Raw genomic sequence first — 72089 nt, forward strand, 5'->3', positions numbered from 1 at the left:
TCCCTCCCTCTCCTCTTTCACCTGGGCGGCGCAGGACGGATCTCCGTCCTGCGCCGCCTCTCACAGGCTTCAGCCTATCAGACTGCGGCGATCCCGGCCAATCAGAGGCAGCAGCGCCGTATGATGTAAACAGTGGGGATTTCTTCCCCGCGTGTTTACATTTCGCCTGCGAGCCGCGATCGGAGGCTCGCAGGCAGTTCACGGAGACACCCTCCGTGAACTGACATTCGAGCGGCCGTTTTCATGTAAAACCACTTAACACCTAGGTCCGCCGATCGGCTGACCGTGGTCGTTAAGTGGTTATCGCTTGGTGGGTAGGAACCTAGGGCTCAGACGCACTATAAGCGCTTTTCTGAGCGCTTGCGATTGATTAGCTTTTTAAAAATCGATCTTTTTTACTTTCGTAAAAATCGCTGTGATCGCGTACATTTTTATGCATACGCGATCGCGGCAATTTTTACTGCAGTTTTAATGAAAGTGAATGGAAGCGATTTCTAAAAAGCGCTCATAAAGCGCTAATCAATCGCAAGCGCCCAGAAAAGCGCTTATAGGGCTTGATTCACAAAAGAGTGCTAACTGTTAGCACGGGCGTTTTCGCGCGAATTTTCGCATTGCGCGTGATCGATAACGTTTTCGCGCGCAAACGCAATTTTCGTACGGTATCGTTTTCGCGCGAAAATTCTCGTTTGCACGTGAAACGTTATCGTTTCGCGCGAAAATTCGCGATCGCGCGCAATGTGAAAATTTGCGCGAAAACGGCCGTGCTAACAGTTAGCACTCTTTTGTGAATCAAGCCCATAGTGTGTCTGAGCCCTTAGAGGCAGAGAATCAGCAGGACAGCCAGGCAACTTGCATTGTTCAAAAGGAAATAAATATGTCAGCTTCCATATCACTCTCAGCAATCAATCAGAAAGCAGATCTGACCTGTCGGAAATAATCGATTTGACCCGTCTGACAGAAAAATTGCATGGTGTGTACCTGTTGATTCGCGATGTGTGTGTGTGTGAGATTTTCTGTGTCGCCATTAGTGCGATACGCCACTTTTGCGCGATCTGCACAGAACATATTGTTTGCGGTGTTTTTGTTTTAAGGAGGATGGAAGTACCCTTCTTTGTGATCTATATACATATGTGCGCAAGACCTTATTATCTGCAGCACGTGACGCATCCTCAGCGATGTGGCCTTCAGGGAAATCAGCGTTTAAACATCTGTGTGCATAAATAAATCCTGTAATTGAGGTCCCTCCAGCCATCCATTCATCCTGAAGCTCCCCTCTCACCCTCCCTGCATTCCTGCATGTATGAATTGCTGTATATCGCAGCCGGCTCGTTATACGCAGAACAGCGACTTAATCTGGCGTAAGCGTTTCCTCTTTCGCCGTGTCACCGTCTGATGACTCCGCGTTTCCTCCCTCCACCATTGTCACTGTCCCCCCTCCCCCTCAGCATGGGGGTCCCCCCTTCAGTCTCATGTTTCATTCATGTCGTTTTCCAGGTTTGAATCTCATCGGTTGCCGCCAAGCAGCGCAGACAGTTCTTATTTCAGAGACTTCGATAAATGAGGCCCTGCGTCTATATGGGTCACCCCCATAATCCCACATCACACCCCATTTTTCCTCCTCTGGCCCCCTCCTTCCATTTCATCCTCCATCACCTCCCCCCTCTCGTTCTGCGCTCTCCCCTCCTCTCTTCCTCCAAGTTAACCCCTCACCCTCCTCCCCTCTGATGCAATGTGGCCACAGCCTGCTGAGTGGGGGAGAGGAGCTTGCAATCTAATCCTAAAGCCAGCATGGAAGCTTTCATTGCATCATCAACCTTTTATTCCCCTCTTTGTTTGCCTTTCTCCCCCCTCCTCTGCAGTGTTCCTCCCTTGTCTTTCCCCCTCCCTCTCTCACCACTGTTATTGTGTATTCTCCCCCCTTCCTCCTCCCCCTCCCCCCTTTACTCCTCCCCTCCCCCTCCCTCTTGCAGCTCAGAGACAGGCGCACCACCCAGGGGCGAGAGGGACACCCAGGAAGAGGATAGGGGTCACTCAGAGATAGCCAGGCCTGGGGGGAATAGGAGACACTGGGGACAATAAGAGAGACTGCCAGGAGAGACAGTTACAGGCCACAGAGACTGAGGACAATAGGAGAGACAGGCACACATTAGAGGGACAATAAGAGAGACAGCTACTGAGCAGGGAGATTGGGGGGAAGATAAGAGAGACTTCCATGTGACAGCCTAAGATCAGAGACAAAAGAGACGGTCACAGATCAGGGAGGCTTTGCAGAGTGGCAGAGGTTAAGGGACATCTGAGAGCACAGATAAGAGACAGCCACTGAACACAAGAGCTTTGGGGACACTTAAGAGACAGCCACTGATCAAAGACATTTGGGGACAGCTAGGAACACAGCTCAGAGACAGCCACTGAGCAGAGAGGAATTTGGGCTAATAATTGTCAGCTAAGAGAAAGCAACCAAAAAGAGAGACTTGGGACAATAGTCAGCTAAGAGACATCCACTGAACAGAGGGACTTGGGACAATAAGGGACAGCTAGCAGCACAGCTACAAGGCACTGAGCTTGGACACGTGGGACAATAATAGGCAGCTTGCATCACAGCACGAGACAGTTACTGATGAAATAGCTTTGGGACGCTAAGGGACTGCAGAGCTAAGTGACCAGAGTGACTGGACTCTGGTAGCCTAAAGAGTAACTAATAGTTTTGGCGTGCAGGGAGATGGTGGAATAGAGTGCAGAGAGACAGCTGGGATCAGAGAGACAGTTGCAGTAGAAAAGTTTCAGAATTTGAAAGAGAAAGTTCTAGTTCAGAGTGTAGAGAAAGCTTACAAGACAGGATAGCCTGCAGAAAGACAGTCCAAGGGACAGAGAGACAGTCTGAGCGACAGAGAGACAGTCTGAGCGACAGAGAGACAGTCAGAGCTGAGCGACATAGAGACAGTCCGAGCGACAGAGAGACAGTCCAAGCAACAGAGAAACAGTCCGAGTGACAGAGAGACCTCAGGGGTAAGAGCAACCACCAATCTGAGTGACAGAGGGCCAGCCTGAGGTAGGCGAGACTTCAGATTTGCTAAGAGACAGTCAGAGCTTAGAGACAGTTCAGTCTTGGTTGGCAGTGCCAGGCAGGTAACTGGCACAGTCAGGACTGTCAGGCTGCAGCAATGGCCACCAGTCCCACGCCAATGCCCCTCCTGCCCTCGCTGAGCTGCATCATGTGCCATGACGTGCCCCGGGAGCCCGTCACCATGTCCTGCGGGCACTGCCTGTGCCGGGGATGCCTGGAGCGCTCCTGGAGGGGACAAGAGGCGTACCCGTCCTGCCCCAAATGTCGCCCGCCGCCAGGGCAGTCCCCAGATGGGGGCCAACGGGGCCTGTGCGCCGAACATGGAGAAAAGGCACAGTTCTTTTCCACCCAGGATGGTAGGCTGCTATGCCCTCGCTGCCGGGGGGCGACGGATCCACTGCCTGGCCACAGCCTGATCCCTATACCGGAGGCCGTGGGCGGATACAAGGTGAGATCCTTATGTTCTGTACACTCACATGCACACACTGTACAATTTGGAAGCAAGGTGTTAAAGAGAACCTAAGGCGGAATTGAATAAAAAAATTATACTTACCTAAGAAGAGGGAGGTCCTCCTCCAGACCACCGCTGCTGCCCAGGATGCTCTGAAAGTCCACACCTGTGCTCCTCTTTGTGCACAAGCACCTCCGTGCTGCACCCTAGTGAGTATGGCTGCGTCTGCGGGGTAGCACAGAGTCACTCATGGATGAGCAGCTCCAACTTACTGCGCAGGAGCGGCCGTACTCACGCTGGCACAGTATGGCTGCACTCGTGCATAAAGAGAAGTGCTTGCTGGATATGTTCCAAGGGTCCACCCGTGGCAATTGTGGGGGCCAGGAGGACTTGGGAAGCCTCTGCAGGATCCAGAGGCTTACTTCTTAGGTAAGTATCTTTTTTTTTTTTCGCCTCCGGTGCACTTTAAAGGAAACCTGAGATGGATAAAAAGGTATGCATATCTGGGGCTTCCTCCAGCCCCCTTCAGGCCGATCGCTCCCTATGTAAGTCCACCCATTGGAGTGTGCTGCACATTCGCCGACTCACCACAACTGGCGGATTTACCAGGCCACCTAGTGGAGGATCGAGGTGGCACAAGAAGATGGTGAACGATTGATCAGCCTGAAGGGGGCTGGAGGAAGCCCCAGATATATACAACTTTTTTTAATTTATTTATTTCTGGTACACTTTGAGGCTCCTTTTAAACTAGGGCACTTGAGGGTAATGCAACCCAAAGAAAGTGTATGGGGCCCAGTACACTTACCACATTGCACCTGAAGTTTTCTAATCCGCCAACGACCCACAACAAAGTCAACAGTGTGTTACCGCAGCGACGGAATGCATGTAAATCTATGGCTGACAACGAAACTTGGCAATGTGGCGCGCATGCGCTGAACGACGCAATTATGACGGGGAAGCCGGGAATCCCAGTGATGTACTTCCTGTGCAGCAGGAAGTACGGCAGTGGGCGTACAGTTTTACTCCTAAGCAATCTTTGAACTTTTCTAGCTTTTTCTTTGTCTAACCATGCGGTATTATTTATATTCCTCGTTCTATAGGAGGAGCTGATGTCAGCGATTGCCCCTCTGGAGTCGCGGCTGAAAGAACTGCAGCAGATGCAGTGTGCACAGGAGCAGATGATCGCACAGCACAGGGTATGTAACTGCCTGTCCTCACTAACTGCCTGTCCTCACTACACAGCAACCCTCTGCAGCAACTGCCTGTCCTCACTACACAGAAACCCTCTGCAGCAACTGCCTGTCCTCACTACACAGCAACCCTCTGCAGCAGCTGCCTGTCCTCACTACACAGCATCCCTCTGCAGCAACTGCCTGGCCTCACTACACAGCAACCCTCTGCAGCAACTGCCTGTTCTCACTACACAGCATCCCTCTGCAGCAACTGCCTGTCCTCACTACACAGCATCCCTCTGCAGCAACTGCCTGTCCTCACTACACAGCATCCCTCTGCAGCCACTGCCTGTCCTCACTACACAGCATCCCTCTGCAGCAACTTCCTGTCCCCACTACACAGCATCCCTCTGCAGCAACTTCCTGTCCCCAGTACACAGCATCCCTCTGCAGCCACTGCCTGTCCTCACTACACAGCATCCCTCTGCAGCTACTGCCTGTCCTCACTACACAGCATCCCTCTGCATCTACTGCCTGTCCTCACTACACAGCATCCCTCTGCAGCAACTGCCTGTCCTCACTACACAGCATCCCTCTGCAGCAACTGCTTGTCCTCACTACACAGCAACCCTCTGCAGCCACTGCCTGTCCTCACTACACAGCATCCCTCTGCAGCCACTGCCTGTCCTCACTACACAGCATCCCTCTGCAGCCACTGCCTGTCCTCACTACACAGCATCCCTGTGCAGCTACTGCCTGTCCTCACTACACAGCAACCCTCTGCAGCAACTGCCTGTCCTCACTACACAGAAACCCTCTGCAGCTACTCCCTGTCCTCACTACACAGCATCCCTCTGCAGCAACTGCCTGTCCTCACTACACAGCATCTCTCTGCAGCAACTGCCTGTCCTCACTACACAGCATCCCTCTGCAGCAACTGCCTGTCCTCACTACACAGCAACCGTCTGCAGCAGCTGCCTGTCCTCACTACACAGCATCCCTCTGCAGCTACTGCCTGTCCTCACTACACTGCATCCCTCTGCCTGTCCCCACTACACAGCATCCCTCTGCAGCAACTTCCTGTCCCCACCACACAGCATCCCTCTGCAGCCACTGCCTGTCCTCACTACACAGCATCCCTCTGGAGCAACTTCCTGTCCCCACTACCCAGCATCCCTCTGCAGCCACTACCTGTTCTCACTACGCAGCATCCCTCTGCAGCAACTTCCTGTCCCCACTACACAGCATCCCTCTGCAGCCACTGCCTGTCCTCACTACACAGCATCCCTCTGGAGCAACTTCCTGTCCCCAATACACAGCATCCCTCTGCAGCCACTGCCTGTCCTCACTACACAGCATCCCTCTGCAGCTACTGCCTGTCCTCACTACACAGCATCCCTCTGCAGCAACTGCCTGTCCTCACTACACAGCATCCCTCTGCAGCAACTGCCTGTCCTCACTACACAGCAACCGTCTGCAGCAACTGCCTGTCCTCACTACACAGCAACCCTCTGCAGCCACTGCCTGTCCTCACTACACAGCATCCCTCTGCCTGTCCTCACTACACAGCATCCCTGTGCAGCTACTGCCTGTCCTCACTACACAGCAACCCTCTGCAGCCACTGCCTGTCCTCACTACACAGCATCTCTCTGCAGCCACTGCCTGTCCTCACTACACAGCATCCCTGTGCAGCTACTGCCTGTCCTCACTACACAGCAACCCTCTGCAGCAACTGCCTGTCCTCACTACACAGAACCCATCTGCAGCTACTCCCTGTCCTCACTACACAGCATCTCTCTGCAGCAACTGCCTGTCCTCACTACACAGCATCCCTCTGCAGCAACTGCCTGTCCTCACTACACAACATCCCTCTGCAGCAACTGCCTGTCCTCACTACACAGCAACCCTCTGCAGCCACTGCCTGTCCTCACTACACAGCACCCCTCTGTAGAAACTGCCTGTCCTTACTACACAGCATGCTTCTGCAGCCACTGCCTGTCCTCACTACACTGCATCCCTCTGCAGCCACTGCCTGTCCTCACTACACAGCAACCCTCTGCAGCCACTGCCTGTCCTCACTACACAGCATCCCTCTGCAGCCACTGCCTATCCTCACTACACAGCATCCCTGTGCAGCTACTGCCTGTCCTCACTACACAGCAACCCTCTGCAGCAACTGCCTGTCCTCACTACACAGCATCCCTCTGCAGCAACTGCCTGTCCTCACTACACAGCAACCCTCTGCAGCTACTGCCTGTCCTCACTACACAACATCCCTCTGCAGCAACTGCCTGTCCTCACTACACAGCAACCCTCTGCAGCCACTGCCTGTCCTCACTACACAGCACCCCTCTGTAGAAACTGCCTGTCCTTACTACACAGCATGCTTCTGCAGCCACTGCCTGTCCTCACTACACTGCATCCCTCTGCAGCCACTGCCTGTCCTCACTACACAGCAACCCTCTGCAGCCACTGCCTGTCCTCACTACACAGCAACCCTCTGCAGCTACTGCCTGTCCTCACTACACAGCAACCCTCTGCAGCTACTGCCTGTCCTCACTACACAGCAACCCTCTGCAGCTACTGCCTGTCCTCACTACACAGCACCCCTCTGCAGCCACTGCCTCTCCTTACTACACAGCATGCTTCTGCAGCCACTGCCTGTCCTCACTACACTGCATCCCTCTGCAGCAACTTCCTGTCCTCACTACACAGCATCCCTCTGCAGCTACTGCCTGTCCTCACTACACAGCAACCCTCTGCAGCCACCGCCTGTCCTCAATGCACAGCAACCCTCTGCAGCCACCGCCTGTCCTCACTACACAGCATCCCTCTGCAGCCACCGCCTGTCCTCACTGCACAGCATTCCTCTGCAGCCACTGCTTGTCCTCTCTGCACAGCATCCCTCTGCAGCCACTGCTTGTCCTCGCTGCACAGCATCCCTCTGCAGCAGCTGCCTGTCCTCACTACACAGCAACCGTCTGCAGCAACTGCCTGTCCTCACTACACAGCAACCCTCTGCAGCCACTGCCTGTCCTCACTACACAGCATCCCTCTGCAGCAACTTCCTGTCCCCACTACATAGCATCCCTCTGCAGCAACTTCCTGTCCCCACTACACAGCATCCCTCTGCAGCCACTGCCTGTCCTCACTACACAGCATCCCTCTGCAGCAACTGCCTGTCCTCACTACACAGCAACCCTCTGCAGCAACTGCCTGTCCTGACTACACAGCAACCCTCTGCAGCCACTGCCTGTCCTCACTACACAGCATCCCTCTGCAGCCACTGCCTGTCCTCACTACACAGCATCCCTCTGAAGCTACTGCCTGTCCTCACTACACAGCAACCCTCTGCAGCAACTGCCTGTCCTCACTACACATAAACCCTCTGCAGCTACTGCCTGTCCTCACTACACAGAATCCCTCTGCAGCAACTGCCTGTCCTCACTACACAGAAACCCTCTGCAGCTACTGCCTGTCCTCACTACACAGCAACCCTCTGCAGCTACTGCCTGTCCTCACTACACAGCACCCCTCTGCAGCCACTGCCTCTCCTTACTACACAGCATGCTTCTGCAGCCACTGCCTGTCCTCACTACACTGCATCCCTCTGCAGCAACTTCCTGTCCTCACTACACAGCATCCCTCTGCAGCTACTGCCTGTCCTCACTACACAGCAACCCTCTGCAGCCACCGCCTGTCCTCAATGCACAGCAACCCTCTGCAGCCACCGCCTGTCCTCACTACACAGCATCCCTCTGCAGCCACCGCCTGTCCTCACTGCACAGCATTCCTCTGCAGCCACTGCTTGTCCTCTCTGCACAGCATCCCTCTGCAGCCACTGCTTGTCCTCGCTGCACAGCATCCCTCTGCAGCAGCTGCCTGTCCTCACTACACAGCAACCGTCTGCAGCAACTGCCTGTCCTCACTACACAGCAACCCTCTGCAGCCACTGCCTGTCCTCACTACACAGCATCCCTCTGCAGCAACTTCCTGTCCCCACTACATAGCATCCCTCTGCAGCAACTTCCTGTCCCCACTACACAGCATCCCTCTGCAGCCACTGCCTGTCCTCACTACACAGCATCCCTCTGCAGCAACTGCCTGTCCTCACTACACAGCAACCCACTGCAGCAACTGCCTGTCCTGACTACACAGCAACCCTCTGCAGCCACTGCCTGTCCTCACTACACAGCATCCCTCTGCAGCCACTGCCTGTCCTCACTACACAGCATCCCTCTGAAGCTACTGCCTGTCCTCACTACACAGCAACCCTCTGCAGCAACTGCCTGTCCTCACTACACATAAACCCTCTGCAGCTACTGCCTGTCCTCACTACACAGAATCCCTCTGCAGCAACTGCCTGTCCTCACTACACAGAAACCCTCTGCAGCTACTGCCTGTCCTCACTACACAGCATCCCTCTGCAGCCACTGCCTGTCCTCACTACACAGCATCCCTCTGCAGCCACTGCCTGTCCTCACTACACAGCATCCCTGTGCAGCTACTGCCTGTCCTCACTACACAGCAACCCTCTGCAGCAACTGCCTGTCCTCACTACACAGAAACCATCTGCAGCTACTCCCTGTCCTCACTACACAGCATCTCTCTGCAGCTACTGCCTGTCCTCACTACCCAGCAACCCTCTGCAGCCACCGCCTGTCCTCAATGCACAGCAACCCTCTGCAGCCACCGCCTGTCCTCACTACACAGCATCCCTCTGCAGCCACTGCCTGTCCTCACTACACAGCATCCCTCTGCAGCAACTGCCTGTCCTCACTACGCAGCAACCCTCTGCAGCCACTGCCTGTCCTCACTACACAGCAACCCTCTGCAGCCACTGCCTGTCCTCACTACACAGCATCCCTCTGCAGCCACTGCCTGTCCTCACTACACAGCATCCCTCTGAAGCTACTGCCTGTCCTCACTACACAGCAACCCTCTGCAGCAACTGCCTGTCCTCACTACACAGAAACCCTCTGCAGCTACTGCCTGTCCTCACTACACAGAATCCCTCTGCAGCAACTGCCTGTCCTCACTACACAGCATCCCTCTGCAGCCACTGCCTGTCCTCACTACACAGCATCCCTCTGCAGCCACTGCCTGTCCTCACTACACAGCATCCCTCTGCAGCCACTGCCTGTCCTCACTACACAGCATCCCTGTGCAGCTACTGCCTGTCCTCACTACACAGCAACTCTCTGCAGCCACTGCCTGTCCTCACTACACAGCATCCCTGTGCAGCTACTGCCTGTCCTCACTACACAGCAACCCTCTGCAGCAACTGCCTGTCCTCACTACACAGAAACCATCTGCAGCTACTCCCTGTCCTCACTACACAGCATCTCTCTGCAGCAACTGCCTGTCCTCACTACACAGCATCCCTCTGCAGCAACTGCCTGTCCTCACTACACAGCAACCCTCTGCAGCAGCTGCCTGTCCTCACTACACAGCATCCCTCTGCAGCTACTGCCTGTCCTCACTACACAGCAACCCTCTGCAGCTACTGCCTGTCCTCACTACACAACATCCCTCTGCAGCAACTGCCTGTCCTCACTACACAGCAACCCTCTGCAGCCACTGCCTGTCCTCACTACACAGCTCCCCTCTGTAGAAACTGCCTGTCCTTACTACACAGCATGCTTCTGCAGCCACTGCCTGTCCTCACTACACTGCATCCCTCTGCAGCCACTGCCTGTCCTCACTACACAGCAACCCTCTGCAGCCACTGCCTGTCCTCACTACACAGCAACCCTCTGCAGCTACTGCCTGTCCTCACTACACAGCAACCCTCTGCAGCTACTGCCTGTCCTCACTACACAGCAACCCTCTGCAGCTACTGCCTGTCCTCACTACACAGCACCCCTCTGCAGCCACTGCCTCTCCTTACTACACAGCATGCTTCTGCAGCCACTGCCTGTCCTCACTACACTGCATCCCTCTGCAGCAACTTCCTGTCCTCACTACACAGCATCCCTCTGCAGCTACTGCCTGTCCTCACTACACAGCATCCCTCTGCAGCCACCGCCTGTCCTCACTGCACAGCATTCCTCTGCAGCCACTGCTTGTCCTCACTGCACAGCATCCCTCTGCAGCCACTGCTTGACCTCGCTGCACAGCATCCCTCTGCAGCAGCTGCCTGTCCTCACTACACAGCAACCGTCTGCAGCAACTGCCTGTCCTCACTACACAGCAACCCTCTGCAGCCACTGCCTGTCCTCACTACACAGCATTCCTCTGCAGCAACTTCCTGTCCCCACTACACAGCATCCCTCTGCAGCAACTTCCTGTCCCCACTACACAGCATCCCTCTGCAGCAACTGCCTGTCCTCACTACACAGCAACCCTCTGCAGCAACTGCCTGTCCTCACTACACAGCAACCCTCTGCAGCAACTGCCTGTCCTCACTACACAGCAACGCTCTGCAGCCACTGCCTGTCCTCACTACACAGCATCCCTCTGCAGCCACTGCCTGTCCTCACTACACAGCATCCCTCTGAAGCTACTGCCTGTCCTCACTACACAGCAACCCTCTGCAGCAACTGCCTGTCCTCACTACACAGAAACCCTCTGCAGCTACTGCCTGTCCTCACTACACAGCATCCCTCTGCAGCAACTGCCTGTCCTCACTACACAGAAACCCTCTGCAGCTACTGCCTGTCCTCACTACACAGCATCTCTCTGCAGCAACTGCCTGTCCTCACTACACAGCATCCCTCTGCAGCAACTGCCTATCCTCAATACACAGCATCCCTCTGCAGCTGCCTGTCCTCACTACACAGCAACCCTCTGCAGCCACCCCTTTTCCTCAATGCACCGCAACCCTCTGCAGCCACCGCCTGTCCTCACTACACATCATCCCTCTGCAGCCACTGCTTGTCCTCACTGCACAGCATCCCTCTGCAGCCACTGCTTGTCCTCACTGCACATCATCCCTCTGCAGCCACTGCCAGTCCTCACTGCACAGCATCCCTCTGCAGCCACTGCTAGTCCTCACTGCACAGCCTCCCTCTGCAACCACTGCCTGTCCTCACTGCACAGCATCCCTCTGCAGCCACTGCCTGTTCTCACTACACAACATCCCTCTGCAGCCACTGCCTGTCCTCACTACATAGCATCCCTCTGCAGCCACTGCCTGTCCTCACTACCCAGCATCCCTCTGCAGCTACTGCCTGTCCTCGCTATACAGCATCCCTCTGCAGCCACTGCCTGTTCTCGCTACACAGCGACCCTCTGCAGCCACTGCCTGTTCTCACTTCACAGCATCCCTTTACAGCCACTGCCTGTCCTCACTACCCAGCATCCCTCTGCAGCTACTGCCTGTCCTCACTACACAGCATCCCTCTGCAGCAACTGCCTGTCCTCACTACACAGCGACCCTCTGCAGCCACCGCCTGTCCTCAATGCACAGCAACCCTCTGCAGCCACCGCCTGTCCTCACTACACAGCATCCCTCTGCAGCCGCTGCCTGTCCTCACTACACAGCATCCCTCTGCAGCCGCTGCCTGTCCTCACTACACAGCATCCCTCTGCAGCCACTGCCTGTCCTCACTACACAGCATCCCTCTGCAGCCATTGCCTGTCCTCACTACACAGCATCCTTTTGCAGCCGCTGCCTGTCCTCACTACACAGCATCCCTCTGCAGCCACTGCCTGTCCTCACTACACAGCATCCCTCTGCAGCAACTGCCTGTCCTCACTACACAGCATCCCTCAGCCACTGCCTGTCCTTACTACACAGCATTCCTCAGCAACTGCCTATCCTCACTACACATCAACCCTCTGCAGCCACTGCCTGTCCTCACTACACAGCAACCCTCTGCAGCAGCTGCCTGTCCTCACTGCACAGCATCCCTCTGCAGAAACTTCCTGTCCCCACTACACAACATCCCTCTGCAGCCACTGCCTGTCCTCACTGCACAGCATCCCTCTGCAGCCACTGCTTGTCCTCACTGCACAGCATTCCTCTGCAGCCACTGCTTGTCCTCACTGCACAGCATCCCTCTGCAGCCACTGCCTATCCTCACTGCACAGCATCCCTCTGCAGCCACTGCCTGTCCTCACTGCACAGCATCCCTCTGCAGCCACTGCCTGTTCTCACTACACAGCATCCCTCTGCAGCCACTGCCTGTCCTCACTACACAGCATCCCTCTGCAGCCACTGCCTGTCCTTACTACCCAGCATCCTTCTGCAGCCGCTGCCTGTCCTCAGCAACTTCCTGTCCTCACTACACAGCATCCCTCTGCAGCCACTGCCTGTCCTCACTACACATCAACCCTCTGCAGCCACTGCCTGTCCTCACTGCACAGCATCCCTCTGCAGCCACTGCCTGTCCTTACTACCCAGCATCCTTCTGCAGCCACTGCCTGTCCTCACTACACAGCATCCCTCTGCAGCAACTTCCTGTCCTCACTACACAGCATCCCTCTGCAGCCACTGCCTGTCCTCACTACACAGCAACCCTCTGCAGCCACTGCCTGTCCTCACTACACATCAACCCTCTGCAGCCACTGCCTGTCCTCACTGCACAGCATCCCTCTGCAGCCACTGCCTGTCCTCACTACACAGCATCCCTCTGCAGCCGCTGCCTGTCCTCACTACACAGCAACCCTCTGCAGCCACTGCCTGTCCTCACTACACAGCATCCCTCTGCAGCAACTGCCTGTCCTCAATACACATCATCCCTCTGCAGCTACTGCCTGTCCTCACTACACAGCATCCCTCTGCAGCAACTTCCTGTCCTCACTGCACAGCATCCCTCTGCAGCCGCTGCCAGTCCTCACTGCACAGCATCTCTCTGCAGCCACTGCCTGTCCTCACTACACCTCAGCCCTCTGCAGCCACTGCTTGTCCTCACTGCACAGCATCCCTCTGCAGCCACTGACTGTTCTCACTACACAGCATCCCTCTGCAGCCACTGCCTGTCCTCACTACCCAGCATCCCTCTGCAGCCACTGCCTTTCCTCACTACCCAGCATCCTTCTGCAGCCACAGCCTGTCCTCACTACACACCATCCCTCTGCAGCTACTGCCTGTCCTCACTACACAGCATCCCTCTGCAGCAACTTCCTGTCCTCACTACACAGCATCCCTCTGCAGCTACTGCCTGTCCTCACTACACAACATCCCTCTGCAGCTACTGCCTGTCCTCACTGCACAGCATCCCTCTGCAGCCACTGCCAGTCCTCACTGCACAGCATCCCTCTGCAGCCGCTGCCTGTCCTCACTGCACAGCATCCCTCTGCAGCCGCTGCCTGTCCTCACTACACAGCATCCCTCTGCAGCCGCTGCCTGTCCTCACTACACAGCAAAGCTCTGCAGCCACTGCCTGTCCTCACTACACATCAACCCTCTGCAGCCACTGCTTGTCCTCACTGCACAGCATCCCTCTGCAGCCACTGCCTGTCCTCACTGCACAGCATCTCTCTGCAGCCACTGCCTGTTCTCACTACACAGCATCCCTCTGCAGCCACTGCCTGTCCTCACTACACAGCATCCCTCTGCAGCCACTGCCTTTCCTCACTACCCAGCATCCTTCTGCAGCCACAGCCTGTCCTAACTACACAGCATCCCTCTGCAGCCGCTGCCTGTCCTCATTACACAGCATCCCTCTGCAGCCGCTGCCTGTCCTCACTACACAGCATCCCTCTGCAGCCAACACCTGTCCTCACTACACAGCATCCCTCTGCAGCAGCTGCCTGTCCTCACTGCACAGCATCCCTCTGCAGCCGCTGCTTGTCCTCACTGCACATCATCCCTCTGCAGCCACTGCCGGTCCTCACTGCACAGCATCCCTCTGCAGCCACTGCCTGTCCTCACTGCACAGCATCTCTCTGCAGCCACTGCCTGTTCTCACTACACAGCATCCCTCTGCAGCCACTGCCTGTCCTCACTACACAGCATCCCTCTGCAGCCGCTGCCTGTCCTCACTACACAGCATCCCTCTGCAGCCAACACCTGTCCTCACTACACAGCATCCCTCTGCAGCAGCTGCCTGTCCTCACTGCACAGCATCCCTCTGCAGCCGCTGCTTGTCCTCACTACACATCATCCCTCTGCAGCCACTGCCTGTCCTCACTGCACATCATCCCTCTGCAGCCGCTGCCTGTCCTCACTACACAGCAACCCTCTGCAGCCACTGCCTGTCCTCACTACACATCAACCTTCTGCAGCCACTGCCTGTCCTCACTGCACAGCATCCCTCTGCAGCCACTGCCTGTCCTCACTGCACAGCATCCCTCTGCAGCCACTGCCTGTTTTCACTACACAGCATCCCTCTGCAGCCACTGCCTGTCCTCACTACACAGCATCCCTCTGCAGCCACTGCCTGTCCTCACTACCCTGCATACTTCTGCAGCCACTGCCTGTCCTCACTACACAGCATCCCTCTGCAGCAACTGCCTGTCCTCACTACACAGCATCCCTCTGCAGCCACTGCCTGTCCTCACTACACAGCATCCCTCTGCAGCAACTGCCTGTCCTCAATACACAGCATCCCTCTGCAGCTACTGCCTGTCCTCACTAAACAGCATCCCTCTGCAGCAACTTCCTGTCCTCACTACACTGCATCCCTCTGCAGCCACTGCCTTTCCTCACTACACAACATCCCTCTGCAGCTACTGCCTGTCCTCACTGCACAGCATCCCTCTGCAGCCACTGCCAGTCCTCACTGCACAGCATCCCTCTGCAGCCGCTGCCTGTCCTCACTACACAGCATCCCTCTGCAGCCGCTGTCTGTCCTCACTACACAGCATCCCTCTGCAGCCACTGCCTGTCCTCACTACACAGCATTTCTCTGCAGCAGTGGCCTGTCCTCACTACACAGCATCTCTCAGCAACTGCCTGTCCTCACTACACATCAACCCTCTGCAGCCACTGCCTGTCCTCACTACACAGCATCCGCTCTGCAGCCACTGCCTGTCCTCACTACACATCAACCCTCTGCAGCCACTGCCTGTCCTCACTACACTGCAACCCTCTGCAGCCACTGCCTGTCCTCACTACACAGCATCTCTCTGCAGATACTGCCTGTCCTCACTACACAGCATCCCTCTGCAGCCACTGCCTGTCCTCTCTACACAGCATCCCTCTGCAGCCACTGCCTGTCCTCACTACACAGCATCCCCTCTGCAGCCGCTGCCTGTCCTCACTACACAGCATCCGCTCTGCAGCCGCTGCCTGTCCTCACTACACAGCATCCCTCTGCAGCCGCTGCCTGTCCTCACTATACAGCATCCCTCTGCAGCCGCTGCCTGTCCTCACTACACAGCATCCCTCTGCAGCCGCTGCCTGTCCTCACTACACAGCATCCCTCTGCAGCCGCTGCCTGTCCTCACTACACAACAATACTCTGCAGCCGCTGCCTGTCCTCACTTCACAGCAACCCTCTGCAGCCGCTGCCTGTCCTCACTACACAGCAACCCTCTGCAGCAGCTCCCTTTCCTCACTACACAGCAACCCTCTGCAGCTACTGCCTGTCCTCAATACACAACATCCCTATGCAGCCACTGCCTGTCCTCACTACACAGCATCCCTCTGCAGCCACTGCCTGTCCTCACTACACAGGATCCCTCTGCAGCCACTGCCTGTCCTCACTGCACAGCATCCCTCTGCAGCAGCTGCCTGTCCTCACTACACAGCAACCCTCTGCAGCCGCTGCCGGTCCTCACTACACAGCATCCCTCTGCAGCAACTGCCTGTCCTCACTACACATCATCCCTCTGCAGCTACTGCCTGTCCTCACTACACAGCATCCCTCTGCAGCAGCTGCCTGTCCTTACTACACAGCATCCCTCTGCAGCCACTGCCTGTCCTCACTTCACAGCAACCCTCTGCAGCAACTGCCTGTTCTCACTACACAGCAACCCTCTGCAGCAACTGCCTGGCCTCACTACACAGCATCCCTCTGCAGCAGCTGCCTGTCCTCACTACACAGCATCCCTCTGCAGCCACTGCCTGTCCTCACTACACAGCAACCCTCTGCAGCAACTGCCTGTCCTCACTACACAGCATCCCTCTGCAGCCACTGCCTGTCCTCACTACACTGCATCCCTCTGCAGCAACTGCCTGTCCTCACTACACAGCATCCCTCTGCAGCTACTGCCTGTCCTCACTACACAACATCCCTCTGCAGCCACTGCCTTTTCTCACTACACAGCATCCCTCTGCAGCTACTGCCTGTCCTCACTACACAACATCCCTCTGCAGCCACTGCCTGTCCTCACTACACAGCAACCCTCTGCAGTAACTGCCTTTCCTCACTACGTAGCAGACTAGTAAGTATAGTGTCACGTGCAAGAAATCACAATCATTTTTCGCATTGGTAAGTTTGGTCATTGCCTCAGTCAACTCAGCTCTCTCCAATATTAAGCTTCGGTAATGCATTACAAATGCTTTTTTTGTTTTTTGAGGAGTCTGAGGTTTATTTGCCATGTGTAAGTACAGTAAGCAGATCTCAAGATGGTTGATTTACTTACAGTTGCCAATATTACCGATACTTAGGCCAGTAGAGTACTGTGCATTGAGCAGTTAGTGCAAAACATGGTGTCTGGGTAAATCGAGCGTTGCTTTGGTAGCGCAACAAATGCTACCGTAGCAATGCTCTTGTTACCCTTGAGCTGGTGGTCGCACTAATTTCACAACGCGTGGTAGTCTGTGCTGCAGAGTATGTCGACGCAAATCCTGCAATGTACAGCTGAGAGATCAAATTACAGTTGTGATTAATCACAGATGAGGGGGACATGCTTCTTTCAGCCATTGTCTCATCCCTCCCAATGTGAGATCGGGCCTAGCAGACGTCGTGGTGTGGTAGGCAATATTGCCAGCCAATATGTGGATAATGTGATCAAATCTGAAATGTTGTGCAGGACTGTGGCCGTCAGCTTGGAGAGTGAGGTCACATTGAAATTGAGGATCGATAGATTAATGGTTGCATCGGTTTAAGTAATGTAATCTACCGTAAATGTTAAAGACATTTTATTGGATGGCAATCAGAGCCATGGAGTCGGAGCCGCAGAGTCAGAGTTGTAGCAATTTTGGGTACCCGGAGTCGGTGGTTTCATAAACTGAGGAGTTGAATGTTTTTCTGTACCAAATCCACAGCCCTGATGGCAGTGAAAAGCCGGTGATAATTCTGTAATGTTAGTGACAGTCTCTCTGTTATCTGGCAGGGTAACCTACTGAACACAAAGCACCATGTGAGTCTGGAGTTTGAGAAACTGCACCAGTACCTTCGGGAGAGGGAAGAGCGGCTGCTGAGGGACCTACAGCAAGAGGGGGACCTCATCCTGGCTGAGATGGAGGAGAGCCTCAACAAGATCAAACAGAATTGCCAGGGAATCCTGCAGACCATCAGCAGTACCCAACCACGGCTCTATGAACAGGACCCCGTCTCCTTCCTGACTGTGAGTATACTCTATCCATGTCTGTACCCCATCTCCAGCCTGCCTGTGAGTATACTCCATCCATGCCTGTACCCCATCTCCTTCCTCACTGAGTATACTCCATCCATGCCTGTACCCCATCTTCTTCCTGACTGTGAGTATACTCCATCTATGCCTGTACCCCATCTCCTTCCTGACTGTGAGTATACTCCATCCATGCCTGTACCCCATCTCCTTCCTGACTGTGAGTACAGTCCATCCATGCCTGTACCCCATCTCCTTCCTGACTGTGAGTACAGTCCATCCATGCCTGTACCCCATCTCCTTCCTGACTGTGAGTACAGTCCATCCATGCCTGTACCCCATCTCCTTCCTGACTGTGAGTATAGTCCATTCATGGCTACAGTAAATTACTATTCATATCTAGCTAGCTACGACTATATTCCATTTCCCTCACTATGATTATACACCATCCATGGTGGTGTCCCATCTCCTCCCTCACTATGATTATACACCAACCATGGTGGTGTCCCATCTCCTCCCTCACTATGATTAGACACTATTCGTGGTGGTGTCCCATCTCCTTCCTCACTATGATTATACACTATTCATGGTGGTGTCCCATCTCCTTCCTCACTATGATTATACACCATCCATGGTGGTGTCCCATCTCCTCCCTCACTATGATTATACACCATCCATCTCCTTCCTCACTATGATTATACACCATCCATCTCCTTCCTCACTATGACTATACACCATCCATGGTGGTGTCCCATCTCCTCCCTCACTATGATTATACACCATCCATGGTGGTGCCCCATCTCCTCCATCACTATGATTATACACTATTCATGGTGGTGTCCCATCTCCTCCCTCACTATGATTATACACCATCCATGGTGGTGTCCCATCTCCTTCCTCACTATGATCATACACCATCCATGGTGGTGTCCCATCTCCTCCCTCACTATGATCATACACCATCCATGGTGGTGTACCATCTCCTCCCTCACTATGATTATACACCATCCATGGTGGTGTCCCATCTCCTTCCTCACTATGATCATACACCATCCATGGTGGTGTCCCATCTCCTCCCTCACTATGATCATACACCATCCATGGTGGTGTCCCATCTCCTCCCTCACTATGATTATCCACTATCCATGGTGGTGTCCCATCTCCTCCCTCACTATGATTATACACTATCCATGGTGGTGTCCCATCTCCTTCCTCACTATGATTATACACTATTCATGGTGGTGTCCCATCTCCTCCCTCACTATGATTATACACCATCCATGGTGGCGTCCCATCTTCTTCCTCACTGTGAGTATACTTACTTACCTTACAAGTCGTGGTGTAGTGCGCCTTCGCAGAGCACTCCCAGCTACATGAGCATGATCAATGGCGCGTGCTGCCGAGCCTAGCACCTGCATGTTGCTGCCGACTCAAAAAGTAGCTTCTGATTGCTATTATGGGGAGGGAGGGGGGGGGGGCAAAAGGTTAACAGGGAGTCGTGGGCATGAGGACTGCTCCCTAAGCGTGCCTGCTCCTGCCGTTCTAACAATTTTCTTCCCTTCGGTTATCCTTTAAAAGTGAACATAATCATGAAGGATTGGAGTGTACGTTTAGGAGGGATGTTTTTAGGAGTTAAAGGTTAATTAATCAAACGCACTATAAATCTGGCCAGTCTAAATGCAGAATCTGCTACGTATAAGTGTATGCCATGCATGGCAACTCCCACTAATATTTCTTTTGTCTTTTTTGCTTTGCAGGATATCAAGTCTTGTATGGACATGTGAGTATCCGAGCGATGAATCTACGTCATAGTTTCTTGTAAAATGGTCATCCAAAATGTGTAATTCCACTTGCATACTGATAGGAAGGTCTGCCTTGTCTGACCTGTGAAGTTGTGTCCTCCACAAGACCTTTGACGGTGTCCTGTGAATTCTGGCACTAAGAGATGGTATACACACCGAAAAGTATCACCCACCAAACAGCATAACCTTTAGGCTGGATTCAGCCTGGTGCTTAAAACCGGTGAAATGTCGGCAAAATTAGACACAGGTTCATGTTCAGTGGATGACACTTGCGGCATCTCTGGAATGTTTCCCATAGGGATGAGCAAAAAGCAAGATTAGAGTGAGTAAGAGAGGGGGGGGGGGGGGGGGTTGAGTAGGCTGTGTAGGTGGGGGATAAGTCAGCTAAGCTGCCCGTTCTCTTCCAGTGTGCTCCATGACGCGTTCCATCTTCTTACACTTCCACCATCTAAACTGGAATTTCCACTTTGAAGGTGGAAGAGGAAGTAGATGAGACGTGGAAAGGGAGGAGGTTGTCTAGGTGAGTTAACCCCCACATACACACCCCGTGCACTCTGGGTCGCTCTCACATTTTGTGAGATCGTTCTTGCTCATCCCTAGTTTCCCAGACACCACACTACTGACTACACTTGAAGAATGACCATGATAGTTTGCATGTATTGTTTTGTCTAATACAATGTACGATTGAGTAGCAAAGCCAGTGGTGTGCCACCTCTTCATTTACCTGTTTGCATCACAAACACCGCACTACTGCTTCCTAATATTGTAATCTAACTTATATCATCCTTTTCTGATGGCAGGTAGCTCCAGTGTGAATCTTGCCAAAGGCCTCGTTCACATCTAAAAACACAAACGCAAGCGTTTTGCGTATTTGTGCGCGTTTTTTGTCGGCGCCTCCCGGCGCTCCACTGCGCTGCGTTTTTGTTAAAAAAGCTTCTCTAAGCACTTTTCCAAAGCGTTTTTTTCATTCAAGCCCTGATGCAAGTCAGCAAGTGACCTATATCACCCAGAAAATAATAGATACAATGTATTTATTCTTAAAAACGTGAATGCAATTGCTGCACAAAGCGATTTTGTGAACGTTTTGCGTTTTTCATACACCTTCCATTGAGGAAAAATTGCCTCAAAAATGGTACAGGCACCGCTTTGCTGAGCGGATCAGAAACGAACCGCTCAGATGTGAACTCTCAGGGAATCATTGCACAAGCGTCTTGAGGGCGATTTTTAAAATCGCCTGCGCTTGAAGAAAGGCCGAAAAACACCCTAGGTGTGAATGAGCCCTACAAGATAATCTTGGCCAAGCACATTGTTCCCCTCCTTACCCCGCCCGCCAGAACCTGCCCTATCATGCAGGGCAACATCTATTATCCTCCCCCTCTACAGCAACAGAGTGCATCACCAGGCTATACCCTAGCTATGTCTCCGTACAGCACTCGGGCCCTGAATTGTCACCTTACATGCCCAGTCAAAATCCCTGTGATCTGTGCAATTAGCCATTTTTGTGTGTGAGTTTGCTTTAAGATGTGTATACACACACAAATATTGCTAATTGCACAAAGATCACAAGGATTTTGACTGGACTTGTAAGGTGGCCATTCAGGGCCGAGTGCTGTACGGACACATTGCTACGGTATGGCCTGGTGATGCACTCTGTTGCTGTGGACAGGGAGGATGATAGACGGTGCCCTGCATGATAGATCAGGTTCTGGCGGGCGGGATAAGGAGGGGAACAATGTGCTTGGCCAAGATGATCTTGTACTGCGAGTCTTTCGGCAATGCATTGCTACGTTGTATACATGCTTCATTCATGGCTGAGGACACTAGTGTGTTTCGGCCTTTAGGCGTTAAAACTTATATACTTAACCTTCTGCCGACCGCGTCACTCCGATGGGCGTGGCAGCCCCAGGACCGCCTAACGCCGATTGGCGTAAAGTCCTGGGGCTCTGCCTTGCAGGAGATCGCGCGCAGGTTGCGCGCGCATCTCCTGCTTGGGGGACGGAGCTCTGCCCTGCCTTCAGTCTCCGAGAGGCTATTGCCGCTCGGGAGACTGTTAGACGGCGTGATCGCCGTCTATTTACATGGTGCAGTGCTGCGATCAGGGGACAAGAGAGCGATCGGCTCTCATAGGCAGAAGCCTATGACAGCCGATCGCCATAATTGGCTGGCTGTGGGGAGGGAGGGTATTTAAAGAAACAGGGATTTTTTTTTTAAAAAGCAAAGAATAATATTTATAAAAAATAAAAATAAACATGGGGGTAGCGATCAGACCCCACCAACAGAGAGCTCTGTTGGTGGGGAGAAAAGGGGGGGAATGACTTGTGTTCTGTGTTGTGCGGCCCTGCAGCTTGGCCTTAATGCTGCAGTGGCCTATTTTACTAAAAATTGCCTGGTCACTAGGGGGGTTTAGCACTGCAGTCCTCAAGTGGTTAAAATATCTAAAACCAATTAATAAACACTGATGTCTTATCTTATTCCCTGCCACAGCTGCTATGGAGGCTACAGAGACGGCTTTCCAGCCCACAATGTGGTGACCCCTCGGGATTTTGGGTACGGAGCCGTAAAGGATCTGATCCAGTACACGGCCTGGAAAGATATGAAGTCTTACATCAGTCCAGGTGAGTGACCAGCACCATCTTTAATTAAAGTGGACCTAAACTCTTGCACAGGACAGAAGGAAAACAGAGAGAAATGCACCCTGTATGTATTTAGAGAGTTTAGCCTGTCTAATTCCCACTTATCTGTGACTAATCACAACTGTAATTTGATTGCCTATGCCTGCCCCATGAAAGCAGGAAGTAGGCAGATTTAGGGCTCTTCTCCACTAGCCAATCGCAAAAGGAAAACACAAACGCAAGCAATTGTGATTTTTCATCAATTTTGTTAGGCAATTGCGATTTTGCATTTATCTTTTCACAGAAAGCACAACCACAGGTAAAATCGCTCCAAAAAAGTGCTTGCGATTTACCAAAAATCGAATCGTGATAGTGGAAAAATACTTTTCACAAAGTAGCAACCCTAGTGATTTAAAAATTGCTAGCGTTTTGCAATTTGGAGCAAATCGCCCTCAGTGGAAAAGGGCCCTTTATTGCAGGATTTGTATCAGCTGCAACAAAGAAATGTTTTTGTTTGAGGGCCCATTTCCGCTAGCAGGATGGTGCGCTGCGATGATCCTACCGCGGGTACTTCCGGTTGTCTTCTGGAAGTGCGGCTTCCTGTTAGTGCTAAGAAGACTCTGATGCACTGGCGTACCAATAGGGGAAGCAGCCCCTGCCCCCCCCCCCCCCCCCTGTGGCCCGCTCATGGCCGTTTTGGGGGGGGGGGGGGCAGGAGGGGTCGCAGCATGATTGCCGCAGATTCTCACAGCATGCATCAGATCAGGGGCGTAACTAGAAGTCCCCGGGCCCCCTTGCAAGAGTTTGAGCGGGACGTTTTGGGGGGACAGGAGGGGTCTCAGCATGAGGGGAGAGCTTTGCACATCAGCGGGGAGGTGGGACAGTCAGGGACGGATCTAGGGGGGGGGCGAGCGGGTATCTTGCCCCAGGCGCAGTTTGTTGAATTCTTAAAAAGGTGGCAAAATGAATGGCAGTTTAGGCGCCAAAACCTGACCTTGCCCCAGGCGCAACTTGGTCTTGCTCCGTCCCTGGGGACAGTCCCCCCCTCCCTCACCTCAGGCTCTCCCCTCTGCGCTACCCTCCTGCAACTATCTTAGTGGCAGCAGCGGCAGCTATAATTATACAGAAAGAGGATAGCGCTCACAGTCAGGACCCTAGCATTAGAGGAACAGATACATAAACACCTGATCGCCTCCTCTTTTCTATTTGATTAATGTTTATCAAGAGGTAGCGCTCAAGGTGTGTATCATTGGGTATGGACACAGCCGTCCATCTAGATCAAAGCCACAATCGCAATACATTTTCAAAAACCTTAGTAACGGTACAATTAAACAATATTTTAAAATAAAAGAATTGTTTTTATATATAAAAAATCATCACAAAGTTTTTATGATAAATTGACTAAAAGTCCATGTGCACATGCCCTAAAATCCTAAAATTAGTATAAAGGAATTATTTCTTCTCCATAGATTTACACCGCGTTACAGATGTTGTCTCTTCTAATTGTAGACCCTCCACCAACACCCTTTGTGGTCCACTCACCGCTCTATTAGACCAACCAATGGTCTATATCAGGCATGGGCAAACTTGGCCCTCCAGCTGTTAAGGAACTACAAGTCCCACAATGCATTTGCCTTCATGAGTCATGACTGTAGCTGTAAGACTCCTGCAATGCATTGTGGGACTTGTAGTTCCTTAACAGCTGGAGGGCCAAGTTTGCCCATGCCTGGTCTATATGCACCTATATGGACAGTTCCCGGGTCGTCCCCCACCTCTCGATCAGTGTAGTGGATCACAGATTTAAGCCAGAACCTCTTCACATGAATGCAGCCTTCTTGCTTATACCTTAGTGAAAAAGACCCCACATATGTAAAAACGTGTTTATTTATAAAAATGATTGCACTCACATGTTAGAAGTAAAATCAGCACTCAGAGTAATTAATAGACGGGCTCTCCCCATGGTGGCCAGGCTGGCAGGCTCCTCTAAGTGTGTCCCTCTCCTCTTCCGCCGCGCGCACGGAATTCAGAACGCCACACGTGCCTCCTCGCCACCACTCATCCTGAGTGTAGGTATTCCAGCTTCCGCATCAGACTCCGCCCTATCGATTTCGTCACACAGTGACTCATCAGGGGCACGCCCAGCTATAATTACCTCCATTCACCACGGAGGTTGCTGATCTGCAAGGGCCTCACATTACTTCCTGTTAAAATAGGAACTGATGTGAAGCCCTTGCAGATCGGAGACCTCTGGTGGTGAATGGAGGTAATTATAGCTGCTGCCGCCACCGCCGCTGCTAACACTTAGATAGATGCAGGACGGGAGCGCAGAGGGGGGAGCTCAAGGTGAGGGAGGGGGAGGGCTGTCCCCGCTGATGTGCAAAGCTCTCCCCTCATGCTGCGACCCCTCCTGTCCCCCCAAAACGGCCCGCTCAAATTCTTGCAGGGGGGCCCGGGGACTTCTAGTTACGCCCCTGATCTGATGCATGCTGTGTGAATCTGCGGCAATCATCCGGTTCTGTTCTTGGGTCGCATCGCAAATGAAAATTCATATTCAATGGAAAACTCTTCCATTGACTTGCACTTTTTTCAGTTTAGATGCAATGCAATCATCACATCGCGGCTAGTGGAAACGGGCCCTGAAGGTTATTATGCTGTTGGTTATCTTTTAGTTTGAAGATAATGGTCCGCACCACATCCAAGTATAAATCAGCTTTTTGAAGATCCATAAAATGCTGTGTAGCAGTCTCAGGCCGCTGTTGCAGGTTACATGCCCGAAACAGCGGGCTGTAGTTGCTACACAGCATTTCTTGGATCTTCAATAAGACTGATTTATACTTGGATGTGGTGCAGACCATTATCTTCAAACAAGACTGATCTTCACCCTGTTGGTACAAGGGGTTGGTTCCCGCACACCCACAGAGGATTGCCAAGGTGCTGTTCCATCTCTCTTGAATCACTTGTTGGTTATCTTTTAGAGCAGAGGGAAAGTTCTAAGTTTAGTTTGTGGGAGGGGGTTGTATCAAGGTAATTCAGGGCTTTAGTGTAAAAAACAAAAAACTAATTTTGCCTGTGTTTGTTACCTGAATGATGGGGAACCCTTTTGTCCCATTGTTAAATGTATTGTCATGTTTCTTAAATTCTTCCAGCGCTACCAAATATAATTATGGATCCCACCACTGCTCACCTGAACCTTGTCCTCTCTGAAGACCTGACCGGTGTGCGATACAGCGACACAAAGCAGGCCTTACCAGAAAACCCACGTCGCTTCGACTACTGCTGCTGTGTCCTTGGTACTGAGGGCTTCTCCTCCGGTCGCCACTATTGGGTGATTGATGTGGGCAACAAGACCAAGTGGAACCTTGGTGTGGCCAAGGAGTCTGTCAACCGGCGTGGAGGGATTACATTGTCACCAGAGAACGGCTTCTGGATCCTGTGGCTTAGGAACGGCCATGAGTTCAAAGCTCTGGACGTGCCGTATCGGGCACTCACTTTGAGGAGCAAACCACAACGAGTCGGGATATACCTAGACTATGAAGGTGGCGTGCTCTCCTTCTACAACGCTGATGACATGTCTCATATCTACACCTTTGTCACTTCCTTCACCGAGACCATCTACCCTTATTTCTGTCCATGTCTTAATGATTCTGGGAAAAATGGAGGTCCACTGAAAGTCCTTCACCACATCCCGTAACAGGTGGTGGCACCAGAGACAAGGGATGATCTGATGTTCCATTCCATTGTTGATTAATGTCTTGGAAAATATAGTCAATTAGGAACAATCTCATAACCTCCGAATATTTCTCCAGTCGGTCATACTCTGCCCAGACATACTCATCTTCTAGGGGACCAATTGACCTACTGACTATCAAGTCTGCTGATTTAAAGGAACACTCATCCTCTAACTCTATTTTGCATAATGCTTTTCCAGTCGAACCCCTAAACGATTCACTGTGAGACTTCCAACTGTTTGGAAAGCCCTTCTTCTCATATGTTGTGCCAAAAGGTCCTCCTACCACTCCTCTTACAGCTGTCACAAGCCACGCCTACTTTTTTGTGATATAGTGTGTCTTATGCCCCTCCTACCTCTTTTCATGTGGTATGTCACAGGTCTCTCCTAAATTTCCTTCATGGTGTTTTACAATGCCCTTCATTATTTCCTGATATGGTATGTTTCTTTTATGGTTTGGCCCAAGCCCCCCCATATTTTTTTTAATACATCTGAAACTTTTGTTATATGGTAAATCATAAACCACTTCTACCTTTTCTTATGATGGTTAACTACACCCCACTCCTATTTTTACTTCTTTGGTATTTCCCAAGCCTTCTGCTCCCTCTGTAATGTAGGAGGTCGTAAGTCTCTCTTACGTTTTATTATATGGTATGTTTTAAGGCCATCTGGCCCTTTTCTAATGTGGCATGTTAAAAACTCCCCCTATGGTTTCTTATTTGGCCTGTCCCAAATCTCTCCTACGTGTTTAATGTATGGTATGTCCCACAATCCCTTTACCGTTTTGTTTATGGCACATCAATAATGTCTTTTCTTACACAGGGCTTATACTGTATCATTCTAGTGCATAGTTACTGATGAAATTCCATCATGAATCATAGTTGAAAACTACGGGAGGAATGAAGAAGATAGGTGTGGCCACAGGGCATGCAGATTGCAGGGAGTGGTCAGCAGTGGGTGGAGTTTGTCTGCAGTAACTTGTGCAGGAACTATCCCAATCCAAGACAGACATTTTTCTCCCTTAGTAGGAGGTAACCTATGAGATATGGAGGCAACATGCAAGAATAAAGTACTGAGTTATAGGGGTGAGAATGATATTGTGGTTATGCTGCACTTCTTTCCATAAGGCGAGATTATCCTTTAAGACATATAGTTTACTTGAGAATCAGCCATACTGAAGGCGGGAAGGTGTTCTATAGAACGCAGCTAGTTCCTGCCAAACTGCTTTGCTTGACCGAATATGGCTTCAGCCAGCAAAATGGCCACCTTGTTTTGTGCAGGGACAGTCTTTAATGCAGACAAAAGGAACTTGTTCAGATTCATTGTCTGACACATTATCAATAAACATTTAACTGGATGGAAGGCTTGTCAAGTTTGCATTATTTGTCACCAAGTGTAAAGTTGTGCACTATCAAAAGATTTTTCCTTCGTGATCACATCAAGTAAAACTCTACCATGAGCACACGTGCCTCATAATACTGTTATTCGCCCTTTCGGGGATCAGTTGTGTTTGAGGTCTATTACCCAACTGCTACTGTCATTGTTTTGTAGTTCCTGCAGCAAGGCTCCTACCACTTGTCCCTCCTCTCCTCATAGAACTGAACATTGTGCTCAGTAGATTGCCGACCAGTGTGTCTGTACAGTGATCAGCCTTATTATTGATGATTGGTTCAGATGACCATAACCTGAAGTGAGAGGAATATTGAGGCTGACATTTTATTTCCTTTTAAACAATACAGATGGCCTGGCTGTCCTGCTGATCCACTGTTTTAACTTATTTTAGTCATAGACCTTTAAGAAGCATGCAGATCAGTTGCTCCGACTGAATTAGCTGCATGTTTGTGTCAGGTGTGTGATTCAGACACTACGGCAGCCAAGGAGATCAGCAGGACAGTCAGGCAACTGGTATTGTTCACTAGGAAATAAATTTGGTATCCTCCATACGCCTCTCACTTCAGGTTCCCTTTAAAGGGAACCTTAACTGAACGGGGGGGGGGGGGGTAAAGAGTTTCAATTACCTGGGGCTATTAGGGCTATTACCAGCCACCTGCAGCAGTCCTGTGCCCTCTGAGCCGCTCTGGAATCCTCCAGTCCCCCGCTGTCACTTAGTTTCGTTTTTGACGACTCACCGGTCGGCCGGCCGCCATGCGTATTATTGGACGCATTCCCTACTGCAATTAGCGCTGTTGCGTATTTTTGTATGCGTTGCGGTCCACAACACCGCTGGTTGCAGTAGGGAATGCGTCCAATAATATGCATGGCGGCCGGCCGACTGGTGAGTCGTCAAAAACGAAACTAAGTGACAGCGGGGGACTGGAGGAATCCAGAGCGGCTCCGAGGGCACAGGACTGCTGCAGGGGGCTGGTAATAGCCCCAGGTAAGTGAAACTCTTTACCCCCCCCCCCCCGTTCAGTTAAGGTTCCCTTTAAGGTGATACTTACTTTTGTTGAGGAGTAAGGTGTCTCTTCAATACAGATCTAAACATTGCTAAGTTTAAAGGATACCCGAAGTGACATGTGACGTGATGAGATAGACATGTGTATGTACAGTGCCAAGCACACAAATACCTATGCTGTGTCCCTTTTTTTCTGCCTGAAAGGTTTAAAAATCAGGTATGCAAGTGACGGTTACTGTCTGGGTCGTGACCGGGTCGGACAACAGTGTAACCTCACTGATAAGTAATTACAACCATAAAACACTTTCCTAGCAGAAAATGGTTTCTGGGAGCAGAAAAGAGATAAAGGGGGTCAATAGTTCATAGATTTTAGCTCTGGCATACTTCAATAAATGTGCCATTGACCAGAAACAAAGAAACAGTAAAAACGTAAAAAGTAGATTTAAATATAAAATAAAACTGTGAGATATCTAAAAAGTCATCTCTACAAGAAAGAGGATAGATTCAATTGTGTATCTCATCAGTTTCTTTTCACCTCGGGTATTCTTTAACCACTTGAGGACCGCAGTGGTAAACCCCTCTAAAGACCAGGCCTTTTTATTGTTAATTGGCCACTGCAGCTTTAAGGCCAAGCTGCAGGGCTGTGCAACACGGCACACAAGTGACTCCCCCCCTTCTTTTTCTCCCCACCAACAGAGCTCTCTGTTGGTGGGGTCTGATCCCCCCCCCCCCCCAAGTTGTTTATTTTTTTTAATAAATATTTGATTTATTTTTAATAAATGTTGCTTTTTTTTTTAGTTGGGCTCCCCTGCTCCCTTCCTTTCTCCCTCCCCCCGCCAGCCAATCAGGGTGATCAGCTGTCATAGACTTCAGCCGATCACTCCCCAGTCTCAGGAGAGGACAGCCGTGTCACACAGCTGTCCCCAGTAGAACGCTCCTGGCGATCGCAGCACTGTACATGTAAATAGACAGCGATCACGTCGTCTAACAGTCTCCTGAGCGGCGTTTGCCGCTCGGAGACTGAAGAGGGGGCGGAGCTGCGCCCCCCGAGCAGGAGATGCGCGAGATCTCCGGCAAAATGCAGCCCCAAGACTTGACGCCAATTGGCGTGGGGCGTTAAGTAGTTAATAAACAGTTTAATTTCACATTGCGTACCTTGATTCTGAGCGCACAATCATCCAGCCCTCCACCATGATCCTAACACAGTCTGTCAGGTTAGGAGTGACCATGGTGCTGCTGGGTACTACCGCGAGTTTTCAATGATGTAGAAATTAACAAACAAGGCTTCCTGCTTTGCGCACTTCATTACTCACGCAGGAAGAGGACCTACCTGGGCTGACTCTACCGAAGCACAGAAAACAGATTCACAGCTAGAAAATTGGGTTTTGGAAAATAATTGGTGTCACTGAGATTTGCTGCTATACAGAGAGTCAGATATTTGCTGCTGTAAAGAGAGTCACTGAGATTTGTTGTTATACAGAGAGTCACTGAGATTTGTTGCTATACAGATAGTAACTGGAGTTTGCTGTTATACAGAGAGTCGCTGAGATTTGCTGCTCTACAGAGAGCCACTGAGATTTGCTGTTGTACAGAGTCACTGCGATTTGTTGTTATACAGAGAGTCGCTGAGATTTGTTGTTATACAGAGAGTCACTGGGATTTGTTGTTATACAGAGAGTCACTTGGATTTGTTGTTATACAGAGAGTCACTTGGATTTGTTGTTATACAGAGAGTCACTGGGATTTGTTGTTATACAGAGAGTCACTGGGATTTGCTGCTGTACAGAGAGTCGCTGAGATTTACTGCTGTACAGAGAGTCACTGAGATTTGCTGCTGTATGGAAAGTCACTGAGATTTGCTGCAATACAGAGTCACTCAGGCCTCTTTCACGCTATGGTGTTGCGGTGAAGTTGTGCTAAGCAATTTTACTGCAAAAGGCTGCTAAGTAATTGAAAGTCTATAGAGACTTTCATACTTAGCACGATGCGACGTGGTGGGACGGAAGTGCTCAAATCGCCGCAATTTCTTTGCGAAGTGGACAGTGTGTTAATGCATGATCCGTGCCTACCGCAAGAATAATGCAGTAATGCAAGTCTATGGCGACGCAGTAAGTGTAAACGACGAGTGAGGTGTGACACACGTGTGCACCAGCGGTAATCCCGATCAGTGAGTGGGGGGCGGGCCTATGCACATTGGCCTGTCAGTGCTGTTTGCCACAGGTAATGTGAATAGGGCTTTGGTGCGGTGCGATTCTCCTGCTGCGGCTCTCACTCTGTGGGTGAATGACACCGCACTGAGATTAGCTGCTGTACAGAGAGTCACTTAAATTAGCTGCTGTACAGAGAGTCACTGAGATTAGCTGCTGTACAGAGAGTCACTGAGATTTACAGCTGTAAACAAAGTCAGTGGGATTTGCTGCTATATAGAGAGTCACTCACAATGGGTTTACATTATGGATTTATTACATAACTATAATAATGATTATTCCATCCTTAGTGAAAGGAGCTGCTCTTGTCTTCCTTATAGTGGTCAGAAAGGCAACATATAATTTGGTCACACCTCGGACCTGTTTCTTCATCTACTTTTAGACCCTTCTTATCTTCATCTGACTGGCCCGCAGTGTGTCCGGGAAGTCCACCCAGCTGGTCCAGCAGAAAGCGTTCTGTAGGGGTTCCGTGGCCTTGTAACGGGCATTGAGGCCTGACCCCGCACAGCCCTCTGGGTAGTACCAGAAACCGCCTCCCCAGTACTCCGCGCAGTGTTGAAGGTCTTCGTCTCGGTCATGGTCATATGTGGAGAACATGTGGCCAGCATGATTGCTCAGTGCATCCCCTGAGAAATAAAGAGGTGGGATAGTATCATAACAGAAGCTGTAACCCCTCCACTCCATTCAACGCTGAAATAAACATTTTGGCAGTTTTTACAATAGCTGCGGTTAATATTGCGGCATTTTAAGCATGTAAGTACTGCATCCCCATTCATGGTAATGTTATAATACATAAGAGAATGTAGGGTCCTACCTTTCATTGCGTCCATGTGGAGGCAGCACTGTGCATTCGGAGACCATTTATTGAGGACAATAATGGTTTCATTGTTTGGGACTGCCAATGGACAAAAATCTCCTAACCAATTGTATCAAATTAACGAAATTGATCCTATTTTCGGATCGATCCCATCAATCTGTTTGGATTGGTTAGGAGATTTTTGTCCATTAGTGGTCCCAAACAATCATTTACGATCGTTATATGAATAATCATTCATAAACAATTGTTCGGCAAATTGTATCATTTGTGGCAAGAAGCGTCACATGGTCATAACCAGCAAATCAGAGTCATCTGATAAAGCTGATCACATGCTTGAGTTTGAGCTGTCCATTACAAACTGAAGGCACATATGAACACAGGTACGCTGCTGCACAGATGTGAATGTTCCTTGGAAGAGGAACTTTAACCCAGGATTGAACTTTATCTCAATCAGTAGTCGACACCCCCTTTCTTACTAGAATAGATCATCAGGGGCATTTGTGTGGCTGATACTGAGTTGAAACCCCTCCCACGGTGTAAAGTCAGGGCCATGGCTCTGACAGATTCCAGTGTGTGAACCTTATTGCATTGTGGGAAATAACAGCTGTTTCCAACTGCCATACAATCACATTGTTGGTGGGCATGTTTATTGATTATAGGGCAGTGGGTACGCTGTGGTTTTTTCTCATGTCTGCTAGCAGTAAAGCTGATGACCACAGTGGAGCAGACAACATGAACAAATTACACAGCGAATACCAATCATTTCTTGAGCTATCTTCTATTTTTTAACTTCTCACTTAGAGGTTACACACACACACACACACACACACACACACACACACACACACCTACACCTATTCACCTATTCACCTACACACACACACCTACACACACACACCTACACACACACCTACACACCTATTCACCTACTCACCTACATACACACCACACCTATTCACCTACTCACCTACACACACACACACCTACACACACACCTATTCACCTACTCACCTACACACACACACCTACACACACACCTATTCACCTACTCACCTACACACACACACACACACACCTATTCACCTACACACACACACCTACACACACACACACCTATTCACCTACACACACACACCTACACACACAGACACACACACACTTACACACACCTATTCACCTACACACACACACACACACACACCTGCACACACACACACCTACACACACACCTACTCACACACACACACCTATTCACCTACACACACACACCTACACACACACACCTATTCACCTACACACACACACCTACACACACCTATTCACCTACTCACCTACACACACCTGCACACCTAGACACACACCTACACGCACGCACGCACACACACACACCTCTTTTAGTAAAGTTCCTCCTGAACAATGAAGTTAGTATTGTGAGGTAAAAAAAGTTACGTTTCATCACAACTGAGGAGTCTTACCTGCCCCGCCCTCAGTGAACGCCCCCAGGTGCAGCCTGTATCCATCATTGTCAGGGTTCAGAGCATTGTGGGCTAGGCTGAAGTTCCCGTACTCAGCGAAGACTGTGTTCCCTTCCATGTCTTCCATCTCCACCCTCAGCTCATAGTCACCGTGCATTGTCAGCAGATAGATGTTCTGCAGCCCTGGGGAGGACACAAGATAGAGATTCACCTGAGGCCCCTGCCACACTGGCGCATTGCATTACCCTTTTTTGCCGCAGGGTAATGATACACCAATGAAAGTGTATGGGGCATTTCAGACTTTGTGCGATGCACCGGAGGTTCTCAATCTGACGCTTCGGCAAGAATGGAGTATCCGCGCTTTAGGGGCCGGCATGCCGTGACTTGTCATGTAACTTTATGGCGATGCAGATTTTTTAATCTGTTTGGCAGTGCGGCGCTCGTGCGTGGGAGCACGGTTTTTGCGGCACACTTCTTTGTAATACGTATTTCAGCCACAGGAAATGAGCGCTAGTGAGCTTCTTTTAGCCTCTCATTAGCATGTATGCATCCCATTACTACGCATTAGCGCAGGTATCTAGTTTATCAGGATCCAGGCGGCGGAGGAGGGCAGGGAGGGACCGATCAGCCTGAAAGGGGGCTGTAGGAAGCCCGAAGTATGTATACATTCCTTCTTTACTTTCACCCCAGGTACACTTTAAGGGTAATTTCCATATAACTACCGGTGTGTAGCAATCACTTCAGAGATCATTACAGTGAATTTAGAAAGTTGTTCATGGCAATATACCATGGGAGACAATTTTTCAATAAACATAGCCAGGAATTGGGCTAGAGAGCCGATATGGGCCTAGCCTGTGCTCAGACCCTTCCCTCAGTTGTAGTGAAGGGCGTTGTAGTAGTTTTGACTTTTAAGAATAATTGCAAAGACCAAATTACTGTATTTTTTGGACTATAAGACTCACTTTTTCTCCCCCAAAAGTGGAGGGGAAAAGTCACCTTGTTTTATAGTCCAAATTCAGGTAGTTCCTGACTTGTGAACGTCTGCCAATATGAACCTTAATGTCAAGGACTCCCTGTACTGGATAGTGGTGGCTGGATGGTGTAATGGTTAAGGGCTCTGACACAGGAGACCAGTGTTCGAATCTCAGCTCTGCCTGATCAGTAAGCCAGCACCTATTCAGTAGGAGACCTTGGGCCAGTTTCCCTAACACTGCTACTGTCTATAGAGCGCATCCTAGTGGCTGCAGCTCTGGCGCTTTGAGTCCGCCAGGAGAAAAGCGCGATATAAATTGTACTGTGCTCATGCAAAGGGGCATAGAGTAGGACACAGGAGGACACAAGGGGAGCAGAGGAGGAGACACAAGAGGTACAAGGGGGCATGAGGTACACGGGGACATAATCCACAAGATGCCCCTTCACCATGGATGCACCAGGTTTAGTATATAATCTTTCCCCTGGTCTTTGTCCTCTAAACCTGGGTGCGTCTTATGGTCAGGAGCATCTTATAGTCCAAAAAATACGGTAGATAAATATAGAGTTACCCAACCAATATTCGCCATCTGCATTCCCAAATCCGTTCACATAATATTGCCATGACTGCTGGAAATTCACCAAACCATCGAAACGCTTCTGGAACACCTAACAGAGAGCCAACAGTTGTGCATCAGTAAGGGCCATTATTTATATGTAGGAATATTATTAATTTGCTTTCTCCATTATAAATTAATTCATTCTACCCATATCTGATTTCATTAGTGAGAAAGAACACTCCGAGATGGTCAGGGATACCATAGGTGGGGATAAAGGCTGAACAGGTAGACAGTAGCTGCAGGAACTAGGATTGGCAAAAGCAGGAGCCCAAGAATAAAGAAGACAGGAATAGCAGACAGGGACAGAATTAGAGGGAAGAAAGAGATAGGAGCTAAGGTAGGTGACAGCAGAAGGTAGGAACTATAATCAGCAGGAGGTAAGAACTAAAGTGGGTTAGAGTAGGAAGCAGGAACTAAGGTGGTAGAATCGGGAAGGGAGGAGGGTTGGTGGAAGCAGAAGGATGTGACCAAGGTGAGTAAGCTACAGGAGCTAAGGTGGATGGAAGTAGAATGTAAGGTGGTCAGGAATATAAGAGTGGAACTAAGGTGGGTGGAAGTATGAGGAAGGAATATGAGGACAGAGCTAATGTATAAGGGAACTAAGGTAAGTAGGAGGAAGTGACTACGTTGGATGGGAGAAGAAGAAAGGAACTAGGATGGGAGCAGGAGGAAAGATGAAAGGTGGATGGAACCAGGAGGAATGAATTAAGGTGAATGGGAGCAGAAAGAAGGAATTAAGAAAGGATGGGAGCAGGAGACAAGAAGTAAGGTGGCAAATAGCAGGAGTAGGACAACTAGTATGAACAGGAGAAAAGAACGAAGATGGGTTGTAGCAGGAGGCAGGAACTAAGGAGGGTGGGAGCAGGAGGAAGGAACTTGAGAGATCAGGGGAGAAGAAGTAAGGTGGGTGGGAACATGAGGCAGAACTAAAGCAATCAGAATAGAACTAAAATATGCGGGAGGAGGAGGTAGGAATTAAAGGGGCACTATGGCGAAAAATTTTAAAATGTAAAATATGTACAAACATATACAAATAAGAAGTACGTTTTTTCCAGAGTAAAATGACCCATAAATTACTTTTCTCCTATGTTGCTGTCACTTACAGTAGGTAGTAGAAATCTGACAGAAGCGACAGGTTTTGGACTAGCCCATCTCTTCATAGGGGATTCTCAGGGATTTATTTATTTTCAAAAGCACTAATAAGGGCCTGTTTCCACTACACGCAGATTGGATGCAGAATAGATGCAGAAAAACTGACTCCAATGAATGTCTATGGGCCTGTATCCACTTTTGCACATATTTTAAATTGTACAATTTATTGCCATATTGCCCCTTTAACCTGCTGAGTGGTCTGGACGAGCTCAGCTCGTCCAACACCGCCGGAGGCTGCCGCTCAGGCCCTGCTGGGCCGATTTTAATGAAATAAAAAGCAGCACACGCAGCCGGCACTTTGCCAGCCGCGTGTGCTGCCTGATCGCTGCTGCAGCGCGGCGATCCGCCGCGTGCAGCGGCGAAAGAGGGTCCCCCCAGCCACCCGAGCCCAGCGTAGCCGGAACAAACAGTTCCGGCCAGCGCTAAGGGCTGGATCGGAGGCGGCTGACGTCAGGACGTCAGCTGACCCGCTCGTCGCCATGGCGACGAAGTAAGCGAAACACGGAAGGCCGCTTATTGCGGCCTTCCGTGTTACTTCTGGCCGCCGGAGGCGATCGGAAGAACGCCTCCGGAGCGCCCTCTAGTGGGCTTTCATGCAGCCAACTTTCAGTTGGCTGCATGGAATAGTTTTTTTTTTATTTAAAAAAAACCCTCCCGCAGCCACCCTGGCGATTTTATCAGAACGCCAGGGTGGTTAAGGAGCATAAACTGGTATAAGCTATCTGCCATCTGCGCCTGCACAGGATAGTGGATCAGGCCCAGTGCACACCAAAAACCTCTAGCAGATTTCAGAGCAATTCTAGGCATGTTTAGAGAGGTTTTCTAAACATGCCTGGCGGTTTTTGGAGCGTTTATGAGTAGCAAATGTCATATATTGTTGCAGTAAAGCTGTTACTGAACAGCTTCTGTAACAAAAACGCCTGGAAAACTGCTCTGATCTAGCGTTTTTCAGAGCAGTTTTCCACTTTCCTATACTTAACATTGAGGCAGAAACACTTCAGAAATCTAAAAAATGCTGCAGCCCGGGAGTTTGCGTTTGGGGGAAAAACAAGCCGCTCTGGTGTGCACCATCCCATTCACTTTCATTAGCCAAGCGGTTTACCCCCTGCAAGCATTTTAAAAAACGCTTCAGAACCGCTCTGGTGTGCACCAGCCCTCAGACTGGGCTTGACTATTTCCACCGGAGCCCGAGCAGAGAGCTGCTAGTGTGCCTTCTCAGGCAGGCCTATGTAAATATCATTGCTGTCTAGTGTTCGGGGGGGAGGGGGGCAGTGCTGGATCCGGCCGGCTGAGGAGGATGAGGTAAGCCTCATTAGGATCCAGGAATTCCTCCTCCTGTGGTAGCCCCCCCCCCCCCCCCCCCCGGGCCACTTTTTTGCCCTACAGGTTTACTTTACAGACTGGGTTCCACTGCTCCCCAAGGATAATATGCTTTCCATTTCTGTATTACATTTACTACAGGGTTCTTGATATGTATACACAGGGCCGGTTCCAGACTTTTTGCTGCCTGAGGCAAACTTGTGAGGATGCCCCCCCCCCCCCCCCATTTGGAATGGTCGCACAGAATCTGAGAATTTGCACCGCACATCATAGCTGCATGGAGTCTCCTAAAAAACACCCTCAGTATAGGTAGGTAGCCAGGTATAGGTGCCCCCAGTATTGGTAGCTAGGTACAGTTGCCCCCAGTATAGGTTGGCCAGGCACTCTCTTCACTTTCTGTTTCTGCCCAGTGCTGCCCCCAGACCTTTGCCGCCTGAGGAAGTCACCTCAATGTGCATCATGGGTGGACCGGGCCTGTGTATACAGAGTGGGGTATATTAGTTGTAGTATTAGCTGGATGAGATAAAGGAGGGAGAGAAATTCGGCACTGCTGCTGAAGCTTTTTATTCCAGAGTGCGGTAAACTTTAACATCCATTGTGCATAATGGCAAATCTTCAAAGTGACACATCACATAATTCAATCAAGAAAGCTTGCATAGACATACCATGCTTAGGAGGTAGTGTAGGGATGGTGGGTGCTGGGCACAGATAGCCTTACAGCCGTTTCACGCCAAATGCGCTTCTACGGAGGCTGCATTTGACAAGAAACAGCGTAAGGCTATCTGTGCCCAGCACCCACCATCCCTACACTACCTCCTAAGCATGGTATGTCTATGCAAGCTTTCTTGATTGAATTATGTGTTAAAGTTAAAAAGCTTCAGCAGCAGTGCCGATTTCCTCTCCCTCCTTTATCTCATCATGTTATACCAATCTGTCAATATCAGAGCACGCTGACAGCACCAGAGTTTGTGGAAGGCAGTATAACAATACTGTAGTAACGACTCTGCTTCTTCTGTCACAGAAGTAGTATTAGCTGGGCCTGTTTTTAACATTGAGTCTTAAGCCACCAGAAATCACACTTATCTGGCAGCAGCCGATCCCCGTCAGTGTCAGATAACCAAGACTCTACTGCATTATAACTTTTCCAAATAAGGAGGCCCTTTATACATAGTTATGCTCCTTATGTATACACGTAACTCATATAGCACAAATGAACGAGAAAGATTGCACCTTTTAGATATTTAGCTCAAGGGAAAAAAAGGAAAAGGAACCAGAAATGTTGTAAGAAGCAGAAGCCAGTAAGTCCGGTGGGCAGCATTGGTACTAGGAACTGTGGAGGGGCGATCTTCCATGGAGACCTTCAGGCCGGTGTTGTTGGTGCGCTGCATTGCAATGATCGCAACACTAAAAATAGCCTTCTGGGATTACTGCGGCAATGTGCGGTAATCTCCCTTCTGGCAGCAGGCCAAGCAGGAAGTGAGTCTCTCTAGCGCCCACTTCCTGTGGCCAAAATTAGAATTAGAAGTGTATTGAAAAAAATATGTTTCCGCGCATGCACGACGCAGCGCGAACACCGAAAAATGTTAGAAAGCTGTGTTGCCATGGAGTTACATGACTTCCGGTGGCCGCATGTTGCCCGATAAGGCGCTGTTGCTTTTGCGTTAAATCGGGCACTTCCAGCAGATCGCTTCGAGCCATGGCAGGTATAAAATGCCCCATACACTTTCATTGGTGTAGCGGTACCCTGCGGCAAAACAGGGTAACACAACGCAACAGTGTGAAAGCCCCTTTCACAGGTGTAAAAAAAAATTCTGCTGGACCTTCACATAGCTATAGATGTCATATCTTGATCTCATTTCTGCTTTTTTACTGGCTAACACAACAAAATCATCTGCAGAATAATGATATCCTATCTAATAATTCTCCTGTGTCTCTGCATCCCTGTGTGTGTGTGTGTGTGGGGGGGGTCCATGCTTTGCGCTACTGCGCATGTGCACGGATGGCCTTTGCACAGGGAGTAGGACGGGCAGAGCGGGCGGGCATGTGTGTGTGTGCGTGCAGGTCGGGCGGGTGTGCGCACGTCAGGCGGGTGCGCGCGCATGTGTGCTGACTGTGTGGCGGCGGTCACGGGGGGAGGGGAGAGGAGGACCTAGAGCCCGTTTTTAAAAGGCTTAGGTCTACTAGTGATAGTATAAATGACTTTAGGCCTGACTCACAAAGCTTTTCTGTTAAATTATCTCACAAGCCCTATACACACGCTCAACAGTGGTGTTTTATATTTTCACAACTTTTGTTGTGAAACAAGTTGAAACACCTAAAAAATTCTTTGCTATTGAACAATAGCAAAATACTTTTTTTTAGGTGTTTCAACTTGTTTCACAACAAAAGTTGTGAAAGCATAAAAGACTGCTGTTGAGCATGTGTATGGGGCTATAAACTCACAATTTATCTCTCCTTAAATGACTTAAACTCATTGTTTAGCTCTCCTTATCTAACTTAACTTAAGATTTAGCTCTCCTTAACGAACTTAACTCATGGTTTAGCTTGACGGATCAGTCAAAAACAGTCTTATCAGTCTGCCAACAGCTTGTACTCACGTACAACTGCCGGCAGAAAGACCGCACCGTGGGAGGGTCTGACGACAGTTGCATACAGAAGTCTGGCGTGTGTATGCGCCTTATCTGACTAAAATTATGGTTAAGCTCTCCTTATCTATTTATCTCATTAATTATCTCTCTTTATTTGTTTATCTCTTGCTTTAGCAGTCCTTACAGTTAAGGTAAAAAATAAGTAACCTTTGTGAATCAATCCCTTTGTAAGCTATTACACCCCTCTTACACAGTACACCCATTCAGTAAGGTCCACATTCCCCTCTCACCGTCCAGATCTTCCCACTGGTGGTCATATCACAGTAGACAGGCAGGGGGCGCTGTTCTCCTTGCGGATATATGATATAGACACCATCTTCATGCTGACCTCTATCCCAAATGTCCTGACAGTCCAGTGGGAACCCCGGCACTTCTGATTTATGCTGGAAAGCTGTAAAGTGAACATAATTATACATGTACACAATTATTAGTCCATCTATGCAATGCAGCCAGTATCTGCCTTCCCCTTTTGTAAGAAAAGCAGCCAGTATCTGCCCCCAACGAATTACGGACAGATTCTATGTTCCGCATCCCCGCTATCGGTAAGAAGTGCAGCAGTACCGCCCTCCATAAGAAGTATGGCCAGATTCTGTGTTCAGTACCCACCAAGTATAATAAGTGCCCAGGGCTAAAGGGGCCTGCCTCTCTCCTTCTCACCATGTGGCAGCATCTCTCCATAGGCTCCAGATGTCATGTGATAGGCTGCAGTGAAGAAGAGAAGACCCAGCTCTGGACTAGCGCTCTGCCATTCAGATGTCACCTGTGCCTCTCCCCCAGCCCCCACCCCCTAGATTTTGCTTCATGAATTAAATGAATGAAATGATTCAGGTGGGGCCAGCCCTGTAGATCATCATAGATTTTTGCTAATTATTTTTAATACTTTTATCCAGTTTAACTTATAGCCAGCCATGACTTGCTGTGTTTGGTATATTGAATGGAATTGCTCAAAATTTTCATAATAGCATCCAGATTTCCCTTTGCAGTAAAGCATTGCATAGACCAGGCATGGGCAAACTTGGCCCTCCAGTTGTTAAGGAACTACAAGTGCATTGCAGGAGTCTGACAGCCACAGTCATGACTCAAAGGCAAATGCATTGTGGGACTTGTAGTTCCATAACCGCTGGAGAGCCGAGTTTGCCCATGCCTGGCATAGACACTAGATGGTCCTCAGCCGAGTTGGCCACCTCTGCCAAAAAAACCCAGATTCTGAAAATTGCTTGCAGGGATGCACCTGCATGCAGAGGAGTAGCTAGGCTTTTCAGCGCCCGGAGGCAAAGACAATTTTTACCCCCCCCTGTGGTAGTAACTTCATTCATTGGCTATAAAAATCGGGGCAATTTACCTGCTATGGGATTGACAGGGCTTCCGGTGTTATGGTGGATGTAACACAAGAGGAGGACTATGAAGACCTGCAGAGAATAACAAGGGTAGCTGTTATGCCTCATTCAAGAAGTAATCAAGGCTATTCATACAACCTAAATTTCTGCATCATAAACGTGTTTTTAATCTATTTCCTTCTGTCCTTTCTTCTTTTCTTTCTTTTTCACTTTCTGAGGTGAGAGGGATATGGAATCTGGCATATTTATTTTCTTTTAGGGCTCTTTCACACTCGGGGCGTTTTTGTCATTTTTTAAGCGCTGTCGATTTTTCAAAATCACCCTGAAAGCGCTTGCACCATGATTCTCGCTGAGAGAGGTCACATCTGGTTCGTTTCCGATCCGCTCGGAAAAGCAGTGCATGGGACATTTTTGAGGTGATTTTGCCTCAATGGAAGGTGTAGGAAAACCGCTGACGTCAGGAAGTGAAAAAACACTATCGCTCTGCAAAAGTCCTTAGAAAAATGCTTTTACAAAAAAAAAAAAAAAAACATTGCGCAGGTAATCGCCCGGAGTGGAAAGAAAAATGGCGTCAAAAAAACGGCCAACGTGAACAGCCACGCGAGCGGAACGCAATGGGAACAAATCCTGAAACAATGCAAATTGCCTTGCTTTCCTGCTGATCTAGGGCCTCTAAGTACAGACTTTAGACTACTATCATTCGTAACAACAGATAATTAGCAGACGAACGACCGTTCGCCGACTGGAATTCTGAGCTCTAAGGACTTGTTCACATTAGTGGCGTTTTTTGGAATTTTTAAGCGCAGGCAATTTGTACAAAACGCCCTAAAAGCGCTTACACCATGCTTTCCAATGAGATAGTTCTCATTGGGGCGTTCCGTTTGCTTGTCGCTGACAAAAGAGTTGCATGGACCATTTTCAGAGCGATTTGCCCTGAATGGAAGGTATAGGGAAATTGTAAAGCATTTGAAAAAGTGCTTTGTATAGCGATTTCCCCAGCGCTTTAATTAATAAGTACATTGTATTTATTAATTTCGGGGGTAAAGTAATCATTTCCTGACTGACGTCAGGAAGTGATTTAAAAATGTGGTCTGCTAAAGCACTTACAAAAGCACTTATAACACGCAGAGCAATTTAAAAATAAAGCTCAGCGCGGGCGATAGCACGAGCACAACGCAATGTGAACAGTGCCTAAGGGCTGGAACCCACAAGAGCGTTTTTTTGAGCATTTTGGCAGCGCTGCGATACGCTAGCAGTTTGCCAAAACGCTCAGCTGATGTTAATGGATGGGGCAACTTCCACAGGAGCGTTTGCGTTTCCCAGAAACGCAAACGCAGGACATGCAGCATTTTGGGAGCGTTAGCGCTTCAATGTAAAGTATTGAAACGCTAGCAGAAACGCTCAGCAAAACCTAAACTGAGCGGTTTTGCTAGCGTTTTGCGGTTCAGCACACTGTAACAAAATGAAAAATAATTCACAGGACCAATCAGGATAAAAACGCAAAACGCAAAACGCTAGGCACCCGCTGGGGAAAAAAATACAATGTTGCAAAACACAACCCAAAACGCGCATGAATCCGCTTGCAAACCGCTCAGACAAAACGCTAGCGGTTGCGTTTTGCGTTTGCGGTTTTCAGTGGGTTCCAGGCCTAAAGGTGGCCACAAACTATACAATTTTTTAAATATCTGTTCAATTTAAGAATTGCAATCAATTTTTCTGACTGATTGTAACATTTCAAAAATATGACCAATGTGCCACACACCTATGTTCAATTCTTCCCCAATTATGCTAAAAATGTTTGGAAACTGAGAAAATTGCTTGGGTGTGTATATGAATAAATTGACAACCTAACACACACCATACAATCTTTAGAAAAATTTCCAGCTGTCTTTATGTTCAAACGACTGATCATGAGCGATTATTGCGCACGCATACAAAAGTGATGTCAAAGCTTGTTGGGTGATGGATTGTGCGCATGTGCAAACGATCCTTATCTAATGACATCCATACACACTTTTATTTTCTAACGATCGTCTTTCAATTTAAAGAGAACCCGAGGTGTGTTTAAAGAATGTTATCTGCATACAGAGGCTGGATCTGCCTATACAGCCCAGCCTCTGTTGCTATCCCAAACCCCACTAAGGTCCCCCTGCACTCTGCAATCCCTCATAAATCACAGCCGTGCTGTGAGGCTGTGTTTACATCTGTAGTGTCAGTCTCAGCTGCTCCCCCACCTCCTGCATAGCTCCGGTGCCTGCCCCCGTCCCTTCCCTCCAATCAGCAGGGAGGGAAGGGAAGCAGGCGGGGACCGGAGTTCTGCAGGAGGCGGGGAGAGCAGCAGACTGACACTATAGAGATAAACACAGCCAGCTCTGACAAGCTGTTTGTCAGCAGCGTGACTGTGATTTATGAGGGATTGCAGAGTGCAGGGGGACCTTAGGGGGGTTTGGGATAGCAACAGAGGCTGGGCTGTATAGGCAGATCCAGCCTCTGTATGCAGATATTCTTCAAACCCACCTCAGGTTCTCTTTAATCTATTTTAGTGCAAATTTTCCTCTTACCGATGTTGCTCATTTATCGTTGTATTTAATGATTGTTAGATACAATTCTTTACACAATTGTCGGCGGAACGATCGTTAAGGTGCTGTTATGAACAACTATAGTCTAAAGTCTGTACTTAGCATTATACATATAGCCATCGACCCTGAACAAGCATGCAAATCATGTGCTCTGACTGGATTAGCTGCATGCTTGCTTCAGGGCCCGTTTCCACTGCAGCCACATGCGTCTGTGAGACGGGTGGTGGCACTTTCAGATCTGCGGTTACGCTGACGACTCCCATGAGCCATGCCATGCACGGCTCAATTCGCTAGCAGTAGCGATTCGGCCGGCCCGGCGCCCCATTACTCCCTATGGCAGAGTTTCCCCGCTCGATTTGCCTGCGGGGAAACTCTGCGGATTCGGCCCGGTTTCCGTGCAAGTGGAAACGGGCCCTCAGGATTGTGACTCAGTCACTACTGATGCCATAAGTTCAACAGGGCTACCAGGCAACTTGTATTGTATAGGAAATAAGTATGGCAGCCTCCATATCACTCTCCCCTTGGGTGTACTTCAAAGTGGACCTGAACTCTTGAACAGGACAGAAAGAAAACATAGAAAAATGCACCCTGTATGTATTTAGAGAGTTTAGCCTGTCTAATTGCCCCTTATCTGTGACTAATCCCAAGTGTAATTTGATCTCTCAGCTGTGTCAGCTCAGAAATGTCAGCAGTCCTTGGCAGAACAGCTAATTTGTAAACACGGGATGTTAATCTTATGTCTTCTTCCGTGAGAGAAGGTAGTAGGCACACTGCAGATTTACCGCTGGATCTGCTGTAACAAAGAAACGTTTCTTCTTTAAAGGTTAAGTATGCTGCTGCTTATCTTTTCTCTTTTGAGAAAAAAAAGTTTTTCAGTAGAGAGGGCCAATGAGATGTTAATGCTTTTGAGCTGAAGCACATTGCTTATAAATTTTAAAACAATTGGGAGCTTGGAATGATACCACTGATTTTGATTGGTTTAGTTCCAAACTACATAAATGATAATATAATCAACAGAACATTTGCTTTAGCTCCAGATTATTAGCATCTCATTAACTATCTCTACTTCTGAGTGCAGAGAAGGCTAAAAAGTAAAATTACACATGTCGGCAAATACACATACACTTAATAAATATTACTAAAATTAATAACTGAAGCCCCCCCCCCCCCCCAAAAAAAAAAAAATCAGTTTAAAAAAATTACATAAATAGTTGCCTTAGGGACATAGCTTTTTTAATCTATATTTTATGAGGGAAAATTACTTTTACTATATTACATAGGGGCTTGTGATTATGGACCAGACAAAACAAAACAGGAAAATATCACTTATATTTCAAAATAATATATTGTCGCCATACATTGTGATAGGGACATAATTTAAACGGTTTCATAATCGGGACAACTGGGCAAATAAAATGTGTTGGTTTTATCCATAGGAGAACGTTTAATTTTAAAACGATAATGGCCGAAAACTGAGTAATAATGATTTTTTTCCATTATTTTCAGATTTTTCCCATTAAAACGCATTTAGAAAAAAAACATTCTTAGCAAAATGTACTAACCACGGAAAGCCTAACTAGTGGTGAAAAAAACGAGGTATCGATCATTTGCTTGTGATAAGTAGTAATAAAGTTATTAGGGTATAAAAGGGAGGAGCACTGATAGGTGAAAATTGCTCTAGTCCGTTAGGGTAAAACCCCTTGGGGGTGAAGTGGTAAAAAAAAAAACCACACACAATCTGACTTTTAAGCTATAAAACAAAGCAAAAATTATTACTCAGCTTTTTTAATCTCTATGTTATGAGGGAAAATTACTTTTACTTTATTACATAGGGGCTTGTGATTATGGACCAGACAAAAAAAAAAAAAATTCACCTATATTTCAAAATAATATTTTGCGATAGGGACATAATTTAAACAGTTTAATAATCGGGACAACTGGGCAAATAAAATGTGTTAGTTTTATCCACAGGAGAACGTTTAATTTTAAAACGATAATGGCCGAAAACTGAGTAATAATTAATTTTTTACATTATTTTCTTATTTTCCCATTAAAACGCATTTAGAATAAAAAAATTCTTAGCATAATGTACTACCCACGGAAAGCCTAATCAGTGGTAAAAAAAAAACGAGGTATAGGTCATTTTCTTGTGATAAATAGTAATAAAGTTATTGGGGAATAAAAAGGAGGAGCACTGATAGGTGAAAAATTGCTCTAGTCCGTTAGGGTAAAACCCCTTGGGGGTAAAGTGGTAAAAAAAAACAAAACACACAATCTGACTTTTAAGCTATAAAACAAAGCAGAATTTATTACCATTTGAACTCTCCCACAGAAAAACCTTATCTCAGTTTGAGTGCTTCAGAAAACAGGACTGTATTCAACCCAAGTTGGGTTGATTAGCTCAGTGAAGCTCTTTTGCATTGATAACAACTGAAGTTTTTTTTAACTCTTCCTGTACTGGAAAACAACATGAGACTGTTTTCTTTGCTACTAATCTTCTATTTATTAGCTGTACTACACATACAATTCGTTAGCTCATAAGTTTATTCTGACTTCAGTTTTGCTTTGAAATAAGACTGTGGTATTCTAGGAAAGCCATATTTAGTATTAGTGCTGCAGATACAATTGTTTATCTCATAAACTTATGTTCACTTCATGTTTGCTTTCATCTCGGATATGGTGACACTGACTAGTATATACGGCAGAGGAGCAGGAGAGGTCTTGGCTTACCTTCATGCTGCTTGTCCTGTCTGCTCTCCGATATCTCACCAGTCCTGCCTGTGACCCTCCATATATAGGCACAGATGCCGGGACATTACAGGAAGGTCGCAGGGACTTGTAAAGTTAGGGGAAAAAACAAATTTGGGGAACAAAGTCTGCTTTACGGGGAAGAGGAACAACTGCAGCACTCACAAGACAAAGACAAGTCACAATAATGCCTGCTGCTTAAAGGGGTACATCCTGCAAGATCAGGGGCGGCGCCAGGGGGGTGCAAGGCCCCTAGAATTGTCCAAGCACCACCAAAGCACCCCCTGGCATGAACTGACCCCGAGTCAGTTCACAGCGGCAGCCCGAAGCAGCAGAGCAGGGCTGCGGTAAGATGGCTTCCGAAAGCCTGCTCTGCAGACTTCGAGTCTGCAGTGCAGGGCTTCGGGCGGCCATTTTCCCGTAGCCCTGCTCTCAGCGCGGGGTAATGCAGGCAGGAAGTCACGTGACGTAGGGAAGGAAGAGGATCTTGTGAGCTGCGCGCCACAAGGAGGTCGGGACAGGAGGTCTTCTGACTGTAGGTGAGTAAATGGGTTTTTCTTTTTCAACAGGTGGTGCTGATTGTGGTCAGAACTGCTGAGGATTGTGCATATTGTGGTCAGAACTGCTGAGGATTGTGCATATTGTGGTCAGAACTGCTGAGGATTGTGCATATTGTGGTCAGAACTGCTGAGGATTGTGCATATTGTGGTCAGAACTGCTGAGGATTGTGCATATTGTGGTCAGAACTGCTGAGGATTGTGCATATTGTGGTCAGAACTGCTGAGGATTGTGCATATTGTGGTCAGATCTGCTGAGGATTGTGCATATTGTGGTCAGATCTGCTGAGGATTGTGCATATTGTGGTCAGATCTGCTGAGGATTGTGAATATTGTGGTCAGATCTGCTGAGGATTGTGCATATTGTGGTCAGATCTGCTGAGGATTGTGCATATTGTGGTCAGATCTGCTGAGGATTGTGCATATTGTGGTCAGATCTGCTGATGATTGTGCATGTTGTGGTCAGATCTGCTGAGGATTGTGCATATTGTGGTCAGATCTGCTGAGGATTGTGCATATTGTGGTCAGATCTGCTGAGGATTGTGCATATTGTGGTCAGATCTGCTGAGGATTGTGCATATTGTGAACAGATCTGCTGAGGATTGTGCATATTGTGGTCAGATCTGCTGAGGATTGTGCATATTGTGGTCAGATCTGCTGAGGATTGTGCATATTGTGGTCAGATCTGCTGAGGATTGTGCATATTGTGGTCAGATCTGCTGAGGATTGTGCATATTGTGGTCAGATCTGCCGAGGATTGTGCATATTGGGGTCAGATCTGATGAGGATTGTGCATATTGGGGTCAGATCTGCTAACAATTATGCATATTGGGGTCAGATCTGCTAACGATTGTGCATATTGGGGTCAGATCTGCTGAGGATTGTGCATATTGAGGTCAGATCTGCTGAGGATTGTGCATATTGGGGTCAGATCTGCTAACGATTATGCATATTGGGGTCAGATCTGCTAACGATTGTGCATATTGGGGTCAGATCTGCTAACGATTGTGCATATTGGGGTCAGATCTGCTAACGATTGTGCATATTGGGGTCAGATCTGCTAACGATTGTGCATATTGGGGTCAGATCTGCTAACGATTGTGCATATTGGGGTCAGATCTGCTAACGATTGCATATTGGGGTCAGATCTGCTAACGATTGTGCATATTGGGGTCAAATCTGCTAACGATTGTGCATATTGGGGTCAGATCTGCTAACGATTGTGCATATTGGGGTCAGATCTGCTAACGATTGTGCATATTGGGGTCAGATCTGCTGAGGATTGTGCATATTGGGGTCATATCTGCTGAGGATTGTGCATATTGGGGTCATATCTGCTACTGATTGTGCATATTGGGGTCAGATCTGCCAAATTATTGAACATGTTTTTTGTTCAAATCTGTTCACATTACGTGTATTTTCTTGAGAAAACCTGCACAATTATGTGAATTTCTGGGGAAAGGGTCACCAAAACTTGGGCTCACTGTCTTTGCGTTGCACTTTTAAAGGGAACCCGAGGTGAGAATAATATTGAGGCTGCCATATTTATCTCCTTTTAAGTAATACCAGTTGCCTGGCTGCCATGCTGGTCCTCTGCCTCTAATTATTTCAACCATAGACCCTGAACAAGCATGCAGCAGGTCAGGGGTTTCTGACAATATTGTCAGAACTGACAAGATTAGCTGCATGCTTGTTTCTGGTGTAATTCAGATACTACTGCAGCCAAATAGATCAGCAGGGCTGCCAGGCAAATAGAATTGTTTAAAAGGAAATAAATATGGCAGCCTCCTTATCACTCTCACCCCGGGTTCACTTTAAATTACAGTTAGCCCCGCCCTCATCCGGTCATGACCACCACGTTCATTTTTTTGCCGCGGTCATCAGCTACCCCGGAAATTGGTCCAGCACCTGCATAGCACCCCCTAAAAAAAATTCCTGGAGCCGCCACTGTGCAAGATATGCACCATCCATGAGGGCCGCCATATGCTGTAAAATTGCGCACACACAAATCGATATTTTTTCCCCAGCCAATTTGATTCCGTCTATTGCCGCCAGCAACAATTCACTTTCAGTCAATCTCAGGTTCATTGAAAGCGTGATTGTCCATGCTGTAAAATCTCCGCACGAGCATGCGGAGGGGGAATAGTGGGAGATCAGTGGCTGCACTGCGCTAATGTTTATCTAGTGGTACAATGCTTGCGGTTTAATCAGCGCACGATAGTTTTGTGCTGAAATCTATCAAGATTTAGTGTGCAGCACGATATAGGAATCGATTACTATCCAACCAACTTGCATTTTAGCAAGGATCAAATCAATCTACCATGCGGCGACAGGGTCATATGCATATTATTATTATCTATTGTATTTATAAAGCACCAACATATTACGCAGCGCTGCACAATAGATAAATGGGTTAACATACAAGGTGGGACATACAGGGAACTCACAACAAAACAAGATCATGCAAATGATTTGATAACAGTAGTTCAGTGACTTCAAAATAGAGTCTGTTCCAGTCTGTCAGGCCTGGAACCCACTACGAAACGCTATCGCTAATTGCAATCGCTAGCGTTTTGTATGAGCAGTTTGTAAGCGATTTCATAAACGTTTTAGGGAGCGCTTTTAAAAAGTGTATATATTTGCCAGCGGTTACTTAGCGATTAGCGTTTTATAGTCTGATTGGTCCTTTCAATTAATTTTAATTTTGTTACAGTATGCAGTAACTTCAAAACGCTTGCAAAATCGTTCAGTGCAGGTTTTGATGAGCGATTACGCCAGCGATTACATACTTAACATTAAAGCGCTAACGCTCCCAAAATGCTGCATGTCCTGCGTTTTCTAATCGCAGTCGCTCCAGTGGAAGTTGCCCCATCCGTTTACGGTACATTAACTGAGCGTTTTTACAAAGCGCTAGCGTTTTCAAACGCTCCCTAAATGCTCAAAAAATCGCCCTTGTGGGTTCCAGCCCTCAGGGCTCGTTCACACTAGGGGCATTTTCAGCCTTTTTTCAAGAGCAGACAGTTTTTAAAATCGCCCACAAAACGCTTGTGCAATGAATCTCAATGAGAAGGTTTATATCAGCACGGTTTGTGCGTTGTGCACTCAGCAAAGCGGTGCCTGTACCATTTTTGGAGTGATTTTTGTATAATGAAAGGTATAGGAAGAGCTCTAAACGCTCACAAAAACGCTTTATACGGCAATTGCTTTTGCGTTTTTTTTAGAATAAATACATTGTATGTATTCTTTTCCGGGTCAAAGAGTTCACTTCCTGACTTGCGTCAAGGAGTGAATGCCAAAATCGCTCTGGCAAAGCACTTAGAAAAGCGCTTTTTCCAAAAACGAGCGCTGGGAGGGGAAAAAAATCACACAAAAGCGCAAAACGTTTGCGTTTTCGTTTTTAGGTGTGAATGAGGCCTAAGAGGGGTGACAGACAGCAAGATTACATAATCAAGCTGGAAACACTGGGGGGAGAGCCCTGCTAGAGGTTAACAATCTAAAAAGATGGTCAGGGCCGAGGCAGAGGCTGGAGAGGCTCCAGCCTCAGGGCGCAGTGTAGGAGGGGGCGCACAATTCATTCAGTTGTCATTCCCAATTGTGTTTGAATCAGAAAGAAATAGGAAAAGGGGATACATGGCAGTGACTGCAAGTCAGATAAGTAGAGATTAAGGTATTGGGGAGGTTGGGGGCCCTGGGGCACCTCTTAGTCTAGTAGCAATCAGTGTGTGACGGCTGGGGTGGGAGGGATGGAGGGGCGCACTTTGGTGTCTCAGCCTTGGGTGCTGAAGGACCTTGTCCCAACACTGAAGATTGTGTAATGGTTAAGGGCTCTGCCTCTGACGCAGGAGACCGGGGTTTGAATCTCGGCTCTGCCTGTTCAGTAAGCCAACACCTATTCAGTAGGAAACCTTAGGCAAGTCTCCCTAACACTGCTGCTGCCTATAGAGTGTGCCCTAGTGGCTGTAGCTCTGGCGCTTTGAGTCCGCCAGGAGAAAAGCACAATATAAATGTTATTTGTCTTGTCTAAAGAGTGGGAATAAGCGTTGCTCCCTGCTCAGTGATGGACTCCTTGCAGGAAGTATTCCCGTTTGTCTGCATTCGTTTCCCGTTGGTCTGCGCATGCGCACTGCATCGCACCACACTCTCGTTGTTTGCACATACTGCGTCGCCCATTGGCATTGCTACATAATCCGTGTGGTAGGCACAGATCATGCAGCAGCACAATGCAGACTTTGAGCCGTAATTGTGGTGGTTTGGATACTTTCGGCACACAGCGTCCCATCGCATGCGGTGTGCAAGTTTTATAGGATGTTTGGAAATGTTGATTTCCGATACCAACTGAAAACTCCGGCAAGTGATTTTCCGATTTTTTTTTTTTTTTTGCGTAAATCTCTATATTTTGCGGATGTATGCTATTATGTGTACAACAGTGGTACACTTCCAAATTCTCAGATTGGCCTAATGGTGGCCACACACTATACAATTTTTTTAAATTTCTTTTTAAATCAAGCATTACAATCAGTTTTTCCTGATTGATTAATACATTTGAAAAATCTTACCAGTGTACCACACACGTGTGTTACATTTTCCTCCAAATATGACAATCTACTCTACACCATTCAATTTAAATAAAAATTGATCAAAAAAATCCACCATTCCCAATCGACTAATATCCAAAAAAATGGGAAATTTGATCAGATTTCTCAAACCAATAGAAAAAAAGCTTTATATGTTTCTGTACAACCGATTACTGGAAAATTGGATCATTTATTGTATCGTGTGTGGCTACCTAACTATTTTTGAGTCTTGTGATTAGACTAAAATGTCTGCGCTGTTCAGATTTCCGCTGTACAATACCGACTCTCTGATTGGTCCAATACTTTCAAGTCTTGTGATTGACCTAACATTTTTGAGTCTTGGTAATGCAGTATTCTGTGGAAATCCATTTTCCACTAACTTATTTTTTTTTTCAACTTTCTGTTTATATATTTTCAATTTTTCGTCAAACATCAAACAAGCATCAGATGTATAACATTCTAACCTATTGGGGACCGCCGTAGGTTGAATCAACGTCCGGCAGGTGGCGGTACTGTTCTGACCGGACGTTGATTCAACGTCCGCGCTAAAGAACCGCTCCCGACGTGATTGTGCGCACCCGAGAGGGGAGATTAAGCTGTCATATGACAGCTGGCATCTCCCCTCAGTGATCAGCAGCCATCGCATATGGCTGCTGATCACGTGATCACTACGATCGCCGTCGGATCGTAGTGATCACTTTGACAGTGGCGGCGGCGGCAGGGGGGAAAAGAAGAGGATCCACTCACCTCCCTGCTGTTCCAGCGATGATCGGCGCCCCCTCCGCTCTGGCCAGCATCTCTGCTCCATCTGACGTCAGCGCCGGGTCCCGGCTTGATGACGTCATCAAGCCGCTACCCGACCTGAGCCTCATTTGGAGTGGAGATGCCGACTGGAGAAGAGGTGGCTTCTGCGGCTCATCGCTGGAGCCTGGAAGGTGAGTGATGGCTTCCAGCTACAGGGGGGGGGGGACACCTGCCTCCATGGGGGACATACAGCCAAGCACACCACAGACAGGATCCAGACACCCGACCCCCACAAACGCGCGCACCCCCCTCTACCTCAAAATGCCCTGGTCCTTAAGGGGGGTTAGGAGGCCGGTCCCGAAGTGGTTAAAGAAAAGTAAGAGATAAAACATTAGCCAAAAATGGACAGTAGCTATACAGAGAACCATTGGTATATGATCGCTCAATTGCAAATGAAAGAAAAGAGTATATCCTATCAAGGGATATTTGAGGCTGCCCAGATGGTCCAGGGTTCCCAAACCATATCAAATTGTGAAGCAGTCTCCCGTATAGTTGATTCCACTAACTTATTTCTGCGGAATTTGTAAGCTCATCCCTACCAAAAAGCCACCACGGGAGGCCAGGCCACTGTGATTCCAACATGATCCCTACAGGACCCAATAGGCACTGAGATGAAGATGGATGCCAGGGGTGTAACTAACATTTCCTTTCTCTGATGCGCCAGATCAGGTGTTTTTGGGGCTACACTTGTTATGGGTGTGAAAATCCTGATGGCCACACTTGTTTTATGACACTTGTTGGATGGGCCTCCAGCAGAGGCGGGACAAGGTCCTCCAGCACCCAAAGCTGAGACACCAAAGTGCACCCCTCCATCCCTCCCACCCCAGCCATCACACACTGCTATTAGACTAAAAGGTGCTCCAGGGCCCCCAACACCTTAATCTCTAGTTATCTGGCTTGCAGTCACTGCCATGTATTCTTTCTTCTTGTTTCTCTCTGTTTCAAACACATTAGGGGAATGATAGCTAAGTGAGTTGTGCGCCCCCTCCTACTCTGCGCCCTGAGGCTGGAGCCTCTCTCGCCTCTGCCTCGGCCCGGCCCTGGCCTCCAGGCTGTGGGGTCACCAAGAAGAGGCAAAGGAAGTTAGTTATGAAGGGTTGTTAACCTCCCTAAGGAAATAATTATTTCCAGATTTTATGGTCCTACGAGTGCCGAGATCCTCACACATTTTTGATGCAGCTCAAATGAATTAATGGGTCTTAATCTGGAAAGGTGTGGTCCATCAGGTAGAACACATTGTAACAAGATTGGAATGTAAAAAAAAATACTGTTATCTACAGTTTGGATGCAGATTGAAGCTGAATAGCAGGACAAAAAGCTTTTGTTTAACCATTTCAGTGATGTTCTGCTAAAAAAAATATTCTGGAATAGTAGCTTTCAAGCTGTGAGCAATCTTTCAGAGCAAAGTAGAAATGCTGGCTTTCAGACCACTTTAAGCCAAGTGCCCCCTACATGCATACGTTAAGTAGCCATGTTCCCCAGATAACAGAATGAATCTGAACTGAGGTCTAAGTGATGGGGAAGCATGGGGCCAGGCATGGTGGAGCAGCACAGGGGCAGGCATGGAGCAACAGCAGAAGGACAGACATGGCATAGTAGCACAGGGGCAGGTATGTGGGTACAGCACAGGAGTTGGCATGGCGCCCATGGTGCTGTGGCGCCCATGGCACGAGCAATGCCTGTATCCCTCTAGATACGCCTCATCCCGGGGGAGGTGAGTTGAAACACCCGTTTCGAGCTGCACTCTGCATAGAGCTCCAGACTGCTGCCACAACTCAGGCTCGGGGTTGCTGCACTACTGTGTTGTTTTTTTTTCCCCCCGAGCCTGACACTGGGCTACCGCCAGGGAGGTTAGGGGGCCTCATGAAAGTTTTGCTGAGGGCCCCATGATTTGTAGTTATGCCCCTTGGTGGATGCCACAGGGAGTCTTGGCGAATGAAGGGATTGAGTCCTGGTGAGAATGGGGGTGGTAGGGAGACTAGGGATTAAGTTCTGGTGAGGATGGGGGTGGGAGGGTGACTAGGTGTTTATCATGTTGGAGGAAGATACACAGATTGTGAAATAAATGACACTCTGCATTTTTCCCAGAACAACCAATGCATAGATTTCTAGTACTTTTAGCATGAGAAGCAGCAGCTGCATACCCTGCTGGAACCTTCCTCTTCTGTTTCTCCGACATCCTTCTAAGTCTGCTCTGTGTTTCCAGGAGGGAAGTCCCAGTTATGTTCTGTCTCATTGTTCTTCTATGGAGACCCCCGACCGCCTGGGCACAATGCAGACTATTGTCACCGCACTAACCACAGCAGACGGGGCCGGTCCTCACAGCATCAAGTGTCACAAAGTCTTTTATCAGAAACGACATATATATATTTTTCATATATATGTTACGACTGCTTTACACTGAAAATCACCAAAAGCAATCGCTGAGGCCAGTTTCACACGAGTAACCAATGTTTTGGTTGTGATGCGATCAGATGACCGCACCGCAATGCTAAATAGGCTTTGTAAGTACCTGAGTCTTTATTTAAAATAAACCAAAGATCTGATAAACAGATACTCACCCGGGGCTTCCTCCAGCACCATAAACACGTGTAGGTCCCTCGCCGCGCTCCCGTGGTATACCGATCAGCTGTGATCAGCCCCGGTAGGCTCAGTCATGTCCAGTCTAGTGATGATCGTGGTCTGGTATACATTTAGCGCCTCAAAGAAATGTATACCAGACCCCGAGTTGCTTGTACTCCTGTCTAATTGCCTGAGGAAGCGGGATAATCCCGTGAAACGCGTAGCACCTGGGAGTACCATTAAATTGTTTTTGTTCTTACTGAACATTGAAAGTTCTGTTGGTTTCTGGTTCTTTATGGGTGGCGAGTTGTGACTATAGTCTCCCCCCATTTTTATATTCATTATGCTTTTACTCTTTTGGCGCCTCTGGTCCGTATCCTCCTAACAAAGTGATCCACCTACGGTGGCAAGGATCTTTCCTGCATTTCTTCTACAGAGAGCGACATCTTATACCTGAGTGGGGTCAGGTTCTAATTCTCCCCACCTGCATATGGAGTGGTTGCCTAGGGGCAACCCATGTTTGTGAGTATAACTATTTTTAAATTAATTATTTGAATTTCTTGAAAATACCACACAATTTTGGGCTCTCGGTCTTTTGTTTTTGTTGTTTAAGTGTATTTTCACAACTACGTATACACATAATTACAAATTCGTAGTTCAATTGACTTTGTGTAATCATTCGTAATTTACGCAAAATTTTGAGCCGACTTTGGCGGTGAATAGCAAAGCCCCCATACATGCTATGGCTACCAAAATTGCTACATATGTTAAGGAGAATAATGGGTACAAGTCAAAAAAATAATTTTTCAAAAAGACCTTGTAGTTTTTGAGAAAAGGGATTTTGAAAATGCAAAGAAAAATGGTTTTTAAACCTAGAAAAATGAAGGTTTAAAAACCATATACTCTTTGTATGTGACATGTTGGCTTCTGTCTTTAGTTTTTTTTATGCTCCTCAACCTTTGTGTCGGGCTATTTTACAATATTCTTCTGCTCTGCTTAGTAAATAGTGTTGCAGTACATGAACCTCACAACTATGGCCATAATTCGCTAAGCTCATCTGCTGTCTTTAATAACAATTCTGTGCTGTTTTTACTGTTATCACCATGGTGATAAAGCATGTAGTATGCACTAAGCAATTTAACTCAGGCAAGAATTAAAATAAGAATTCTGTTTTAAAGATAAAGTTTCAATCCTTAAAATAATAACAGAATTCTAAAGTTAAAGACAGAGGCCCAAATGCAATTAACTTTTTCACCTGAGTTATCTCCTAGGAGATAATTTTCATCTTCTATTTAAACTAAATTTCCAGCATTTTACAATTGAAAAAGTACCCAAAAGTTGGTGAAATAGTAGTCACATTTATTTTGAGCATCTTCTTGCTTGCTGGTGGCTTAAAATGCATTTTATTAACAAGTTTGAAAATATCATCCAGGAGAAAACTCAGGAGAAAAAGTTAATTGCATTTGGGCCCGGATGTTAACTCACAGAGGAATGCAAGTGATAACAAATGTAAAGTGTGTGAGGAGATATCACCTGGCCTTAACTGCAATGTAAAGTGAAGCATTCTGAGCTGCATGCTTTGTTTCTTACTAGTTCATTCAGAAGGGGATATACTAGTAAATGTCTCCTCTGTGTAGTACAAAGGGAGAGAGAGAGAGAGACATGAAGTGTGTGTGTGTGTGTGTGTGTGTGTGTGTGTGTGTGTGTGTGTGTGTGTGTGTGTGTGTGTGTGTGTGTGTGTATATATATCCACACATACACACAGAGAGACACACACAGAGACCCAGCCACACACACAGCCATGACCTTTCTCTTCTTCCCTGGTTGTCCTACACAGGCTAGCTGTAATCGTCCTGGCAGCACGAGGGGTTAAGCTACATCCTGCCTGCATGTGCTCCTCTCTTCCCTATCTACTGCATGAGAGAATAACTCCAGAGGTGATAACTTAAGCACTGAAGTGATAAGACAACACTCTCACTATGAAAGGTTACCACTACATGTTAATAAGGCGAGCTTCTTTAGTGAATTAACACTTACAATACCGATCGATGTGTGATGGTAAGTTTTCACTTGCCTTATTATCACCAGCATGATCTTAGTGAATTGTGACCAATGTTTGCTTGTTCTGATATTACTCAAGTGGTTGCTGCAAACCTGTGCCACCGGTCTGCAGACCATTTTCAATAAATACAGTCAAGGCTTGATGGAACACTGAAAATCTGTTTATTCCTTGAAATGCTCAATGAGATGTACAATTTATTCAAGCGTGTTTGGAAATGTTATGCCGAGGGTATGAAGCTTGAAGCTGGGTCAGTCCAATGCATGTCCTGAGGACTTTGTTTGGCCCTTTGCACTCTGCTTCCTATAATTTGCATTACATTTCCATGGCCGCTGAAATGATTAGCTTAGAGACTAGTGGAGTAGAGATGATCGATGAGGTCTCTACCCTCTGCTAGTTTCTAACCTAAGAGAGCCATAGTAACTCCAGACCCAGGAATTAGTATTTGATTCAATGTGGTAATACAGGTGATGGAAAAGGTCTCCAGGATTGTTGAGCACATTTGGAATATCTTCAGGCTTTTCATGCAGATGGACCTATCATCATCATAGTCCCCTTGTAGGAATAGTAGTAGCCTTTGCCTGAGCCCCAAACAATTCCCATGCCATACTGTGTTGTGTTGCCTTGTAGGTATTCCCCGTTTAGGTTGGCACCGTGGCAATCTTTGTACCAAAAGGCACCGTAGTACTTCATGGCACAGTTTGAATTGTATTGATCCAGGTCACGATCATAAGTGGTAAACTTCATGCCATTGTGATAGGTCAGGGAGTCTCCTGTAGTGGTTGACAATAGAATATTTGTTGGTTAGAATAAAGAATGAGTTCATTTGATGGTATGGGTTATAGATAGGTACACAGTAAGGGGAAGAGCTCTTGTGCACATTTTACACATTTAGGCAGCCAAAATGCTTGTACATGCTCTAATCATATCCCGTCTTGACTACTGTAACACCCTACTCTGTGGTATACCAAAAAGCAGTCTGGCACCTCTCCAGTCCCTACTACACTCTGATCGTCTCATCCACCTCTCTTCCTGATCCTCTGATCCAGCCTCTCTCTGCCAATCTCTCCATTGGTTACCAATTACCAGTTTAACCACTTAAGTACCAGCAGTCTCTGCCCCATAACGACCAGAGACCACTGGTACAATAACGACGGAATCCCGACGAATCAACGCATATACCCGCCGCAACCGCTGTCACCGCCGCACGCCGGAATCCTTAGGACATCCACTCTGCTGTCTCTATGACGGCAGAGTCATGTGAGCTGGTCAGGAGCCACTTTCATTGGCTCCTGACAGTCTATCAATGTAAGCCTATAGGAGTTGCTTACATTGATAGACACGGCCAGGAGCCAATGAAATCGGCTCCTGACCGACTCACATGGCTCTGCCGTCATAGAGACAGGCAGAGCCAGTGAGCTGCGACGGGACACGACGGCTTCAGCAGAGAGATCGGCAGGAGCAACAAAAACAACGGATGCGCACTGCGGTGGTGATTGAAATCTACGCCCTGCCAGCCAGTTAACCACTAACACAGGACGTAGATTTCAATCACTGTGGTCCTTAAGTAGTTAAACTTCTCACGCTATCATACAAAGCTCTACTTAAGCTGTCACCTCCATACATTTCCTCATTAATCTCCAGATACTTCCCTGCCTGGATTCTCCATTCCTCATAGGACCCTTTTGTCCTCCAGCCTGGTCACTCACCTCCTCTCACTCTTGCATCCAAGACTTATCACGGGCTGTCCCTCTCTTTGTAACTCTCTCCTACAGCCAGTCTGTCATGCTCCAAGCCTGGAAACCTTTAAACGTACTTTGTAAACACACCTATTCAGAAAAGCCTATAATTTGCTATAGGTAGCATTGAAGGTTCACTGCCTCACCCACTAACCCGGTGTCTCCTTCCCTATTGTTTCCTCCATGCTACCCTCTAGATTGTAAGCTTGCAAGGGCAGGGACCGCCTCCTAGTGTTTCTCATACTGCTGTAGTTTACCATATGAACATGTATCACCTTTAAAGATATGTCAATCCATCTGAAAATAGCGCCTGCGAATAATGGCGCACGGTGTTGCCGCAAATCTATTTGTCGCTTATCACTATTTAACGTTAAAGCCTTATCATTATTTGGCTCTGTTTATTATATTATTTTTATTTATTGAAAATGAGCGTTAACACACAGAACCCTCTCTGTACCTATCCCTAACCTCTAGACCCCCTGGTGGTGCCTAACCCTAACCACCCCCCTGGTGGTGCCTAACCACCCCCCTGGTGGTGCCTAACCCTAACCACCCCCCTGGTGGTGCCTAACCCTAACCACCCCCCTGGTGGTGCCTAACCCTAACCACCCCCCTGGTGGTGCCTAACCCTAACCACCCCCCTGGTAGTGCCTAACCACCCCCCTGGTGGTGCCTAACCCTAACCACCCCCCTGGTGGTGCCTAACCCTAACCACCCCCCTGGTGGTGCCTAACCCTAAGACCTCCCTGGTGGTGCCTAACCCTAAATCTCCCCTGGTGGTGCCTAACCCTAACCTTGACAGTATTACATTAAATCCATTCACCGTTTTGCAGTTAAATAACATCTGCAGTTTGGCTTATGTAGGTTAGCTGTTGATAAATAACGTTACTGTGCGCAATAACGTCTGCTGTTTGGCATATGAATGGCGCTATTGATAAATAACGTTACTGTGTGCCGTTTTTCTTCTTTTTTCCCTGTGCGCCATTATTATGCAGTACTAATGATAAATAGCGATAAGCGTATCTTTTTAATGCGGCGCCATTTTTATGCATAGGCACTGTGCGCCATTATTCACTGATCCAGTCAATTACATATGTATGCATTTGTATGTCTACTATTGAATGTCATGACTGTACAGCGTCTTGAATTTCTCATGTATACAGTTTATGTTCCCTAATATTTGTTCTATACTATGTACAGCGCTACGGAAGATGTTGGCGCTATATAAATAAAAAATAATAATAATAATATGTGGTGGTTGCGCATAGGGACTACCACATCTGTGAAGCTTTGCAAATATTTACGTGAATAGGTGACCAGCTTTTGTTTTGTAAAATTTTAGTGCATCATGCTGAATTTAGTGGAAATGTGAACAATAGTGTTGAGCCGAAAGTTGCGTAATTTTGCGTTTCTGTAATTACGGCCGCACATTTTGCTACTATGTCGCGAATTCGTAATTTCCTAATTGCTATACAAATCATAATTCAGAATGCCGGAAAGCGTAATTTCTATTGCTTACTTTTGCATTTTGGCGCAAATTTGCATTTAATGCGTAATTTTGTGTTTTCCATAGAAGCAAAATTATTTTATTTTAATTACGGAAATGGCCTTAATTTTCTTTTTAATAGTAATTATGCAAATTTCAGTAATTACTAAACTCAGGAAAGTCACTCATTGATTGCAACTACTGATAATGCAAAGGTCCCTGCACGTGCTGCCGCTTTAAACATATCAGGAGGCTCTTCCTGCTGCCACTTCTAAGACAGATGCTCTTTGTCAAGGTGCACTTAGCGGTCATGCATACTGAGGCACTAGGTTTTGGGCCTTGCAATATCTGATAATGCAAAGGTCCCTGTCACTTTAAATGTATTAGGAGGCTCTGGACTGGAACACAATTTTCGTGAACGGCCAAACTTCTGCGTTAAACACGAAATTCCGATTTGTTTCTGTTATGAAAATGATGGTAATTATAAAAAACGATTAGAATTACAAAATTTCGCATAAACCATGTAGCCATGTTCCCTAGATAACAGAATTAATCTGATCTGAGTAGGGGTGCTTGGATACCCCTTTTCAAAATCCGAATTGATCCAGAACTGGATACCCAGATATTCCGAATCTGGATTGGATATCCGAATCCGAACGTTCTGATATCCCCGTTCATGCGGATATCCTGATAAAAAAAATCCGGGCTATCTGGGTGGATTCGGATATCCTGATAAAAAAACCAGAAGTGCCCTTTAAATTGCTTTAAAAATGTTTTTTAGGGTAAATGAGGCATGCAGCATCATTATTTTTTAAAGGAGAACACTAATTGATGATGTGGCGACTTAAAATCCCCCCCCCCCCCCCCCCCTTAAAAAATGGCTGTCAATTGACATCAGGCCTAGGTTTCAGACAGCGGTCGTGCAGCCCACATTGTGTCCATAGTCCAACCGCACAACTAGGGACATGACAGTTTTCAGCCAAGACACCTCCAAAAAATTACGCACCAATTGTGTTTTGGGTTAAATATAGGTGGTATCAGTGGCCTGTGGCTCCCTGGCCTGGCGGTGGGAGCTGCACAGGCAGCATGAGCAGGGCAATGCAGCAGCAGCAGGTGTAACGTGTGCAAAGGACGGTGACATGTGGCAAGTGCCAAGTGACAGTCACACAGCAGAGGAGAAGACACTAGTGCACACTAACTGTCACACTGGCTCTGCTCACAGCACAGCAGTTCTGTAGAAAGCTAACACAGTAGTACTACTACTCTAAGAACTACTAGCACACTGACTGCAGTACTACAGTGCTAACTACACAATAACACAGTCATCCATCCTATCCCCTAATCCCTAATCCCTAACCTATACCTAAGGCTAATAGCTGGAGAGCAGGCAGCAGCTGGCCTGGTCTGTGCACAGCACACACAGACACATAGCAGCTGCCTGCAGCACACACTCTGATTGTCACACAAATGACATCAAGCTAATTAATGATTTAACAATAGTGTAGTGATAGTAGTGAAGGGGTTAATCACTGAACAGCTTATCACTGTGTACAGCCCTTGGCCCAGCAGCACTGGAGCACACACTCTGACTGTCACACTATGACATCAGTCAAGCTAATTAACGATTTAACAGTAGTGTAGTGATGGTAGTGAAGGGGTTAATAACTGAACAGCTTTAGGTTTATAACTGTGTACAGCCCTTGCTAGGCCACCAGCACTGGAGCATGTCTTTCAGTGAGCATTCAGCAAGCTAAGACGATCTGTCTCATCATGGCAGCCCTCCTTATTATACAGGGGGGCTGGCCAGTGTTCCTTTCTGTGATTGGGTGCCAGGGTTTAGGCTGGGAGCCATCTGATTAGCTCAATGAGTTCAGGTGGGGCGGGCCAGGGTTCCCCTCTGTGATTGGTTGCTAGGGCTTCTGCTCGGAGCCCTCTGATTGGCTCCAGGACGTCATCTCCTTAGTTACAGTATTTCGGATCCGGATATCCACAATATCCATGGATATCCGCGTTATGCGGCCAAATATCCGCAGATAGCTATCTGGATTTTAAAAAAAAATCCGGAATCCGAATCGAATAGCATATAAAAGGTCAGATATCCGGGTTATCCGAATATCCGGAATCCGGATGAGCATCCCTGGATCTGAGATCTGAGTGACGGGGAGTTACGGGGGCAGGCATGGCGGCACAGCATAGAGGCAGGCATGGCGGCACAGCATGGAGGCAGGCATGGCAGCACAGCACAAGGGCAGGCATGGCGGCACAGCACGAGGGCAGGCATGGTGGCACAGTACAGGGGTAGGCATGGCGACACAGTACAGGGGTAGGCATGGCAGCACAGCACAGGGGCAGGCATGGCTGCACAGCACTGGAGTAGGCATGGCGGCACAGCACAAGGACAAGCATGGCAGCACAGCACGGGGGTAGGCATGGCGGCACAGCACAGGGTCAGGCATGGCAGCACAGCACGGGGGTAGGCATGGCAGCACAGCACAGGGGCAGCCATGGTGGCACAGCACAGGGGCAAGCATGGCAGCACAGTACAGGGGTAGGCATGGCGGCACAGCACAAGGACAGGCATGGCAGCACAGCACGGGGTAGGCATGGTGGCACAGCACAAGGGCAGGCATGGCGGCACAGCACAGGGGTAGGCATGGCAGCACAGCACAGGTGTAGGCATGGCAGAACAGCACGGGGGTAGGCATGGCGGCACAGCACAGGGGCAGGCATGGTGGCACAGCACAGGGGCAGGCATGGCAGCACAGCACAGGGGTAAGCATGGCGGCACAGCACAGGGGCAGGCATGGCGGCACAGCACAGGGGTAGGCATGGCAGCACAGCACAGGGGTAGACATGGTAGTACAGCACAAGGACAGGCATGGTGGCACAGCATAGGGGCAGGCATGGCGGCACAGCGCAAGGGCAGGCATGGCAGCACAGCATGGGGCAGGCATGGCAGCACAACACGGGGGCAGGCATGGTGGCACAGCATGGAGGCAGGCATGGCAGCACAGCACAATGACAAACATGGCAGCACAGCACAAGGACAGGAATGGCAGCACAGCACGAGGTCAGGCACAGCCACACAGCATGGGGCAGGCATGGCGGCACAGCACAGGGGCAGGCATGGCGGCACATCATAGGGTCAGGCATGGCAGCACAGTACAGGAGTAGGCATGGCAGCACAGCACAAGGACAGGCATGGCAGCACAGCACAGGGGCAGGCATGGCAGCACAGCACGGGGGTAGGCATGGCGGCACAGCACAGGGGCAGGCATGGCGGCACAGCACGGGGGTAGGCATGGCAGCACAGCACAGGGGTAGGCATGGCGGCACAGCACGGGGGCATGCATGGCGACACAGTGCAGGGGCAGGCATGGCGGCACAGCATGGGGCAGGCATGGCAGCACAGCATGGGGCAGGCATGGTGGCACAGCACAAGAACAAGCATGGCGGCACAGCACAAGGACAGGCATGGCAGCACAGCACGGGGGCAGGCACAGCCACACAGCATGGGGCAGGTATGGCGGCACAGCACAGGGCAGGCATGGTGGCACAGCACAAGGACAAGCATGACGGCACAGCACAAGGACAGGCATGGCGGCACAGCACGGGGGCAGGCATGGCCACACAGCACGGGGGCAGCATGTCAGCACAGCACGGTGGCAGGCATGGTGGCACAGCATGGGGTCAGGCATGGCGGCACAGCATGGGGGCAGGCATGGCGGCACAGCATGGGGGCAGGCATGGCGGCACAGCATGGGGGCAGGCATGGCGGCACAGCACAGGGGCAGGCATGGCAGCACAGGGGTAGGCATGGGGCACAGCACAGGTGCAGGCATGGCAGAGCAGCACAGGGGCAGGGATGGCACCCATGATCTGTGGCACCCATGGCACAAACCATGCCTGCACTCCTCTAGACACACCTCTGTGGACCAGTAGACTATACTGCACCAGGCACCGGGTGGGGGGGAGAGAGCACATTTGACATTAGGGGGGACAGCCTTGGGCCGGCTAGGCGGCAGATGCGGTGTCACAAGGCTGGAATCTGCCTGCGTTGTATGGGCAGCCAACAGATAGGTCTCTCTCTAATCAGATTTGCTGAATATTTCCATCATTGCTAGATATATGGCTACCTTAAGTAAATCAACCCCATATTCTATGAACTCAAGTCCTTTAATTATATTTACATGGTAGACCTCTTTTGCCAAAATTTGCTTCACATGAAAGGTAAATACTTACTGAGCCCAAATAGGGACTTAAAGTAAACCAGAGATCAAACATTCGAAAGAATCATCAACTCTCAGGAAGATATTATAGACATATTGCAACAGGATCTGGATGGCTATATGGGCACATAACTGGCAGATGAAATTCAATGTTGAAAAATGTAAAGTCATGCATTTTGGTCGTACCAATGGTCTAGCACCATACAAAATAAATGGGATACAGTTGGGGACATCACACTTGGAGAAGGACTTAGGAGTACTCATCGACAACAAGTTAAATAATCGTATTCAATGCCAAGCCCTACAACTAAAGCTAATAATATTGCCCCTCTCTAGTAAGGCCACATCCGAAATATGGAATTCAGTTCTGGGCACCACATTACAGGAAAGATATTGCAGTCTTAGAGCAGGTGCAGGGACGTGCAACAAACAAAATTGATACGTGAGATAGAAGGTCTCACTTACCAAGGAAGGTTAGATAAACTGGGTTTATTTATTCTAGAGAAAAGACGCCTTAGAGGGGATCTAATTAACATGTATAAATACATCAGAGGGCAATATAAAAGCTTGGCGGATGAGCTTTTTGTCCCAAGGCCTTCTCAAAGGACTAGAGAACATGATCTGCGCATGGAGGAAAAATGTTTTAGCCATTAATTTAGGAAAGGGTTCTTTACAGTAAGAGTGATTAAGATGTGGAATGCATTGCCACAGGAAGTAGTTATAGCAAATTCTATACCTGCATTTTAAGGGGGCTTAGATGCTTTCTTTGAGTTGAAAAACATGCATGGCTATAATTACTAGGTAATGCCTAGTGATGTTGATCCAGGGATTTTATCTGATTGCCATCTGGAGTGCAGAAGGAATTTTTTTCCCCTTTGGGGCTAACTGGACTATGCCTTGTAAGGGTTTTTCACCTTCCTCTGGATCAACAGTGATATGTGAGGGAGGAGGCTGGTGTACTTTGTACTCTGGTTGACCTCGATGGACGTATGTCTTTTTTTCAACCCAAATAACTATGTGTAATAACTATGTAACTATGAATCGATCCTTATCCGGGGCAGAAGACCCAGACTTGACCACACTGACCTTGTTACCGGGGCTTATTGCGGCTGAACAGCAGACTGCGGGAGGACGGCGAGGGACTAAAACGTGCTTATGGGGCTGGAGGAAGCCCCAGGGTAAGTATTGATTCTTTAGATTTTTTGATCTCCTGTACATTTTAAAGAAGATACAATCTACAGTACATACAAGAACATTTAAGATGAATGTTTTCTACGTACCCAGCGGGTTGGATCGATCTCCTTCCTTAAATGCGCCGATGGACAGCTGGTAGCCATTTTTGTTAGCATTAATCGCAAGGCGAGAGATAGAGAACTTGTCATATGTCACAAAACCAACTTTATTTTGCCAATCCTTCAAGACGATTTTGAGGCGATAGGACTTCTTCATGGTCAGGAGGTGAATATTCTCTAAACCTGATGTGGTAAAAGCAGAGGAAGTCAAAACATGTTGTGCCTATAAAAATTGTACAGTCACTGAGCACCATATTAGGAACACATGTACACCGGCATATATTTTGTAACTATCTAATTAACCAATCATGTGGCCGCAGTACAGTGTATACACGCTAAACACATGCAGATTCAGATCAGCAGCTGAAGTTATTTTTACGTGAAACAACAGATTGGGGGGAAAGAGTGATCTTAGTCTCTAAAGTTCACTCAAAAAATTGGACAAAAATGCCTTCCTGATGAGAGGGGTGTAAAGAGAATGGCAGATTGGTTTAAGCTGATAGAAAGGCTATAGAAAGTCAGATACACATTTTTTAGAACTGTGGTGACCAGAGACAGATCTCAGAATGCACAGTATGTTGGACCATGATGTCTGCTTCCACTCCTGCCAACAAAGAACAGAAAGCTGAGGCTACAATGAGCACAGGATCCTGGACTGTTGACAGGGCTGGTGCTTCCTTAGAGGCAGAAGGGGCAATTGCCCCAGAGCCTGTAGGGGCCCCTAAAGTGTGTGTCCCCTCCTCTCTAGCTATGGTGAGGGTGGGAATGAGGAAGAGAAGCGCCGTGGGGATAAGTCCGGAGTGTGGAGCATGGTGTTGCCTCCTGCGTCAGCCCTGGATTAGGTATGACCCCAATGTGTGTACACTCTGAATTTGTAAGGTAAAAGAGGGGGATAATGGAGTCCTAGTCCTCAACAATGCTTTTGGAGACATGATGGACAATTATGTGGCTGGGTGTATGGTTGGATGGCTCCTGGGAGTTGGCTTGGGGGCAGCGGGGGGGGGGGGGTGCAGTTGGATTGGATGTCAGTGGCGTAGTTAAGGAGCTGTAGGCCCCGAAGAGGAATGACGAAGCTTGACAGGCTTTTTTTTTGTTTGTTTGTTTGTTTTTTTATTCCTGGTGAATTCTGTGCACTGGGCGTTTTTGTGAGCAGTTTTCCAGGGCGTTTTTTTAATCTACTGCCTGATGCAAGTCAAGATAAAACTCCTTGATCCAGAAAAAAAAATACAATGTCTTTATTCTAAAAAATGCAAGCGCAATTGCTGCAGAAAGCGATTTTGTGAGCGTGTTGCGTTTTTCCTATGCCTTCCATTCAGGGCAAATCGCCCTGAAAATGGTCCATGCAGCGCTTTAGTCAGGGGAAAGCAAACGGAATGCCCCACTGAGAACTATCTCATTGGAAAGCATAGTGTAAGCGCTTTTAGGTCAATTTGTACAAATCGCTTGTGCTTAAAAAATCTAAAAAATTCCTCTAGTCTGAACGAGCCCTCAGTCATTATCTGAAATCCCTTTCTGTTTTCCAGTACAGCAAGATTAAAAAAAATAGAGTTGTTATCTATGCAAAAGAGTGCGTGGAACAGCGTGTCCAATTTAGCCTGGTTTACTGAAAAATAAATAGATTCTAAAGGCCCGTTATCTGTCAGGAAGAAAAAAGTTAATAAGATTTGAGTGCAGGAAAGTCCAAATGGTCACTACTTCTGCTTGTTTTTCAGTGCAGCAAGGCAGAGTGTCTCTTCTAAACAGCAGCTGTGACAGTGATTCAATAGTAAAAATAAAGCTATAAATCTGAAAAATTAAAAAATGATCCGGTATGATTATTTCCGGATTTTAGGGTCTTTTCAGCACGTTTCAGACCCTTAAATCAGGAAAAAATCATGCCACCAGAATGCCTGCAGCAGCCCCTGCTCCCACTCACCTCCCTGGGCTCCACCACTGCAATTTTCCCTCTGTCCTCCGGGTGGCGCTGTAACCCTGTAGAGAGATCACTGACGGCAATCTCACCAGAGTGATTCAAAGCCTAGGAGGACAGGAAGGAGAACGACTACCAACGTTTGGATCCTCCGAGAGGTGAGTAAAAGCGCCCGATGCACGCTATACTCTGCAATACACCCCCCCCCCCCCGGCAATTTATTCTGCTTCCTTTAATGTTCTCACATGACATGCTGCAGCTCAGCACAATAGCACACTGGCTGGCTGGCAGCAGTGCCCCCTCCTCCCTTCTGCTGTGCAAGTCAAATGAAACAATGCTGCTCTCCTCTCCCTTCTCACTCACTGTCACACTCCTCACACAGCACAGCAAGCTGCTTTTCCCCAATGATGAGCTCTTCACCTCGCTCTCCTCTCCCTTCTCCTCCTACTCTGACTGCATGCTGTTAGTGTAATCTCTGTCTCCTTATGCAAATGTTTTACCTTGCTTCATGAGAGAATCGGCCCTGCCTTTGTGTTGCATAAACAGAATATGAATATTGGATTGGTGGATTTGTAGCTTAGGTTATGGGTAGACATCTATAATCACGTTTTTGTTGTTGTTCCTTCATATTGTAGTATAAAGGAATATTTTATAACAGTGCATAGTGGCATATTTATATGAATATTGCTTTCAGCTGAGGCACGCAATATGTTGACCTCAACTTCAATCCATGGAGCCAATTTGCATTGTGTCAGCAGTGCAGGCTGGTGGTGGTTTGGGCTGTACTGTTGGCCTTCAGACTCAGGAACTTGCATTCGGAAACCCTAATTTTTCTGAACACCACACTTCTGCACCCAAGCTGGTGGATGAGGTCATGGGGTTGCAAGTCCACGTCACGCTTCACAAGACTATGATGCTTTCTCCTTCCAGGAGGAAGCATCAGAGTCACATGAAGCACGTCCTTTGTGACCTCCCCGTGACCCTGACCAGGGTGCAGTGGTGTTCGGCATATTTTAAATTTCCGAAGATAACCAAATTCGAACATCAACGCTATTCATTTTTCAGAAATTGTGCAATACGATCATGTCAACATTGACCAAAACCTCAAATGAATGTTTCAAGCATCTTGTAGAGCATCAAGCATCTTTTAGGTCAAATGGGCTGTTTAGCACTAATATACAGGTGAAACTTGAATATTGTGCTAAAGTCCATTCATTTCAGTAATTCAACTTAAAAGGTGAAAATGATGTATAATATAAGAACCCTTTGCAGGTGGATTAATTTGCTAATTAGTTTCTGACACTTTAAGCCTAGAATACTGAACATTTTCACAATGTTCTAACCATCTGAGATTTTGATTTTGGGGGTTTTATAAGCTGTAAGCCATAATCATCAAAATGATAACAAATAAAGGCTTGAAATATCTTGCTTTACATGCAACAAGTCTATTTAACCTCCTTGGCGGTTATCACGAGTCAGGCTCGGGGTGGACAAGCCAGGAGCGGTAACCCCGAGCGTGACTTTTGGTAGCTGCCAGCAGGACTGTGCAGAGCATAGCGTCAAGTGGGCGTTTTCACTCACCTCCCGGGGCATCCAGACACCGGCAGCCAGTCTCGTTCCTGCCCTTCAAGTCTCTGCATCCCTCGGGTGACATTGCTGTTTATCCTCATGGCGGTTACAGCACCACCTGGAGGACGGAGGGAGAACTGCAGTGCTGGATCCCAGGGAGGTGAGTAAGTGCAGTGCTGCTGCAGTGCAGAGCTCTCTGGGTGTGATTTTTTTTTTCTTCCAGGTTATAGGGACCCTAAAATCCGGAAAGAATCCTACCACTGGGGGGGTTAGTATATTAGTTTCACCTTTTAAGTTGAATTACTGAAATAAATGGACTTTTGCATGGTATTCAAATTTTTCGAGTTTCACCTGTAGTGCTTCCACTAAAGTGCTCAGTGAATGAATGTATCTCTACACATTATGAAAGGCTGAAGAAGAAGTGAAGAGAGTGAAGAAGCAGAAGAAAAACTTGAATTCTTTACCCAGCCAGTACTCTCCATTTGCAGTTCCAAACCCGTGTCTGTAAGTTAACCAACTGCGATAAAAGCTCACACTTCCATCAAACCTCTTCTGAAACACCTGAAATTAAAAGTTCACATTTGGAATCAGTATTCATGATATCTGGCTATTTCTGTATCAACAAGAATGCAGCTCTTCAAGCTTTTATTTAGAGTTAAAGGGAAACTAAGCTGAGAGGGATTTGGAGGCTGACATATTTATTTCCTTTTAAAGAAAATCTGTACTCTAAAATTCTTACAAGAAAAAGCATACCATTCTATTCCTTATGTTCTCCTGGGCCCCTCTGTGCTGTTTCTGCCGCTCCCTGCTGCAATCCTGGCTTGTAATTAACAGTTTTAGGCAGTGTTTACAAACAAAAGACAAGGCTTCTAACCAGAGTGTGATAGGCTGAGAACAGCTTATGGTGTGACTCATGCAGAGCTTGGAGAGGGTGTGTAAAGCTTCTGCCAATGACAAGCAGTGCTGCACATTCCACCAGCCAGAGCCCGACAGAGCCGACAGAGGAAAGAAGATAAGATTTATTACAGAGACGTGCAACTAGGAAAGGCTGCATTAAGACAGACCACATTAGAAACAGGCATAGGAACTTATAGGATAGAAGAAATGAGGCTCAAAATTTTGTTACAGAGTCTTTTTAAAGGGAACCAGAGAGGAACGTAAAAAAAAAAATAGAAAAAGCTTTTATACATACCTGGGGCTTCTTCCAGCCCCATAAGCCTGGATCGCTCCCGCGCCGCCATCCTCCGCTTCCTATATCGGCGGAACCGGGTCCCGTCACTTTCGGCGGACGCGGCCAATTGTCTGCATCACAGGGGCTCCCTCCATACCCGTACGCATGCGGCTAGGCACTAAGCAGCCTCACGCGTACGTATATGGAGGGAGCCCCGCGTGATGCGGACAATTGGCCGCGTCTGCTGGCCGACTGGCTGCAATGACGGGACCCGGTACCGGCGGATCCAGGCAGCAGAGGACGGCGGCGTGGGAACGATCCGTGCGTATGGGGCTGGAGGAAGCCCCAGGTATGTATAAAATCTTTCCCCCAACGTCTCTGGTTCCCTTTAAATAATACCAGTTTCCTGGCTATCCTGCTGATCCTCTGCCTCTAATGCTTTTAGCCATAGACCCTGAACAAGCATATGCAGATCAGGTACTCTGACTCACACGACTCAGGCTTTACTGCATTAGCCATATGTTTGTTCTAGGGGATTTAACTCAGACACTACATATGCCACAAGATCAACAGGGCTGCCAGGCAACTGGCATTGTTTTACAAGGAAATAAATATGGCAGCCACCATATCACTCTTACCTCGGGTTCCCTTTAAGTCATCTACACTTACGGTTTTGGTCAGCTCATTAGTTTCTTTGGTTTGCATTGCCACCTACTGTGTACGCTGATGACACCGAAATCTACCTTTTGCTCCTGACTTGGCCACTCTAACAGCCTGTGTTCCTGCGATCTCCTCCTTCATGTCCTCCTGTTTTCTGAAACTCAACATGGACAAGACTGAAAAGGCAAACATCCCACCCCACCCCACCCCCTTCCGAGATCACAATCTCTGTTGATGGCACATCAGTAAGAGCCATCCCCTCAATGGTCTAACATTAGACTCAAGTCTCTCATTCAAAACCAAACATTGATAAAATATCCTTCTTGTCCTCTCTACCCAAAAAACATCTACTGCATCCACCCATTCCTCACTCAGGACACTACCAAATTTCTTGTGCATTCCCTGATTAGTTCCCAACTAGACTATTGCAACTCTCTGCTCTGCGGCCTACCTGCTAACCATTTGCCCCGCTACAGTCCGTTATGAACTCTGCTGCACGAATCATCCACTTCCTCCAGCCCTCTGTCAGTCCCTTCACTGGCTGCCAGTTAGTTACACAAAGGATACAATTCAAAATCCTTAGGCCCCATTCACACTGCACGCGTTTCCGTCAGCGTTTCGGGAACGCGTGCAGGAGGCCGACACGCATGACATCAGACAGTGCATAGACTGCACTGTCCGATGTTCACACTGCATGCGTTCTGGACCAGTACGGTCCGGGAACGCATGCTGCACGCATTTTTTCCAAAAACACGCGGCTGTCCCATTCACTTTCAGTGAATGGGATCAGCCACCCAACGCATACAAACGCGGATGGCGTGCGTTCGTATACATTGTGTTCCGAACGCACGGCTGTCCGCGTTCGTAATGTGAACGGGGCCTTACTCTAGCCTACAAAGCACTTAACAATCTAGCTCCTTCTGGCCTAAATAAACTTATTTCCAGAGACCATCCAACACACAATCTCCACTCTTC

The 72089-nt window shown here is 48.2% G+C and overlaps 3 protein-coding genes across 4 annotated transcripts in view; 1 reads left to right on the forward strand and 2 right to left on the reverse strand.

Annotated features, from left to right (window-relative positions):
• The first annotated feature begins 1498 nt into the window (after positions 1–1498).
• On the forward strand, positions 1499–27598 carry LOC137524290 (zinc-binding protein A33-like). The gene is made up of 6 exons (XM_068243986.1): positions 1499–3512; positions 4616–4711; positions 17859–18092; positions 19853–19875; positions 22382–22512; positions 25656–27598. Exons 1-6 carry the CDS (start codon positions 3162–3164, stop codon positions 26198–26200), a joined length of 1380 nt encoding a protein of 459 aa, XP_068100087.1. The 5' UTR covers positions 1499–3161; the 3' UTR covers positions 26201–27598.
• A 3457-nt stretch (positions 27599–31055) lies between these two features.
• On the reverse strand, positions 31056–46508 carry LOC137525502 (microfibril-associated glycoprotein 4-like). Of its 2 annotated transcripts, XM_068246623.1 has the most exons (6): positions 46486–46508; positions 41182–41248; positions 40070–40230; positions 34672–34768; positions 33131–33313; positions 31056–31464 (listed from the first exon to the last, which is right to left on the reverse strand). In XM_068246623.1, the coding sequence occupies exons 1-6, from the start codon at positions 46489–46491 to the stop codon at positions 31217–31219; spliced, it is 762 nt and encodes a 253-aa protein (XP_068102724.1). In that variant the 5' UTR covers positions 46492–46508; the 3' UTR covers positions 31056–31216. The 2 variants fall into 2 exon arrangements, with proteins under 2 accessions (XP_068102724.1, XP_068102725.1); XM_068246624.1 differs by lacking the exons at positions 41182–41248; positions 46486–46508 and adding an exon at positions 40497–40600.
• A 10719-nt stretch (positions 46509–57227) lies between these two features.
• The window catches only part of LOC137525503 (microfibril-associated glycoprotein 4-like), a 17395-nt gene continuing 2533 nt past the window's right edge, over positions 57228–72089 (reverse strand). Inside the window, exons 3-5 of the mRNA XM_068246625.1 lie at positions 69748–69844; positions 65794–65988; positions 57228–57832 (exon numbers count right to left, since the gene is read on the reverse strand). Coding sequence (XP_068102726.1) covers positions 57582–57832; positions 65794–65988; positions 69748–69844 — 543 coding nt within the window. The 3' untranslated portion in view covers positions 57228–57581. The remainder of the gene's footprint in view (positions 57833–65793; positions 65989–69747; positions 69845–72089) is intronic.

Source organism: Hyperolius riggenbachi, chromosome 7 (genome assembly GCF_040937935.1).
Source record: "Hyperolius riggenbachi isolate aHypRig1 chromosome 7, aHypRig1.pri, whole genome shotgun sequence".
Taxonomy (NCBI): domain Eukaryota; kingdom Metazoa; phylum Chordata; class Amphibia; order Anura; family Hyperoliidae; genus Hyperolius; species Hyperolius riggenbachi.

Excerpts from the sequence above, each read along its gene's own strand:
- LOC137525502 (XM_068246623.1), bottom strand. Across the intron at positions 34,769-40,069 it reads CCAGTGGGAAGATCTGGACG|GTGTTCCAGAAGCGTTTCGA; the intron begins GTGAGAGGGGAA and ends GCTCTCTGTTAG. Across the intron at positions 31,465-33,130 it reads GTTCACTGAGGGCGGGGCAG|GGGATGCACTGAGCAATCAT; the intron begins GTAAGACTCCTC and ends TTTATTTCTCAG.
- LOC137524290 (XM_068243986.1), top strand. The coding sequence starts at position 3,162 with ATGGCCACCAGTCCCACGCCAATGCCCCTCCTGCCCTCGCTGAGCTGC. Across the intron at positions 4,712-17,858 it reads AGATGATCGCACAGCACAGG|GGTAACCTACTGAACACAAA; the intron begins GTATGTAACTGC and ends GTTATCTGGCAG. Across the intron at positions 19,876-22,381 it reads ATCAAGTCTTGTATGGACAT|CTGCTATGGAGGCTACAGAG; the intron begins GTGAGTATCCGA and ends TCCCTGCCACAG.